Raw genomic sequence first — 72,089 nt, forward strand, 5'->3', positions numbered from 1 at the left:
CAGGCTGGACAGGTTGGCTACAGTAGAGTTATACCTGGAGGAGAGCAGGCTGGACAGGTAACAGGTTGGCTACAGTAGAGTTATACCTGGAGGAGAGCAGGCTGGACAGATAACAGGTTGACTACAGTAGAGTTATACCTGGAGGAGAGCAGGCTGGACAGGTAACAGGTTGGCTACAGTAGAGTTATACCTGGAGGAGAGCAGGCTGGACAGGTTGGCTACAGTAGAGTTATACCTGGAGGAGAGCAGGCTGGACAGGTAACAGGTTGGCTACAGTAGAGTTATACCTGGAGGAGAGCAGGCTGGACAGGTTGGCTACAGTAGAGTTATACCTGGAGGAGAGCAGGCTGGACAGGTAACAGGTTGACTACAGTAGAGTTATACCTGGAGGAGAGCAGGCTGGACAGGTAACAGGTTGGCTACAGTAGAGTTATACCTGGAGGAGAGCAGGCTGGACAGGTAACAGGTTGGCTACAGTAGAGTTATACCTGGAGGAGAGCAGGCTGGACAGGTTGGCTACAGTAGAGTTATACCTGGAGGAGAGCAGGCTGGACAGGTAACAGGTTGGCTACAGTAGAGTTATACCTGGAGGAGAGCAGGCTGGACAGGTAACAGGTTGACTACAGTAGAGTTATACCTGGAGGAGAGCAGGCTGGACAGGTAACAGGTTGGCTACAGTAGAGTTATACCTGGAGGAGAGCAGGCTGGACAGGTTGGCTACAGTAGAGTTATACCTGGAGGACAGCAGGCTGGACAGGTAACAGGTGGCTACAGTAGAGTTATACCTGGAGGAGAGCAGGCTGGACAGGTTGGCTACAGTAGAGTTATACCTGGAGGAGAGCAGGCTGGACAGGTAACAGGTTGACTACAGTAGAGTTATACCTGGAGGAGAGCAGGCTGGACAGGTAACAGGTTGGCTACAGTAGAGTTATACCTGGAGGAGAGCAGGCTGGACAGGTAACAGGTTGACTACAGTAGAGTTATACCTGGAGGAGAGCAGGCTGGACAGGTAACAGGTTGGATACAGTAGAGTTATACCTGGAGGAGAGCAGGCTGGACAGGTAACAGGTTGGCTACAGTAGAGTTATACCTGGAGGAGAGCAGGCTGGACAGGTTGGCTACAGTAGAGTTATACCTGGAGGAGAGCAGGCTGGACAGGTAACAGGTTGGCTACAGTAGAGTTATACCTGGAGGAGAGCAGGCTGGACAGGTAACAGGTTGACTACAGTAGAGTTATACCTGGAGGAGAGCAGGCTGGACAGGTAACAGGTTGGCTACAGTAGAGTTATACCTGGAGGAGAGCAGGCTGGACAGGTTGGCTACAGTAGAGTTATACCTGGAGGAGAGCAGGCTGGACAGGTAACAGGTTGGCTACAGTAGAGTTATACCTGGAGGAGAGCAGGCTGGACAGGTTGGCTACAGTAGAGTTATACCTGGAGGAGAGCAGGCTGGACAGGTAACAGGTTGACTACAGTAGAGTTATACCTGGAGGAGAGCAGGCTGGACAGGTAACAGGTTGGCTACAGTAGAGTTATACCTGGAGGAGAGCAGGCTGGACAGGTAACAGGTTGACTACAGTAGAGTTATACCTGGAGGAGAGCAGGCTGGACAGGTAACAGGTTGGCTACAGTAGAGTTATACCTGGAGGAGAGCAGGCTGGACAGGTTGGCTACAGTAGAGTTATACCTGGAGGAGAGCAGGCTGGACAGGTAACAGGTTGGCTACAGTAGAGTTATACCTGGAGGAGAGCAGGCTGGACAGGTTGGCTACAGTAGAGTTATACCTGGAGGAGAGCAGGCTGGACAGGTAACAGGTTGACTACAGTAGAGTTATACCTGGAGGAGAGCAGGCTGGACAGGTAACAGGTTGGCTACAGTAGAGTTATACCTGGAGGAGAGCAGGCTGGACAGGTAACAGGTTGGCTACAGTAGAGTTATACCTGGAGGAGAGCAGGCTGGACAGGTAACAGGTTGGCTACAGTAGAGTTATACCTGGAGGAGAGCAGGCTGGACAGGTAACAGGTTGACTACAGTAGAGTTATACCTGGAGGAGAGCAGGCTGGACAGGTAACAGGTTGGCTACAGTAGAGTTATACCTGGAGGAGAGCAGGCTGGACAGGTAACAGGTTGGCTACAGTAGAGTTATACCTGGAGGAGAGCAGGCTGGACAGGTAACAGGTTGACTACAGTAGAGTTATACCTGGAGGAGAGCAGGCTGGACAGGTTGGCTACAGTAGAGTTATACCTGGAGGAGAGCAGGCTGGACAGGTAACAGGTTGACTACAGTAGAGTTATACCTGGAGGAGAGCAGGCTGGACAGGTAACAGGTTGACTACAGTAGAGTTATACCTGGAGGAGAGCAGGCTGGACAGGTTGGCTACAGTAGAGTTATACCTGGAGGAGAGCAGGCTGGACAGGTAACAGGTTGACTACAGTAGAGTTATACCTGGAGGAGAGCAGGCTGGACAGGTAACAGGTTGACTACAGTAGAGTTATACCTGGAGGAGAGCAGGCTGGACAGGTAACAGGTTGACTACAGTAGAGTTATACCTGGAGGAGAGCAGGCTGGACAGGTAACAGGTTGGCTACAGTAGAGTTATACCTGGAGGAGAGCAGGCTGGACAGGTAACAGGTTGGCTACAGTAGAGTTATACCTGGGTTTGTCTGTTTGTTTGTCTATGGAGATTGCATGGCTGTGTGCTCGATTATATACACCTGTCAGCAACATGTGTAGCTGAAATAGCCACATCCACTTACATGAAGGGGTGTCCACATACCTGTGTATATATAATGTTTATTAAAAGTGAAATTGGGTTGTTAGGATAATCGTGTTAACATTGTGTCCAAAATACGAAGGCCACATCTGAACATAGATGAGCATTCTTTTGCATCTCTTCAGGTCTTCATCTGTCATGTATTATCAGGTGGTATATAGGATTTAGCCATCTATATCAATGAAATAAATAGGTTCCACACTGTTGATATTCTTCACAACCCCCCGCCCCCCACTCACTCACTCACACAACCCCTGTCACAAACATTCCAACTTGATGTCATACAAACAAGCCAAACACCCGTTAGTCCAAATGTGCACTTCACATTTCATGTGATAAAACTCATGTCATATACAGTCAGTGTCAACGTTCGGGATCACTTTGTTTGATGTACAGCTACAAGATGACATGACGTCATACCCTGGGTTGTTCTGAACACAATGAGCCTGGTTGTCCTCTTGTGAAGAAATCTGGTGGTGATCACACATCTAAATGCATTGGTGACTCTATTCCACTCTCTATTCTACTCTCTATTCTACTCTCTATTCCACACTCTATTCCACTCTCTATTCTACTCTCTATTCTACTCTCTATTCTACTCTCTATTCCACACTCTATTCTACTCTCTATTCTACTCTCTATTCCACACTCTATTCTACTCTCTATTCCACTCTCTATTCTACTCTCTATTCTACTCTCTATTCTACTCTCTATTCCACACTCTATTCCACTCTCTATTCCACTCTCTATTCTACACTCTATTCTACTCTCTATTCCACACGCTATTCTACTCTCTATTCTACTCTCTATTCTACTCTCTATTCTACTCTCTATTCCACACTCTATTCCACACTCTATTCTACTCTCTATTCTACTCTCTATTCTACTCTCTATTCCACACTCTATTCTACTCTCTATTCTACTCTCTATTCCACACTCTATTCCACACTCTATTCCACACTCTATTCTACACTCTATTCTACTCTCTATTCCACACTCTATTCCACACTCTATTCTACACTCTATTCTACACTCTATTACACTCTCTATTCCACACTCTATTCTACACTCTATTCTACTCTCTATTCTACTCTCTATTCTACACTCTATTCTACACTCTATTCTACACTCTAATCTACACTCTATTCTACACTCTATTCTACACTCTATTCTACACTCTATTCCACACTCTATTCTACACTCTATTCCACACTCTATTCCACACTCTATTCTACACTCTATTCTACACTCTATCCTACACTCTATTCTACACTCTATTCTACACTCTATCCTACACTCTATCCTACACTCTATCCTACACTCTATCCTACACTATATTCTACACTCTATCCTACACTCTATTCTACACTCTATTCTACACTCTATTCTACACTCTATCCTACACTCTATTCTACACTCTATTCTACACTCTATCCTACACTATATTCCACACTCTATTCTACTCTCTATTCTACTCTCTATTCTACTCTCTATTCTACACTCTATTCTACACTCTATTCTACACTCTATTCTACACTCTATTCTACACTCTATCCTACACTCTATTCTACACTCTATCCTACACTCTATTCTACACTATATTCTACACTCTATCCTACACTATATTCCACACTCTATTCTACACTCTATTCTACTCTCTATTCTACTCTCTATTCTACTCTCTATTCTACACTTTTCGAAAAAAGGGTGGTAGAAATAGTAAGAAAGACATGGCAGCTCTGCTTCTAGCTCTTAAGCAACTTTGCAGTATTTAGTTTTTTGTGTGTTATTTCTTACTTTATTAGCCCAGAATTTTTTTTGTGTTACTTCATATAGCTGGGAAGAAATGTTGGATATCAGAGTGACGGTAACTCACCAGCATTACTACCAGGAATACAACTTTCCCAAATTGGATCCTTTGTTAGAACCCCCCCCCCCCCCCCCCCCCCCCCCCAGGGCAATTTGACTTATTCCAGAATAAGTCCACTCGGAATAGAAGAAGAAAGGCAGTTGTGTATGTTCCATGATCAACTACTCATGGTGTAATTTTGATAACATACAGAAACGCAAGTCCTTTTGTTCACCCGACCTAGAATACCTCACAATCAAATGACGACCGTCCTACCTCCCAAGAGAATTCTCTTTGGTTATAGTCACAGCCGTGTATATTCATCCTCAAGCCGATACCACAACGGCCCTTAAATTACTACACTGGACTTTTTGCAAACTGGAAACCAAGGCAACATTGATTGTATCCGGGGATTTTAACAAAGCTAATTTGAGGAAAATGCTACCAAAGTTCTAACAACACATTGACTGCAGTACTCGCTCTGGAAAAACATTGGACTACTGCTACTTTTCCTACTGCTACTTTTCCAACTTTTCCAAATGCATACAAGGCCCTCCCCCGCCCTCCCTTCGGAAAATCTGATCACGACTCCATTTTACTCCTCCCTTCCTATAGGCAGAAAACCAAACAGGAAGTACCCATGCTAAGGTCTATTCAACGCTGGTTTGACCAATCGGAATCCATGCTTCAAGATTGTTTTGATCATGCGGACTGGATTATGTTCCGGGTAGCTTTTGAGAATAACATCGACGAATACACGGATACGGTGACTGAGTTCCTCCGAGAGAGTGGTTCCAGGAAAATATCCTCTCACTCAATGTCAACAAAACAAAGGAGCTGATCGTGGACATCAGGAGACAGCAGAGGGAGCACGCCCCCTATCCACATCGACGGGACCACAGTGGAGAAGGTGAAAAGCTTCAAGTTCCTTGGCGTACACATCACTGACAATCTAAAATGGTCCACCCACACAGACAGTGTGGTGAGGAAGGCGCAATAGCGCCTCTTCAACCTCAGGAGGCTGAAGAAATTGGGCTCGGCCCCTAAAACCCTCACACTTTTACAGACGCACAATTGAGAGCATCCTGTCAGGATGTATCACCACGTTGTATGGCAACTGCACTGCCCGCAACTGCAGGGCTCTCCAGAGGGTGGTGCTGTTTGGCCAACGCATCACCGGGGGCACACTGCCTGCCCTCCAGGACACCTATAGCTCCCGATGTCACAGGAAGGTCAAAAAGATCTTCATGGACATCAACCACCCGAGCCACGGCCTGTTCACCCCGCTACAATCCAGAAGGTGAGGTCAGTATAGGTGCATCAGAGCTGGGTCCGAGAGACTGTAAAACAGCTTCTATCTCAAGACCATCAGACTGTTAAATAGCCATCACTAGTCGGCTACCACCCGGTTACTCAGCCCTGCTGCTCTATATACATTGACATGGAATCACTGGTCACTTTAATAATGTTTACATACTGCTTTACGCATCTCATATGTATATAGTGTATTCTATTCTACTGTATTTTAGTCTATGTATTACTCATCTCATATGTATATTGTGTATTATATTATACTTTATCTTAGTCTATGCATTACTCATCTCATATGTATCTACTGTATTCCATTCTATTCTACTGTATCTTAGTCAATGCCACTCCGACACTGCTCGTCCAAATATATATATATTTCTTAATTACATCATTTTACTTTAAGATTTGTTTGTATTGTTGTGAATTATTAGATACTACTGCACTGTTGGAGCTAGGAACACAAGTATTTCACTAGATCCGCAATCACATCTGCTAAATATGTGTATGTGACCAATACAATTTGATTTGATTTTGATTTGAACTCTTGGGTTCCATGTAGAACCCTCTTGGGAAAGAGTTCTACATGGAAACAGATAGGGTTCTAACTGGAACCAAAAAAAAGCTTCTTCAAAGGGTTCTCCTATGGGGAACCGAGGAACATTTTTACATTTTTTAGGTTCAAGATGGCACCTTTATTCTAGGACTGTATGCACACAGAAATCAGCTTCTCTGAATTGCCTTCTCAAAAGCTAACATTGTAAGATTGTATTGTATAACTTAGCTAGCCATGTTGTCATAGAATATGCTTTCAAATAGTGGATGACATTTTCCATGAATATTCTTATCATGTTACTGAATGTATCCAGAGTATTTTCAGATTTCATTATCAAAAAAACATTGCAAAAAGTAAATGTAAAATGCACATGAAATCAACAGCGTAACTGTTTTGTCCTCACCTTTAGTTTAATAATTTCCCCATAATCTCCAACTGTTCCCTTTTGATTGCTACCATGGTTATCCATGTACTTTCCACATTTCTTCTGTAAGAAACATTTCAGTTTAGCTCTATCAATACAATTCCCAATATCATGAAGGACACTAGCTTTAGGAAAGTTTTCTGGAAAAGTTTGTCATAGTCAGAAAGTCCGCTGTTCTGTATAAAAGACCATTACAGATGACTGGGGAAAAATACTATCTGGAGCACGTGTCAAAGACAAGGCCAGCAGGCCCAATCCGGCCCATGACACATTTCTATCCTGCCCACGCAATTATTTGGGTTGTCAATTCAGTTTGGCCTGCTTCCATAGTGCCCGTGATGCTCTGCACTACAAGTCCCAGGAAGCGCTGCCAAAGTGCTGCATTCCAAGCATCAGTGGATTGCCAAAGACACACCCTTCATCCCTGGCTGTAGAGAAAAACAGACAGACAGAGAGGAGGGAGAGAGACTTCATCACTGACTCCAGATCTGAGGACAAACTGAATAACCACTCACACCAATTCAAACAGGTAAGTGGATTTAAAGCCTTTAATGACAAGGTTTAGATTCAGAGGAATCTTTGTCAGATTTGCGACTTCGCAGATTTAAATTGTGTTTTTGTGTCTTCCCGTGGAGAAGTAATAAGACCAGCAGGAATATTCCATTTTGGACTTCTGCCAAAAGTAAGGAGATAAGATTGATGGCCATTTAATTTTCTTTGCTATAAGAATAGCAGGAAGTTTGCAGTGGATTTGGACTTCTGCCAAGAGTCATTTTCCTGCCAACGTACTCTAGCGGGACTGTCGAAATCCACCAGGACAAACTCAAGGGCACAGCTGGTACAACGCCCACACAGGCTACTGGCCACATACCCATGCAGTACATACAAACACAAACAGAATTACACATGCACATTTACACGTACAATGGTTGCATGTGGACAGACAAATGGCACCTCAGTGGAAACCATAGCATGAGGGCTTTCCAGAAACTAAGTATGCACACACACACACGCACGCACACACACACACACACACACACACACTAAAACAAAGACTTACAGAATACTGAAGGGTTATTGAACAAGTGATTGAGTGATTATAAACAGTTGAAGTTGGAAGTTTACATAAACCTTAGCCAAATTCAAACTCAGTTTCACAATTCCTGACATTTAATCATAGTAAAAATTCCTTGTCTTAGGTCAGTTAGGATCACAACTTTATTTTAAGAATGTGAAATGTCAGAATAATAGTAGGAAGAATGATTTATTTCAGCTTTTATTTCTTTCATCACATTCCCAGTGGGTCAGAAGTTTACATACACTCGATTAGTATTTGGTAGCATTGACTTTAAATTGTTTAATAACTTGGGTCAAACGTTTCAGTTAGCCTTCCACAAGCCTTTCACACCAAAGTAGATTCATCTCTAGGAGACAGAACGCGTCTCCTTCCTGAGCGGTTTGACGGCTGCGTGGTCCCATGGTGTTTATGCTTGTATACTATTGTTTGTACAGATGAACGTGGTACCTTCAGGTGTTTGGAAATTGCTCCCAAGTATGAACCAGAGTTGTGGAGGTCTACAATTTTTTTATGAGGTCTTGGCTGATTTCTTTTGATTTTCCCATGATGTCAAGCAAAGAGGCACTGAGTTTGAAGGTAGGCCTTGAAATACATCCACAGGTACACCTATCAGAAGCTTCTAAAGCCATGACATAATTTTCTGGAATTTTCCAAGCTGTTTAAAGGCACAGTCAACTTAGTGTATGTAAACTTCTGACCCATTGGAATTGTGATACAGTGAATTATAAGTGGAAAAATCTGTCTGTAAACAATTGCTGGAAAAAATTATTGTGTCATGCACAAAGTAGATGTCCTAACCGATTTGTGAATGAGAGTGAGAACACCTGTGAGAGGAGAAACTGTGTTTGAGCAAGAGGATATTTTGTCTGCCTAAATCGTACTTTATAGTATAATTGAGATTTTGTTTTTGTATTAAGAATTTTTGTGTGTTCCCTGTCAGCTGAGTGCTGTTAGGATGACTCACCCCAGTTTGTGTACGGACGGATCTAATGGCTAAGACCCACGGAAGTATAATGAAGACGAAAAAAGGATATATATATATATATAAGGGGATTGGGGGTGCTAACCCTATTATATAAGGGGATTGGGGGTGCTAACCCTATTATATAAGGGGATTGGGGGTGCTAACCCTATTATATAAGGGGATTGGGGGTGCTAACCCTATTATATAAGGGGATTGGGGGTGCTAACCCTATTATATAAGGGGATTGGGGGTGCTAACCCTATTATATAAGGGCACAGGTGAAAATAATAGTTTTAAGAACTACAGAGTGTTGACACTTAAATTGTGGCTATAATATTCTAGTGAATGCTCTGGACAACACGATGAATAAGATCATGCATTATTGTGCCCACCCAGGCATATGGGGTCCAGGGGAGGGATGTGGCTGATACACTGTGTACAATAAGGGATGTAGTGAATGATATGAGGGAGGGAGGAGGTGTGAACCTCTGTCTAGATTTAAATAAGGCATTAGACAGGGTGGAGCATATATTCCTGCTAAAAATAGGAGTTGGGAAAAGAATAAGGAACTGGGTGAAATTGTTGCATGAGAATGCAAAAAGTATGGTCAAATGCTATGGTCTGCTCACAGACTCTTTCCCACTGGGTAGATCGATAAGGCAGGGATGTCCACTGTCAGCATTATTGTATAGTATGTCTGTAGAGCCACTGGCAGCATGTATTAAGAAGGAGAAGCAAATCAGGGGAATAAGCATGCCGGGTAAGTGTAATTTTTCATTTATTTTTATTTCACCTTTATTTAACCAGGTAGGCTAGTTGAGAACACCTTTATTTAACCAGGTAGGCTAGTTGAGAACACCTTTATTTAACCAGGTAGGCTAGTTGAGAACACCTTTATTTAACCAGGTAGGCTAGTTGAGAACAAGTTCTCATTTACAACTGCGACCTGGCCAAGATAAAGCATAGCAGTGTGAACAGACAATAACACAGAGTTACACATGGAGTAAACAATTAACAAGTCAATAACACAGTAGAAGAAAAAAAATCTATATACAGTGTGTGTAAAAGGCATGAGGAGGTAGGCAATAAATAGGCCATAGGAGCGAATAATTACAATTTAGCAGATTAACACTGGAGTGATAGATGAGCAGATGATGTGCAAGTAGAAATACTGGAGTGCAAAAGAGCAGAAAAGTACCTAAATAAAAACAGTATGGGGATGAGGTAGGTAAATTGGGTGGGCTATTTACAGATGGACTATGTACAGCTGCAGCGATCGGTTAGCTGCTCTGATAGCAGATGTTTAAAGTTGGTGAGGGAAATAAAAGTCTACATCTTCAATTCACCCTTTATGCAGATGACACAACATGTACAGTAAGAGATGTAAACAGTGTGAATAAAATAATGGAATGTTTCAATGTTTATGGACAGGCTTCAGGGGCAAAGGTAAACATGGAGAAGTCTGAAATGCTGTGTATAGGAAAAGGGAACACAGGGAAATGGGACTTTCCATTAGAAGCAGTAAAGGGGAAAGTGTTAGGGAGAGGAAGAAAGGGAGGCAAGAGATTATACATGGCCGGGAGTGTTGAATAAAATAAAAACAACATTGATTTATTGGAAGCAAAGGGTATTGAAACTGAGGGGAAAAGCTGTAATAGTGAATGCATTGTTAATGTCAAAGTATGTATATGTGCTAAGTGTGTTAAATCTACCAGAGTGTTGAAAGAAAGTGGGGGGGGGGGGGGGTTATGGATTGTTGATGTGTTTAAAACCAGGAATGTATGAGAGGGGACTGGAATTTGACAGGGAAGAGTTAAAGGCCTGGGGTGAGTTCTTGTACAAGGTAGAGTACACATGTGAGAGGACAGGAGAGATGTTGGAGTCACCTGTGTTCTTGAGTCCAGTGATTAAGAGTGAGGGAAGGGTGCTGGAGTCTAGGATCTTCCGGTACGAGATGGTGCTGGGGTTCTTACCGGAGCAGGCGATCCTGGATACAGTATGGGAGATAGATGAGGAGGTGTGCAGAGGGACTATAGAGAACATATATAATCAAATCAACTAGTGTATACCGGGAGAGTGGGTGAAGAGGTTGACAGAGAACTAAGAGCAGGGGAGAAGGTTTACCTGAGTTGAGAATAGTTAAGGGGGGAACAGTGAGGGCTTTCTCAGAAGTGAAAGTGAAGGAATGCTCCTGGGCACTTCTGGAGAGCAGAGTGAGGGAGCCTGCGGCGGAGAGGGTATGGAAACAGGTCTTCCAGGGACTGGAAGTGAAGGAAATATGAAAAAATATAGTCCTGAAATATAATAGTCTGGAATTCACACATTTTGATGAACTGAAGGGATTTCAGGATAGGTTGAAATAATTAGTGGAGAAGTACTGGGGGTTAGACTTGGAGGAGGTTGATGTGATTTGGTTTGGTGGAAAGGAGATAATGTATGGTGTTTAAATTACGTACTGTCACATGCCAGACACAATATATTCAAGGAGAAATTTAGCAAGGTTTGAGGAATAGAGGGTAACTAAGAAAAACATTTGAAGGACTGGTTAAGGAAGGAGGTGGGACTGATGTATAGGACAGGTCAAGGGGATTTTGAAGAGTTTTTTTTCAAAGGGATTGTGGGTTTATCAGAATATCTTTATCAGAATATCTGATCCTGTCTGATCTCAGTGGTTGGGGCTGGTTAGCACTTGGATGGCAGACCACCGGGGAATGCCAGGTGCTGTAAGCTCAAATCAATACAGTAGTAAAATACATGATTGACCAGAAGTGAAGTTAAAAATAGGTTGGAATGAAGAAAAGGGGGAGAGAAGTTTTGTATAAAATAATATTTGTTGTTTGATGGGGACGGGACCGGGGAGCTGTCACTGAGAGATTATCATTACAGCGTTTACTGTGGAAGCTCTTGAGTCAGATGAAGGGGTCTACACAGTCTATGCAAACGGAGCTGACAGATAAAATCACATTTTATTGGTGACATATATATACGTGTTTAACAGATGTTATTGCAGGTGTAGAGAAATGCTTGTGTTTCTAGCTCCAACAGTGCAGTAATGTCTGACATGTAACATCTAAACATTTCACAACAATACACACACTACACACAATACACACAATACACAACAATACACACAATACACACACTACACACAATACACAACAATACACACAATACACACAATACACACAATACACACAATACACACACTACACACAATACACACAATACACACAATACACACAATACACACAATACACAACAATACACACAATACACACAATACACACAATACACAACAATACACACAATACACACAATACACAACAATACACAACAATACACACAATACACACAATACACAACAATACACAACAATACACACAATACACACAATACACACAATACACACAATACACAACAATACACAACAATACACACAATACACAACAATACACACAATACACACAATACACAACAATACACACAATACACACAATACACAACAATACACAACAATACACACAATACACAACAATACACACAATACACAACAATACACACAAATCCAAAGTAAAGGAATGCAATTAAAAATATATAAATATTTGGACGAGCAATGTCAGAGCGACATAGACCAACCTACAGTAGATTAGAATAGAATACTCATCTCATATGTATATACTGTAATGCAAGAAAGAGTAAACATTATTAAAGTGCCTTGTGATTTAAATGTATATAGAGCAGCCGCCTCTAAGGTGCTACTGATGGCTGTTTAACCATCTGATGGCCTTGAGATAGGTGTTTTTCAGTCTCTCGGTCCCAGCTTTGATAACCTGCACTGACCTAGCCTTCTGGATGATAGTGGTGTGAACAGGCAGTGTCTTGTTGGTTGTTGTCCTTATATTTTACAACAGTGGGCTAATGAAAAAAAAGTGGAGTGGAGTTCCCCTTTAAATGTATAAAACTCACTAAAAGGAGATTGTAACCTCTGAAATTCAGACTTGAGCACCAGGAAAGGGAAAGAGAACGTGCAGCCAGACTAGAACATGAAGAATGTGTGCATGCCATTCGATTAAAAGAGATGGAGCTGGAAGCGCTACACAGGCAGATAGATCTGGAAGTCAGAATCCAGTCAGGCCATCCTCAACAGAGTTTGATCTTGGTTCAAACAGCAGACTTGTACCGCCTTTCAACAAAAAGGAGATGGATGTATATTTGACTCTGTTTGAGTGGCCGCATCCCTAAAACGGCCACGAGATATTTGTTCACTGTTCATCAAAACTGTTCTTGTGGGAAAAGCTCAGCTGTGCAGCTGTGTCAGATTTCAAAAAGGCTTTACAACGAAAGGACAGCGCCCCGCATACAAACATGAAAATAGTCAGAAATAGACATATAAGAAATGCCTTACTTTTGAAGATCTTCTTCTTTTTGCAATCCCAAATGTCTCATTGACACAATGAATGATTGTTTTGTTCGATAAATTCCGTCTTTATATCCCCAAAATGTCCATTTATTTGAAGCGTTTGATTCAGAAATACACTGGTACCAACTCTCCCAACATGACTACAAAGTATCTAATAACTTACCTGTAAATTTGGTCCAAACATTTCAAGCAATGTTCCTGATCCAACCTCAGGTATCCTGAAATGTAAATAATCGATAATAATCTGTTTCTAAAACTGGAGAAAAACAACGTTTAGCGCATTTCAGTTCACGCGCACCAAAACAGTAGAGTCCACCTGGAGTGACACTTACAATGAATAGCACTACTTCTTCATTTCTCAAAAGAATAACATAGAACATTTTTTAAAGACTGTTGACATCTAGTGGAAGCCATAGGAACTGCAACCAGGTTCCTCATAAATAGTGCTTCCCATAGAAACTTTTGGGAAATCCTATGACCTTTTTCCCCTGGATGGTTTGTCCTCAGAGTTTTGCCTGCCAAATCAGTTATGGTATACTCACAGACATTACTTTAACAGTTTTAAAACCTTGATGGTGTTTTCTATCCAAATCTACCAATTGTATGCATATCCTAGCTTCTGGGCCTGAGTAGCAGGCAGTTTACTTTGGGCTTTTCATCCAGACGTCAAAATACTGCCCCCTAGCCTTAAGAAGTTTTAAACCTCTCACTTTCTCTCCTCCCTTCTGTCTGCGAAATTCTTCCCCAAACATCTCAAACTTGCTCTTCTCCCTTTCTCTCTCTCTCTCTCTCTCTTCTGCCTCGCCTCCCTCCCTTTAGTTAAGTAATGACCTTCCCAGCCCCTCTCCTCTTCTCCCTTCCTCTCCTCCTTTCTCAACTGGACTCCGCCCTCACCTGTCGTACTGCCAACTGATCCCAGTGTGACTCCGTCCCATTTGTCCCTGGTCACAACCTGGCAGGGGAGGGGTTTGACGTGGTGACCCTGAAACGTAAAGGTCCCCCAGTAAAACCTGTACACTGTGTAGTAACCCCCTACAGGGGAACGAGCTGCAGAAAATAACCCTGTCTGTTGTAGACTGGAGGCCGTACAGCCACTGTACTGAGGATATCTCCAGCCACTCTCATGCCTCTGTCAGGTGAGTAGGATGGGTTCTGACTGTTTACTTGATGGAAATTAGACAGTAAACATCTCTCCTCTGCTCTCCTCACCTATCCTCCCTCACCTATCCTCTCCTCTTCTCTCCTCCAGTAACCTGGCACAGTCCACTACCAGCGAGATCTCTACAAAATGGAAGGGGGGTTTGAGTAATGAGGCGAAGGTGTCTGTAAGCGTACCTGTGGGACCGGTGAGTGTGAGTGTGGCGAAGGATGTGGGCGCTAGCATAGAGATGGGAGGGTCCCAGTCGGATGTAGCCATCTTTGCCACGACCAAGACCAAAGAGGACCGCCACTCTTTCTTCTCACAGAACCTCCGCTGCCGTTACTACAGGTAATAACAACAATAATGATGATTTGTTCATCTTTCATAGAGCTTCCCTTACAGATAAAACACATGCTTTTCCCAGGTGATCTTGTGTGATAACATGTGACAACATTTTATTTCTTTCATCACATTCCCAGTGGGTCAGAAGTTTACATACACTCGATTAGTATTTGGTAGCATTGACTTTAAATTGTTTAATAACTTGGGTCAAACGTTTCAGTTAGCCTTCCACAAGCCTTTCACACCAAAGTAGATTCATCTCTAGGAGACAGAACGCGTCTCCTTCCTGAGCGGTTTGACGGCTGCGTGGTCCCATGGTGTTTATGCTTGTATACTATTGTTTGTACAGATGAACGTGGTACCTTCAGGTGTTTGGAAATTGCTCCCAAGTATGAACCAGAGTTGTGGAGGTCTACAATTTTTTTATGAGGTCTTGGCTGATTTCTTTTGATTTTCCCATGATGTCAAGCAAAGAGGCACTGAGTTTGAAGGTAGGCCTTGAAATACATCCACAGGTACACCTATCAGAAGCTTCTAAAGCCATGACATAATTTTCTGGAATTTTCCAAGCTGTTTAAAGGCACAGTCAACTTAGTGTATGTAAACTTCTGACCCATTGGAATTGTGATACAGTGAATTATAAGTGGAAAAATCTGTCTGTAAACAATTGCTGGAAAAAATTATTGTGTCATGCACAAAGTAGATGTCCTAACCGATTTGTGAATGAGAGTGAGAACACCTGTGAGAGGAGAAACTGTGTTTGAGCAAGAGGATATTTTGTCTGCCTAAATCGTACTTTATAGTATAATTGAGATTTTGTTTTTGTATTAAGAATTTTTGTGTGTTCCCTGTCAGCTGAGTGCTGTTAGGATGACTCACCCCAGTTTGTGTACGGACGGATCTAATGGCTAAGACCCACGGAAGTATAATGAAGACGAAAAAAGGATATATATATATATATAAGGGGATTGGGGGTGCTAACCCTATTATATAAGGGGATTGGGGGTGCTAACCCTATTATATAAGGGGATTGGGGGTGCTAACCCTATTATATAAGGGGATTGGGGGTGCTAACCCTATTATATAAGGGGATTGGGGGTGCTAACCCTATTATATAAGGGGATTGGGGGTGCTAACCCTATTATATAAGGGCACAGGTGAAAATAATAGTTTTAAGAACTACAGAGTGTTGACACTTAAATTGTGGCTATAATATTCTAGTGAATGCTCTGGACAACACGATGAATAAGATCATGCATTATTGTGCCCACCCAGGCATATGGGGTCCAGGGGAGGGATGTGGCTGATACACTGTGTACAATAAGGGATGTAGTGAATGATATGAGGGAGGGAGGAGGTGTGAACCTCTGTCTAGATTTAAATAAGGCATTAGACAGGGTGGAGCATATATTCCTGCTAAAAATAGGAGTTGGGAAAAGAATAAGGAACTGGGTGAAATTGTTGCATGAGAATGCAAAAAGTATGGTCAAATGCTATGGTCTGCTCACAGACTCTTTCCCACTGGGTAGATCGATAAGGCAGGGATGTCCACTGTCAGCATTATTGTATAGTATGTCTGTAGAGCCACTGGCAGCATGTATTAAGAAGGAGAAGCAAATCAGGGGAATAAGCATGCCGGGTAAGTGTAATTTTTCATTTATTTTTATTTCACCTTTATTTAACCAGGTAGGCTAGTTGAGAACACCTTTATTTAACCAGGTAGGCTAGTTGAGAACACCTTTATTTAACCAGGTAGGCTAGTTGAGAACACCTTTATTTAACCAGGTAGGCTAGTTGAGAACAAGTTCTCATTTACAACTGCGACCTGGCCAAGATAAAGCATAGCAGTGTGAACAGACAATAACACAGAGTTACACATGGAGTAAACAATTAACAAGTCAATAACACAGTAGAAGAAAAAAAATCTATATACAGTGTGTGTAAAAGGCATGAGGAGGTAGGCAATAAATAGGCCATAGGAGCGAATAATTACAATTTAGCAGATTAACACTGGAGTGATAGATGAGCAGATGATGTGCAAGTAGAAATACTGGAGTGCAAAAGAGCAGAAAAGTACCTAAATAAAAACAGTATGGGGATGAGGTAGGTAAATTGGGTGGGCTATTTACAGATGGACTATGTACAGCTGCAGCGATCGGTTAGCTGCTCTGATAGCAGATGTTTAAAGTTGGTGAGGGAAATAAAAGTCTACATCTTCAATTCACCCTTTATGCAGATGACACAACATGTACAGTAAGAGATGTAAACAGTGTGAATAAAATAATGGAATGTTTCAATGTTTATGGACAGGCTTCAGGGGCAAAGGTAAACATGGAGAAGTCTGAAATGCTGTGTATAGGAAAAGGGAACACAGGGAAATGGGACTTTCCATTAGAAGCAGTAAAGGGGAAAGTGTTAGGGAGAGGAAGAAAGGGAGGCAAGAGATTATACATGGCCGGGAGTGTTGAATAAAATAAAAACAACATTGATTTATTGGAAGCAAAGGGTATTGAAACTGAGGGGAAAAGCTGTAATAGTGAATGCATTGTTAATGTCAAAGTATGTATATGTGCTAAGTGTGTTAAATCTACCAGAGTGTTGAAAGAAAGTGGGGGGGGGGGGGATTATGGATTGTTGATGTGTTTAAAACCAGGAATGTATGAGAGGGGACTGGAATTTGACAGGGAAGAGTTAAAGGCCTGGGGTGAGTTCTTTTACAAGGTAGAGTACACATGTGAGAGGACAGGAGAGATGTTGGAGTCACCTGTGTTCTTGAGTCCAGTGATTAAGAGTGAGGGAAGGGTGCTGGAGTCTAGGATCTTCCGGTACGAGATGGTGCTGGGGTTCTTACCGGAGCAGGCGATCCTGGATACAGTATGGGAGATAGATGAGGAGGTGTGCAGAGGGACTATAGAGAACATATATAATCAAATCAACTAGTGTATACCGGGAGAGTGGGTGAAGAGGTTGACAGAGAACTAAGAGCAGGGGAGAAGGTTTACCTGAGTTGAGAATAGTTAAGGGGGGAACAGTGAGGGCTTTCTCAGAAGTGAAAGTGAAGGAATGCTCCTGGGCACTTCTGGAGAGCAGAGTGAGGGAGCCTGCGGCGGAGAGGGTATGGAAACAGGTCTTCCAGGGACTGGAAGTGAAGGAAATATGAAAAAATATAGTCCTGAAATATAATAGTCTGGAATTCACACATTTTGATGAACTGAAGGGATTTCAGGATAGGTTGAAATAATTAGTGGAGAAGTACTGGGGGTTAGACTTGGAGGAGGTTGATGTGATTTGGTTTGGTGGAAAGGAGATAATGTATGGTGTTTAAATTACGTACTGTCACATGCCAGACACAATATATTCAAGGAGAAATTTAGCAAGGTTTGAGGAATAGAGGGTAACTAAGAAAAACATTTGAAGGACTGGTTAAGGAAGGAGGTGGGACTGATGTATAGGACAGGTCAAGGGGATTTTGAAGAGTTTTTTTTCAAAGGGATTGTGGGTTTATCAGAATATCTTTATCAGAATATCTGATCCTGTCTGATCTCAGTGGTTGGGGCTGGTTAGCACTTGGATGGCAGACCACCGGGGAATGCCAGGTGCTGTAAGCTCAAATCAATACAGTAGTAAAATACATGATTGACCAGAAGTGAAGTTAAAAATAGGTTGGAATGAAGAAAAGGGGGAGAGAAGTTTTGTATAAAATAATATTTGTTGTTTGATGGGGACGGGACCGGGGAGCTGTCACTGAGAGATTATCATTACAGTGTTTACTGTGGAAGCTCTTGAGTCAGATGAAGGGGTCTACACAGTCTATGCAAACGGAGCTGACAGATAAAATCACATTTTATTGGTGACATATATATACGTGTTTAACAGATGTTATTGCAGGTGTAGAGAAATACACAATACAACAATACACACAATACACACAATACACACAATACACAACAATACACACAATACACACAATACACACAATACACAACAATACACACAATACACACAATACACACAATACACAACAATACACACAATACACACAATACACAACAATACACAACAATACACAACAATACACACAATACACACAATACACACAATACACACAATACACAACAATACACACAATACACACAATACACAACAATACACACAATACACACAATACACAACAATACACACAATACACAACAATACACACAATACACACAATACACAACAATACACAACAATACACACAATACACACAATACACACAATACACAACAATACACACAATACACACAATACACAACAATACACAACAATACACACAATACACAACAATACACACAATACACACAATACACAACAATACACACAATACACACAATACACAACAATACACACAATACACACAATACACACAATACACACAATACACAACAATACACAACAATACACACAATACACACAATACACACAATACACAACAATACACACAATACACACAATACACAACAATACACACAATACACAACAATACACAACAATACACACAATACACACAATACACACAATACACACAATACACACAATACACAACAATACACAACAATACACAACAATACACAACAATACACAACAATACACACAAATCCAAAGTAAAGGAATGGAATTAAAAATATATAAATATTTGGACGAGCAATGTCAGAGCGACATAGACCAACCTACAGTAGATTAGAATAGAATACTCATCTCATATGTATATATATATATGTATATACTGTAATGCAAGAAAGAGTAAACATTATTAAAGTGCCTTGTGATTTAAAGCCTATGTATATAGAGCAGCCGCCTCTAAGGTGCTACTGATGGCTGTTTAACCATCTGATGGCCTTGAGATAGGTGTTTTTCAGTCTCTCGGTCCCAGCTTTGATAACCTGCACTGACCTAGCCTTCTGGATGATAGTGGTGTGAACAGGCAGTGTCTTGTTGGTTGTTGTCCTTATATTTTACAACAGTGGGCTAATGAAAAAAAAGTGGAGTGGAGTTCCCCTTTAAATGTATAAAACTCACTAAAAGGAGATTGTAACCTCTGAAATTCAGACTTGAGCACCAGGAAAGGGAAAGAGAACGTGCAGCCAGACTAGAACATGAAGAATGTGTGCATGCCATTCAATTAAAAGAGATGGAGCTGGAAGCGCTACACAGGCAGATAGATCTGGAAGTCAGAATCCAGTCAGGCCATCCTCAACAGAGTTTGATCTTGGTTCAAACAGCAGACTTGTACCGCCTTTCAACAAAAAGGAGATGGATGTATATTTGACTCTGTTTGAGTGGCCGCATCCCTAAAACGGCCACGAGATATTTGTTCACTGTTCATCAAAACTGTTCTTGTGGGAAAAGCTCAGCTGTGCAGCTGTGTCAGATTTCAAAAAGGCTTTACAACGAAAGGACAGCGCCCCGCATACAAACATGAAAATAGTCAGAAATAGACATATAAGAAATGCCTTACTTTTGAAGATCTTCTTCTTTTTGCAATCCCAAATGTCTCATTGACACAATGAATGATTGTTTTGTTCGATAAATTCCGTCTTTATATCCCCAAAATGTCCATTTATTTGAAGCGTTTGATTCAGAAATACACTGGTACCAACTCTCCCAACATGACTACAAAGTATCTAATAACTTACCTGTAAATTTGGTCCAAACATTTCAAGCAATGTTCCTGATCCAACCTCAGGTATCCTGAAATGTAAATAATCGATAATAATCTGTTTCTAAAACTGGAGAAAAACAACGTTTAGCGCATTTCAGTTCACGCGCACCAAAACAGTAGAGTCCACCTGGAGTGACACTTACAATGAATAGCACTACTTCTTCATTTCTCAAAAGAATAACATAGAACATTTTTTAAAGACTGTTGACATCTAGTGGAAGCCATAGGAACTGCAACCAGGTTCCTCATAAATAGTGCTTCCCATAGAAACTTTTGGGAAATCCTATGACCTTTTTCCCCTGGATGGTTTGTCCTCAGAGTTTTGCCTGCCAAATCAGTTATGGTATACTCACAGACATTACTTTAACAGTTTTAAAACCTTGATGGTGTTTTCTATCCAAATCTACCAATTGTATGCATATCCTAGCTTCTGGGCCTGAGTAGCAGGCAGTTTACTTTGGGCTTTTCATCCAGACGTCAAAATACTGCCCCCTAGCCTTAAGAAGTTTTAAACCTCTCACTTTCTCTCCTCCCTTCTGTCTGCGAAATTCTTCCCCAAACATCTCAAACTTGCTCTTCTCCCTTTCTCTCTCTCTCTCTCTCTCTTCTGCCTCGCCTCCCTCCCTTTAGTTAAGTAATGACCTTCCCAGCCCCTCTCCTCTTCTCCCTTCCTCTCCTCCTTTCTCAACTGGACTCCGCCCTCACCTGTCGTACTGCCAACTGATCCCAGTGTGACTCCGTCCCATTTGTCCCTGGTCACAACCTGGCAGGGGAGGGGTTTGACGTGGTGACCCTGAAACGTAAAGGTCCCCCAGTAAAACCTGTACACTGTGTAGTAACCCCCTACAGGGGAACGAGCTGCAGAAAATAACCCTGTCTGTTGTAGACTGGAGGCCGTACAGCCACTGTACTGAGGATATCTCCAGCCACTCTCATGCCTCTGTCAGGTGAGTAGGATGGGTTCTGACTGTTTACTTGATGGAAATTAGACAGTAAACATCTCTCCTCTGCTCTCCTCACCTATCCTCCCTCACCTATCCTCTCCTCTTCTCTCCTCCAGTAACCTGGCACAGTCCACTACCAGCGAGATCTCTACAAAATGGAAGGGGGGTTTGAGTAATGAGGCGAAGGTGTCTGTAAGCGTACCTGTGGGACCGGTGAGTGTGAGTGTGGCGAAGGATGTGGGCGCTAGCATAGAGATGGGAGGGTCCCAGTCGGATGTAGCCATCTTTGCCACGACCAAGACCAAAGAGGACCGCCACTCTTTCTTCTCACAGAACCTCCGCTGCCGTTACTACAGGTAATAACAACAATAATGATGATTTGTTCATCTTTCATAGAGCTTCCCTTACAGATAAAACACATGCTTTTCCCAGGTGATCTTGTGTGATAACATGTGACAACATTTTAAAGCAACATGTGATAACATGCAACTACACATGTGAAAACATGATCTCATGTGAAACTTTTTTTTACAACATGGGGATGCAAAAAGTCAAAATGACAACATTTGAGCGAGACAAAAACCTCCAGGGTATCATGCAACTGCAACCCAAGAACGTCATAAAAATGCCTTTCGGGACATCCTTGGAACAAACCGGGAACTAGACAAACCCTCCAGGGGACTATGACAAAGCGTTCTGAGAACATCCCCAAAAACATCCTTGCTTGCCTGGAAAACATATAGCAAGAACGTCCTAAAAACATCTTAGGGGACATCCCTGGAACAAAATGCTAACTTTCTAAATTTTGTCAAGCAACTTCTTACCGACATATCCTAATTTATGATGATTTCTGTGTTTATATAGAGGAAATAAAAATAATCTCTCTTTTGTATACTTGTGGTGCGTGGCTGAGCTAAGAATGTGGTCTCAAAGGTTTGTGATAAAAGCACCAAATTTGGCACAGTGGTAGATATATGGTATATATTCTGAAAAGATACAGTTACGGGGATTTGGCCCCTGGAGGCGTCACAATAACTGTCACAATAACATTTAAATACATATTTAGATTCAAGTTAATGTCTCTATACCAAGTCAAATCAAATCAAAATGTTTTGGTCATATACACATGGTTAGCAGATGTTAATGCGAGTGTAACGAAATGCTTGTGCTTCTAGTTACAACAGTGCAGTAATATCTAACAAGTAATCTAACAATTCCGCAACAACTACCTAATACACACCAAGTAAAGGGGTGAATGAGAATATGTACATATAAGTACATGGATGAGCGATGGCCGAGTGGCATAGGCAAGGTGCAGTAGATGGTATAAAGTACAGCATATACATATGACATAAGTAATGTAAGATATGTAAACATTTTAAAGCTGCATTATTTAAAGTGGCATTGTTTAAAGTGACTAGTGATACATTTATTAAAGTCTCCAGTGATTAGGTATCAATGTAGGCAGCAGCCTCTCTGAGTTAGTGATTGCTGTTTAGCAGTCTGATGGCCTTGAGATAGAAGCTGTTTTTCAGTCTCTCGGTCCCAGCTTTGATGCACCTGTACTGACCTCGCCTTCTAGATGATAGTGGTGTGAACAGGCAGTGGCTCGGGTGGTTGATGTCCTTGCTGATCTTTATGCCTTCCTGTGAGATCGGGTGCTGTAGGTGTCCTGGAGAGCAGGTAGATTGCCCCCGTGATGCGTTGTGCAGACCTCACTACCCTCTGGAGAGCCTTACGGTTATGGGCGGAGCAGTTGCCATACCAGGCGGTGATACAGCCCGACAGGATGCTCTCGATTGTGCTGTAAAAGTTTGTGATTGTTTTTGGTGACAAGCCGAATTTCTTCAGCCTCCTGAGGTTGAAGATGAGCTGCTGCGCCTTCTTCACGACGTTGTCTGTGTGGGTGGACCATTTCAGTTTGTCCGTGATGTGTATGCCGAGGAACTTAAAACGTTCTACCCTCTCCACTCCTGTATTGTCGATGTGGATAGGGGGATGCTCCCTCTGCTGTTTCCTAAAGTCATCTCCTTTGTTTTGCTGACGTTGAGTGTGAGGTTATTTTCCTGACTCCACACTCCGAGGGCCCTCACTTCCTCCCTGTAGGCCGTCTCGTCGTTGTTGGTAATCAAGCCTACCACTGTAGTGTCGTCTGCAAACTTGATGGTTGAGTTGGAGGCGTGCATGGCCACGCAGTCGTGGGTGAACAGGGAGTACAGGAGAGGGCTGAGAACGCACCCTTGTGGGGCCCCAGTGTTGAAGATCAGCGGGGTGGAGATGTTGTTACCTACCCTCACCACCTGGGTGCCGCCCGTCAGGAAGTCCAGGACCCAGTTGCACAGGGCGGGGTCGACCCAGGGTCTCGAGCTTGATGACGAGTTTGAAGTGGTTTTAAATGCTGAGCTGTAGTCGATGAACAGCATTCTCACGTAGGTATTCCTCTTGTCCAGATGGGTTAGGACAGTGTTCAGTGTGATTGGGTTTGCGTCGCCTGTGGACCTATTGGGGCGGTAAGCAAATTGGAGTGTCAGGTAGGGTGGAGGTGATATGGTCCTTGACTAGTCTCTCAAAGTACTTCATGATGACGGAAGTGAGTGCTACGGGGCGGTAGTCATTTAGCTCAGTTACCTTAGCTTTCTTGGGAACAGGAACTATGATAGCCCTCTTGAAGCATGTGGGGACAGGAGACTGGGAAAAGGATTGATTGAATATGTCCGTAAACACACCAACCAGCTGGTCTGCGCATGCTCTGGGGATGCGGCTGGGGATGCCGTCTGGGCCTGCAGCCCTGCAAGGGTTAACACGTTTAAATGTTTTGCTCACGTCGGCTGCAGTGAAGTAGATCCCACATGTTTTGGTAAAAAAAGTTGTTTAGTCCTGGTCCGCGACGGGGCTGGTTTTCCTTTTATAGTCCGTGATTGACTGTAGACCCTGCCACATACCTCTAGTGTCTGAGCCGTTGACTTGAGACTCTACTTTGTCTTTGTCTTCTACTTTGCTCTGATTAAAAGCAGTGATTCACGCTTTCTGTTTTTCGCGAATGCTGCCATCAATCCACGATTTCTGGTTTGGGAATGTTTTAATAGACGCTGTGGGTACAACATCGCCGATGCACTTGCTAATAAACCCGCTCACCGAATAAGTGTTGTTGTTCGCCGCAATGCGGAACATATCCCAGTCCATGTGATCAAAGCAATCTTGAAGCGTGGAATCCGATTGGTCGGCCCAGCATTGAACAGACCTGAGCGCGGGAGCTTCCTGTTTTAGTTTCCGTCTATAGGCTGGGAGCAACAAAATGGAGTCGTGGTCAGCTTTTCCGAAAGGAGGGTGGGGGAGGGCCTTATATGCATCACTGAAGTTAGAATAACAATGATCTAGGGTTTTGCCAGCCGTGGTTGCGCAATCGATATTCTGATAGAATTTAGCGAGCCATGTTTCCAGATTCGCCTTGTTAAAATCCCAAGCTACAATAAAGCAGCCTCAGGATATGTATTTCCAGTTTACATAGAGTCAGATGAAGTTTGTTCAGGGCCATCGATGTGTCTGCTGGGGGGGATATATGCAGCTGTGATTATAATCGAAGAGAATTCTCTAGGTAGATAATGCGGTCAGCATTTGATTGTGAGGAATTCTGAGTCAGGTGAACAGAAGGACTTGAGTTCCTGTATGTTGTTAGGATCACACCACGTCTCGTTAATCATAAGGAATACACCCCCACCCTTCTTCTTATCAGAAAGATGCTTGTTTCTGTAGGCGCAATGCGTGAAGAAACCAGCTGGCTGCACCGACTCCTATAGCGTGTCTCGAGTGAGCCATGTATCCGTGAAACAAATAATATTACGGTCTCTGATGTCTCTCTGCAAGGCTACTCTTGCATGGATTTCGTCTACCTTGTTGTCTAGAGTATGGACATTGGTGAGTAGTGTGCTCGGGAGTGGTGCGCGATGTGCCCGTCTATGGAGCCCGACCAGAAGACCTCTCCGTCTGCCCCTTCTACGGCATCATTGTTTTGGGTCGCCGGATGGGATCCGATCCATTGTCCTGGGTGGTGGGCAAAACAGAAGATCCTCTTCTGGAAAGTCGTATTCTTGGTCGTAATGTTGGGGAGTTGGCGTTGCTCTTATATCTAATAGTTCCTCCATACTGTATGTAATACAACCTAAGATTACCTGGGGTAACAATGTAAGAAATAACACATAAAAAAGCAAATACTGCTAAATAAGTTTCTTAGGAACGCGAAGCGAGGTGGCCATCTCTGTCGGCGACAGAAGTTCATTGTATGTGACCTGCTGTTACCGCGATACCCAAAGGAATATTGCTTCTTTATGCTATAGGGTTGAGAAGTGTCAACCATTTGTAGATCAAGGTCGTCTGTGTCATATTTTAAAACACATCTGATATGCTAATTCCTGTGTTCCAGTTATCGCACGCCAAACACTCCAACTCTCAGCGATGAGTTCCGTAAGGACATTGATCGTCTGAGTTCATACTCTAAGACTTCCAAGGCCCAGTACCGCCGGCTCATAGACACCTATGGGACTCACTACATCCGCCAAGTTGACCTGGGAGGCCGGCTGACGATGATCACAGCAATACGCACCTGTCAGGCCTCACTTAAGAGACTCTCTACAAACCAGGTGACTTACTTAGTCTCAATGCCTGCTGTAATAGAGGACATTTTCCATTAAAGGAAACTACAGGAATTCAAACAGCAATCTGTAACAATTACGTACCACCAGAGCCGTATACTGTTAGATCATGGCTCTTGAACACTGTTCCTGGAGAGCTAACATCCTGTAGGTTTACATCAATCTAGTCCAGGGCTCTCCAAACCAGTTCCTGGAGAGATACCCTCCTGTAGGTTTACATCTATCTACGTCTATTGCTCTCCAACCTTGTTTCTTGGAGAACTATCCTCCTGTAGGTTTTCGCTCCAACCCCAGTTGTAACTAACCTGATTCAGCTCATCAACCAGCTAATTATTAGAATCAGTTACTAGATTACAGCGAAAACCTACAGCACAACATTTTTTGCATATATTTCTAGACGTTCAGTTACATTCAGAAAACTCCATTGATTAATATTGCCCACGTAGTAAATGCATCAGTCTTTTATGGAAGAAACCTTATAAACAACTCTCTGAATATATGGCTCTGTATTCCATCTCTCAGGTGGAGTCCTGCTTGTCCAGGGGCTTTAAGGTAAACGCTGGGATATCAGTTTCCTCTAGCGACGAAAGGTGCTCAAAAGTTCTGGACAACCATGACTCGAAGACCTCCTACAGCTCTAGCTTCCTCAGCCACCACACCAAGGTGGTGGGAGGCTCTGGTTGGCCGGGGGAGCTGTCACTCAACCGTAACGACTCAGTGGGGTTCCGTAGTTGGATGAGAACATTGAAGAACTTCCCGGATGTAATCTACTATTCTCTAACGCCTTTGCACCTGCTCATACCCAACACGGCTGTCCAGCAGATAGTGAAGGTAACCTTTGGTTTTTGATATTTCCCTCAAATTAATATCTGGACCTTGAAGCCAGTTCCACAGCTATTTTTCTGTCTAATCAGGGACTGATTTAGACCTGGGACACAAGGTGGTTGAAATAATAAGGTCTGGACACACACATTTTTATAGGTGGAAAAGTTCTGGCTTGATATTGTCATTTATCGACGTAGAAACAAACCCCCAGCATGCAACCCCAAACTGCTCACATCCCTGTTGTTGGCGGAGAGAACATTTTACAGTTTTAAAGCAGATTTCCTGCCATTCCACACATCTTGCCTTGTCTTACATATGTACAGGTGATACCTGTAATGGGGCCCCCTGGGACCCCCTGGGGGTTGAGGCATAAATACACAATGAGTAAAGATAACATGGCTATATACAGGGGGTGCCAGTACAGAGTCAATGTTCAGGGGTATGAGGTAACTGAAGTATATATGTACATATAGGTAAGGGTAACTAGGCAACAGGATTGGCAACAAATAATAATGTGTTAATGTGTGTTAATGAATCAAATTGCCTATTTACATTGACCTCCCCATGGGCTATTTACATTGACCTCCCCCCATGGGCTATTTACATTGACCTCCCCCCTCCATTTACTTTACACTGCTGCTACCTGCTGTCTATTATCTATGCACAGTCACTTTACCCATACCTACATGAACAAAGTACCTTGACCAACCTGTTCCCCCGCACATTGACTCGGTACCAGCACTTTTGTCTTGCTGACCTTGGGGGAGAGTTTGTTGTCCTGGTACCACAATGCCAGGTCACTGACCTCCTCCCTATAGGCTCTGTGGTAAACCGTGGGGTGTTGGGTTGAGCGTGCAGAGGGCCCCCGACCTGTGGATGACGGAGAAAGAGAATCGTTGTAAGGACAGGAACCAGCGGGTGACACGGTCATTCGTGTCCTTACCTTTTATCATCAACATATGGGGGGGCGTGGTCAGTGACCAGGGTGAACTTCCTCCCGAGGAGTTAATACTTGAGGGTGTCCACTTCACGGCGAGGCACCTTTTCTCGACAATCGGGGCCTGGAATGCCGCCTCTGTGTCCTCCGTCCATCGCACTATCTGGGGTAGTCGTGCCATAGTTATGTACAAATCGACTGTAGTAGCCTGCTAACCCCAGGAATGACCACACCTGCTTCTTGGATCGGGGTACCGGCCATTCCCTAATGGCAGCGATTTTCTTTTTTCTTGGAGCTTCACATTTCCCCTCCCGATCGGATAGCCCAGGTACTCCACCTCGGTGTAGCCCAGCTTGAACTTGTGGGTGTTCGCGGTCAGACCTGCATCCCTTAGTGCATCTACCACTGCCTGTAACCTACAAAGATGGGACTCCCAAATGTCACTCCCAAATGTCACTGTGCACAATTATGTCATCCAAATAAGCAGCTGCGAACTCACTTTTCTGCTGCAGGACGCAGTCCATGAGTCGCTGAAAGGTCGCTCGTGCCCCTTAGAGCCCGAAAGGAATAACCCAATAGTAGACCCCCGGGGTGTAGAGGGCCATCTTCCCCTGGGAGGCCTCTGCCAGCGGCAACTGCCAGTACCCCTTAGTCAGGTCCAACGTGCTGATGTATCTCACCATACCCAAGTGGTCGACTTCCGGGACCTCTTTCAGGTCCTGGAAGTCATTGCAGAAGCGGACAGTTCCGTCCAGTTTCGGTACCAACACTATAGGGTTAGACCACTCACTGAGGGACTGCTTCAGTACCCCCATCTCTAGCATTGTCGTCACTTCCCGCTGGACCGCCACCCTCCAGGCTTCTGGTATCCAGTATGGCCGTTGATGCGCTTTTTCTCCCAGAGTGGTGTCCTTCGGCTTGCAAGCCTCCCCTTTTCCTCCAAACATAACGATGGTCATTATGGCCAAACAGTTCTATTTTTGTTTCATCAGACCAGAGGACATTTCTCCAAAAAGTACGATATTTGTCCCCATGTGCAGTTGCAAACCGTAGTCTGGTTCTTTTATGACGGTTTTGGAGCAGTGGCTTCTTCCTTGCTGAGCGGCCTTTCAGGTTGCATTGATATAGGACTCGTTTTATTGTGGTTATTGATACTTTGTACCTGTTTCCTCCAGCATATTCACAAAGTCCATTGCTGTTGTTCTGCGATTGATTTGCACTTTTCACACCAAAGTTTGTTCATCTCTAGGAGACCGAACGCTTCTCCTTCCTTAGAGGTGTGACAACTGCGTGGTCCCATGGTGTTTATACTTGCGTACTATTGTTTGTACAGACGAACGTGGTATCTTCAGGCACTTGGAAACTGCTCCCAAGGATGAACCATACATGTGGAGGTCTACAATTCTTTCTTCTGAGGTCTTGGCTGATTTCTTTTGATATTCCCATGATGTCAAGCAAAGAGGCACTGAGTTTGAAGGTAGGCCTTGAAATAAACCCACAGTTACACCGCCAAATTGACTCAAATGATGTCAATTAGCCTAACAAAAGCTTCTAAAGCCATGACATAATTTTCTGGAATTTTCCAAGCTGTTTATAGGCACAGTCATCTTAGTGTATGTAAACTTCTGACCCACTGGAATTGTGATACAGTAAATTCTAAGTGAAATAATCTGTTTGTAAACAATTGTTTGAAAAATGACATGTGCCATGCTCAAAGTAGATGTCCTAACCGACTTTCCAAAATAATGACTTCAACCTAAGTGTATGTAAGGGAATACCCCCCTGAAATGGACAAAAATGAATGGGAAGTCATTGGCACTGGACAAACCATATACATGGTGTCCAATACCACCCAATTCGGCGCCGTTTCGTGTAAAGTTGATTGCAAATGACATATGGCAAATGCCAGTTGAGTTTGAGTTTATTTTGATTTTTACAGGGACAGTGCACATTAATCAACGTTTCAGTAAAAGTGCCGGTTTTAGCCAGCCGGCAAATTTTCAACCGCAGTCCCTGGGCAGGTTATTAAAAACAATTACAATATAGACAATAGCAACATAGAACAAGCAAGACATAGCAACATAGGACAAGCAAGACATAGCATACAGACAGAGCAACATAGGACAAGCAAGACGTAGCATACAGACAGAGCAACATAGGACAAGCAAGACATAGCATACAGACAGAGCAACATAGGACAAGCAAGACATAGCATACAGACAGAGCAACATAGGACAAGCAAGACATAGCATACAGACAGAGCAACATAGGACAAGCAAGACATAGCATACAGACAGAGCAACATAGGACAAGCAAGACATAGCATACAGACAGAGCAACATAGGACAAGCAAGACATAGCATACAGACAGAGCAACATAGGACAAGCAAGACATAGCATACAGACAGAGCAACATAGGACAAGCAAGACGTAGCATACAGACAGAGCAACATAGAACAAGCAAGACGTAGCATACAGACAGAGCAACATAGGACAAGCAAGACGTAGCATACAGACATAGCAACATAGGACAAGCAAGACGTAGCATACAGACAGAGTAACATAGGACAAGCAAGACGTAGCATACAGACAGAGCAACATAGAACAAGCAAGACATAGCATACAGACAGAGCAACATAGGACAAGCAAGACGTAGCATACAGACAGAGCAATATAAAACAAAAAGCAGCAAGACAAAATTCATAAAAGCAACAAAGTGTTTCCACACCTCACAAGCTATAGACAACAGACAACATGGAAAGCGGCAACACACAGCTAGGGACCATGTTCACAAATCTGATTGACCTTTAGCCGTGTCTTCAAGCATTTTGTGAAAGTGTGATATGTGGTGCAGTTATGTGTGTCTGATGGCAGTGTATTCCAGACATGGGAAGCTCTCACAGAGAATGCAGATTTACTAAAGGTGCTTTTCCTTAGGGGAACTATACAGTCACATCTCATGGCAGACCTTGTGGATCTGCTGCCATATGTCTGGGTTTTCTGTTTAACAAAAATATTGAGTGGAGGGGGAGCCAGGCCATTAAGGATCTTGAATACAAGACATGCGTCGGTGTATTGCACAAGATTTCCCAACTCAAGAGCTCATGCTTTCTAAGGATGTGACAATGATGATGGCTATTGGGCTTCCTATCAAGCACTTTGAGAGCCTGTTTGTAGACAGACTGAATAGGTTTTAATGTTGTACAGCAAACTTGGGCCCAACTAGTCAAGCAGTATGTTAAGTGGGGGAGTATCATAGATTTGAAGTACAGTTTTGCTACCTCAGTAGTCAAACAATTTCGTATAAATTGGAAATTAGCTAGGTTGAATTTGGTTATTTGAATTACCTTTTTCACATGCTTTTTAAAAGAGAGGTTGGAATCAAGTATGATGCCAAGGTACTTAAAATCGGATACCACCTGGAGCTTCTCCCCTGACACATAGACATCTGGCTCAGTAGCATCTGTTGCCCTCTTTGTGAAGAACATGCAAACAGTTTTTTTCACATTGAGATGCAAACACGAGTCACTTGAGCCACTTTGTAACCTGGACCATTACAGTAGTGAGTTCTTGTGCAGCTTGTTGTTTGCTCTTTGCATGCACATATATCACTGTATCATCTGCATACATTTGAACTTCAGACCCAGTACAGACAGAAGGCAGATCATTAATGTACAGGCTGAACAGGAGGGGCCCCAGTATTGACCCTTGGGGCACGCCCACATCATAGCTACGAGTGGGCGACAGCTCATTGCTCACTCTGACACACTGAGTTCTGCCTTCAAGGTATGATTTCATCCATCTCAAGGCATCAGGGGAAAAGTTAAACTTGGACAATTTTGTGATGAGAATGTCATGGTTAACAGTATCAAAAGCCTTCCTTAGGTCCAGAAACACAGCCCCAACAGCACCCCCTTTGTCCATCTTGGACTTGACATTTTCCAGAAGAAAGCAGTGTATGTTGTAACACTTTAAAAATCCAACAGGTGGCGAGTGCGTTCCACCTTGGTTTTTCATATTGTAAGGGAAGTCCCCCCTGAAATGGACAAAAATGAATGGCAAATCATTGGCATCGGACAAACCATATACACATTGGTCAATACCACCCAATTCGGTGTTGATTCATGCAAAGTTGATGGCAAATGTCATATGGCTATTGCCAGTTGTAACACTTCAAAAATCCAACGGGGGCGAGTGCGCTCCACCGTGGTTTTTCATATTGGAAATGGACCTCAAGTCAACATCCTAAAGCTAAATTTTGAAAAAATGATTTTTTGGTCAAAAATTATCACCCCTTAAAAAAGTGCTTTCTGGACCGTTTTTCGAAATTCTTTCGATTTTTTTGGTCAATTACACATGTGTAAGAACTGTATGAATATACTTTTGTCCAATTCTATTAGCATATATATATTTTTTTTTTTACATGCGCATAAGAAATATGTTTTGTCCATTTCCGATATGATTTCATAGGAAGTCAAAAGTCAAAAGTAAAAAATGTCAAAATTTTGTAAAAAACTTCACACACCCTTAAAAAAGTGCTTTCTGGACCGTTTTTCAAAATTCTTTCAATTTTTGTGTCAATTACACATGTATAAGAACTGTATCAACATACTTTTTTTTTTACATGCGCATAAGAAATATGTTTTGTCCATTTGCAATATGATTTCATAGGAAGTCAAAAGTCGAAAATGTGAACTTTTTTAAAGACTTATCACCCTCGTAAAAAAGTGCTTTCTGGACCGTTTTTCGAAATTGTTTTGTTTTTATGTCAATTCATCATGTGTAAGAACTATATGAATATACATTTGTAAAATTGTATTATCATATTTTTTTTTAACTTGTGCATAAGGAATATGATTTGTCCATTTGCAATATGATTTCATAGGAAGTCAAAAGTCAAAGTCAAAAGTCACTTTTTTTGGCGCCAAATACCATAAGAAATTTGACATGCTCAAAAATCCTGCAGAAATGCAAAATTGACTGGCCTGAAGTACTCGGGATGGCCGGGCAGTGATAGTTGTTCCTTTCCATCACTCGTTGTGTTGATTTCATCATGTCCATTTGGTGATGTTTTTTCACTATAGAATCATATTGCAAGTGCATGTACATTTGCAATATGGTTCAATGGGCATTAACCATTAGAAATTTGACATGCTCAAAAATGCAAAATTGACTGGCCTGATGAACTCGGGATGGCCGGGCAGTGATAGTTGTTCATTTCCATCACTCGTTGTGTTGATTTCATCATGTCCATTTGGTGATGTTTTTTCACTATAGAATCATATTGCAAGTGCATGTACATTTGCAATATGGTTCAATGGGCATTTACCATAAGAAATTTGACATGCTCAAAAATCCTGCAGAAATGCAAAATTGACTGGCCAGATGAACTCGGGATGGCCGGGCAGTGATAGTTGTTCCTTTCCATCACTCGTTGTGTTGATTTCATCATGTCCATTTGGTGATGTTTTTTCACTGTTGAATCATATTGCAAGTGTACGTGCATTGTTGTGCAACTGGTAACCCAAAAATAAAAATATGGTGATTTCATTATGTCCATTTGTTTATGTTTTCTTACTTTTGCAAAGTCACTGTGCATTTGCAATATGGTTCAATGGGCAGGTACCATCACGAATTTGTCATGCTATAAAAATCCTGCAGGAATGTGAAATTGACTGGCCTGATGAACACAGGATGGCCTGGCAGTGATAGTTGCTCCTTTCCATCGCTCATTGTGTTGACTTCATCATGTCCATTTTGTGATGTTTTTTCACTGTTGAATCATATTGCAAGTGTACGTGCATTGTTGTGCAACTGGTAACCCAAAAATAAAAATATGGTGATTTCATTATGTCCATTTGTTTATGTTTTCTTACTTTTGCAAAGTCACTGTGCATTTTCAATATGGTTCAATGGGCAGGTACCATCACGAATTTGTCATGCTATAAAAATCCTGCAGGAATGTGAAATTGACTGCCCCGATGAACTCGGGATGGCTGGGAAGTGATTCTGGTTCATCTCAATTGCTCGTTAGGGTTGATTTCAGAATGTCACTTTGGTGATGGTACCTCACTGTTTAAACATATTGCAAATGGACAAGAGTTACCAGCAAGTCACCGTCCATCAGTCAATTAGATATCATTCTGACACCAAACTGATACAAACTGACACCAAACCCACTTTTTCCAACTCGTTTAGTAGCCAACTATCACATACTTCAGAGCTGGCCAAAAATTCACAACGCCTTCGGTTCAAACCATAAAAAAAAAATTTAAACACGTAGTTACGTTCTAGTTGCGGGTCCAGTTCTGATATTATGTGTAGGCCTATGTGAGGCGACCCCGAATCCCAAGTTTCGGCTCGATAGGTCATTTGGTGTCCGAGCAAGACCCTAATTGGTGCTGAAAATCCACTTTTTTCATGACTTGCTACTGGGTCCTTGAATGAGCTATCGGACAGAAACGTTGGGGTCCGTCTATATGGGCCGAGACGGTCGCAATGCACCTAGTCTTGCGACTCTGGGACATTTCTAAATGTCGCCATTTTCGTGATGCAAAAATGAATTGAAGTCATTGAAAATGTACAAGGCTGTTTCTCGGTCCGAGGACCTTCTAGAGCCACGTAACTCACCACGCACTATCGACCTAAGGTCTAGAACAGGTTTCTAAAGTTTCGGAACTCTAGGTCTGACGGTTCTTTAAAAGTTCCAACAAGGTTAACTAATGCAGGCAGTGTACGTCTCTACGCACCCCAATGTGTCCCTCCTTCCAAGCTGTGTGTGTGATTTATTTTTCCTTTGAAATTTTATGGGAAAAATGACTGATTTACAGTTCATGGGGGTTGCCTAATCACATATATGAAGTTTTGGAAAGATCTGACTTTTTTAACCCCTCGAAACAGCCCTTGAGACACCAATTATGGCACTTCCGGTTGGCATAGGAAGCTACAAGTCACACATCCTCATTGGGGTATGCTTTTACAGAATCCTGAGTTTAAAGTCTTTACGTTAAGAACTGACTGATTTACACAGGGTTGAATGCACTATTTCTATCAAACTGCAGGCAGGGTATGGATATACACTTTTAGGGGGATTTTAACCACTTCCGGTTGGTCCAGGAAGCTTAGAATCAACACAGGTAGACCTCATAGTGGCCTGATGGACTGTTACCGAAGACAGGTTCATACGGCATTCATAACCCATATAGGCTTCAGGTTGAATTTAGGGGTGCAGGCAATGTATTCCTATGGGGAGAGAAGTCAATGCAAACTGTTTGATGTAAACACCTTATTTTAACTGTTAAGGGTTAATGCCACACGGTCAAGGTTAGGCTTGCACGGATCGGAAGGACCTTGGGAACGAATTGTGCTTCTCACCCTAACGGTTCTCTCACTGTCACCCTAAAGCAAATTACATTGTGGGGCAGGCTTCATTTTGGGCCTACTTTTCTAATGGTCGCTGTGCTTGGTCAAGCGGGATATCTCGTTGAACTCGGCACGGCCTAGGGATTATGGTAATGCCATTGCCTGCTCTCTGTGTCTTTAAGCACCGCACTTTGTCACTCCATCCTTGCTGTGTGTGTGTGTGAGAGCTTTTCTTTGACATCTGTTGGAAGAAATGACTGACTTACAGTTTATGGGGGTTGCCTAATCACACATAGGAAGTTTTGAAAAGATCTGACCTTTTTAACCCTTGGAAACTGCCACTATGACACCATTTAAGGCACTTCCGGTTGGCACAGGAAGCTATAAATAAACACATATCCTGGTTGGGGTATTCCTTTACAGAATCCTGAATTTTAAGTCTTTACATTAAGAACTGAGTTATTTACGGAGGGTTTAGTGAGTGTGTGTTATTTCAGAAAATCATAGAAAATCACAGAAATCTTGCAGAGCTCCGCAGCACACTTTAAAAAGATTCGTATGAACACCCTGCAACTGGATCTGTAACTGTTGAAAAAAAAACACCTATCTTTGAACATCACAAATTTGTCATTGTACGATTTCTCTTAAATGACGATAGATAAATGGCTGGTTCTTTTTTTATTGACACCGGAGGCTCCTTGACTTGAAGTGGAAAATTAATTTCTCTATTTTCATTTTGGACCTTTAATCCCAGAGAAATAACTCAAAAACCGTTGAGGCCTAGACGCCATCTTGTTCGGGGCCAACAGCCCATTATGCCAAACCTACGCTCAACAAGTTAGGTAGGTCCGGCCCTGCCGCTCGGCCCGACGCCATCCGCGAATTTTACAAACGTTTTCGGACGTCTAGTAAGGGACCGTACATTTGCAATATGGACTTTCTCACTAACCATACAGCAAATGTCAAAATGTTCCCTTAATGTCTGTAAACTTCCGGCTTCAACTGTAGTTGTAGTTGACTACAAAAGAAAATTACTAGGTAAGATATTCAAATCAAATTTAATTTGTCACATGTGCCGAATAGAATAGGTGAAATGCATACTTCCTTCACCAACAAAGCAGTTTGATAAATATATATTTACTATATTTATAGTTTATTTACTAAATAAATGAAAGTTTAAAAAATCTATCAAAAAGTAACACAAGAAAATGACATAACAATAAGGAGGCTATATACAGGGGGCACTGGTACCGAGTCAATGTGCGGGGATTACAGGTTAGTTGAGGTAATTTGTACATGTACTGTAGGTTGGGGTAAAGTGACTATGCATTGATAATAAGCAGCGAGTAGCAGCAGTGTAAAAACAAAGGGGGGTGGAAAATGACAATTGTCCGAGTGGCCATTTGATTAATTGCTCAACAGTCTCATGGCTTGGGTCTAGATGTTAAGGAGCCTTTTGGACCTAGACTTGGGTGACTGTACTTTTTGAAACATTTTGGGCCTTCCTCTGACACCGCCTAGTATATAGGTCCTGGATGGCAGGAAGCTTGGCCCAGTCTAGTACAAACTACTCTATGAAGCGCCTTACGGTCAAATGTCGAGCAGTTGCCATACGAGGCGGTGAGTCAACCGGTCAGGATGCTCTCGATGTTGCAGCTATATAACTTTTTGAGTATCTGGGGACCCATGCCACATATTTTCAGACTCCTGAGGAGGATATTGTTGTGCCCTCTTCACGACTGGCTTGTTGTGTTAGGACCATGATAGTTTGTTGGTGAAGTGGACACCAAGGAACTTGAAACTCCTGACACGCTCCACTACAGCCCTATCGATGCTCACGGGGGCCTCCTTTTCCTTTAGTCCACGATCAGCTCCATTGTTTTGCTCACAATGAGGGAGAGGTTGTTGTCCTTGCACCACACTGCCAGGTTTCTGACCTCCTCTCTATAAGCTCATCGTTGTCGGTGATCATGTGACTGTTGTGTCGTCAGCAAATGTAATTATGGTGTTGCAGTCGTGGGTGAACATGGAGTACAGGAGGGGACCAAGCACGCACCCCTGAGGGGCTCCAGTGTTGAGGATCAGCGTGGAAGATGTGTTGTTGCCTACCCTTACCACCTGGGGGCGCCCTGGAAGTCCAGGAACCATTTGCAGAGGGAGGTGATTAGTCCCAGGGTCCTTAGCTTAGCGATGAGCTTTGTGGGGACAATGGTGTTGAACACTGAGCTGTGGTCAATGAACAGCATTCTCACATAGATGTTCCTTTTGTCCAACTGGAAGAGGGCAGTGTGGAGTGCGATTGAGATTGCGTCATCTGTGGACCTGTTTGGGCGGTATGCGAATTGGATTGGGTCTAGGGTTTCTGGGATAATTGTGTTGATGTGAGCCATGAACAGCCTTTCAAAGCACTTAATGGCTAACGATGTGAGTGCTACAGTCTGTAGTCATTTAGGCAGGTTACCTTCGCTTTCTTGGTTACAGGGACTATGGTGGCCTGTTTGAAACATTTAGGTTTTACAGACTCAGTCAGGGAGAAGTTGAAAATGTCAGTGAAGACACGTGCCAGTTGGTCCACGCATGCTTTGAGTACACGTCCTGGTAATCCATCTGGCCCCACGGCTTTGTGATTGTTGACCTGTTTAAAACCTGTTGTGACTAGGGGGCAGTATTTTCATTTTTGGAGAAAAAAAACTTACATATTATATTATATATTTTGTCAGGACAAGATGCTAGAATATGCATATAATTGACAGCTTAGGATAGAAAACACTCTAAAGTTTCCAAAACTGTAAATATATTGTCTGTGAGTATAACAGAACTGATGTTGCAGGCGAAAGCCTGAGAAAAATCCAATCCGGAAGTGCCCCATGTTTTGAAAGCGCTGCGTTCCAATGAGTCCCTATTGAGCAGTGAATGGGCTATCAACCAGATTACTCTTTCTCCGTATTCCCGAAGGTGTCTACAGCATTGTGACGTAGTTTTACGCATTTATGTTGAAGAATACCCATAAGCGGCTACATTGCGTAAGTGGTCACCTGATGCTCCCAGAAAGATTCTCGCATAAAATACAGGGATAGCCATTACTCCAATCGGTCCTACTGAAAAACTAATTGTCCCGATGGATATATTATCGAAAAACACCTTGAGGATTGATTATAAACAACGTTTGCTTTGTTTCTGTCGATATTATGGAGCTAATTTGGAATATTTTTCGCTGTTTTCGTGACTGCAATTTCCAGGCGATTTCTCAGCCAAACGTGGAGAACAAACGGAGCTATTTCGCGAATAATATTTTTGGAAAAAAGGAACATTTGCTTTCTAACTGGTCTCGTGAGTGAAAACATCCGAAACTCATCAAAGGTAAACAATTTAATTTGATTGCTTTTCTGATTTCCGTGACCAAGTTACCTGCTGCTAGCTGGACAAAATGCTATGCTAGGCTATCAATAAACTTACACAAATGCTTATCTAGCTTTGGCTGTAAAGCATATTTTTAAAATCTGAGATGTCAGGGTGATTAACAAAAGGCTAAGCTGTGTCTCAATATATTTCATTTGTGATTTTCATGAATAGGAATATTTTCTAGTGATATTTATGTCCGTTGTGCTAATTAGTGTCAGGTGATGATTACTCTCCCGCATGCGGGATGGGAAGTCACTAGGTCTTGCTCATTTCGGCTTCGGAGAGAGCTTGATCACACAGTTGTCCGGAACAGCTGGTGCTCTCATACATACTTCAGTGTTGCTTGTCTCGAAATGAGTATAAAAGGCATGTTGTTTGCCTGTTAGGCTCGCTTCACTGGGCAGCTGGTTGCTGGGTTCTTCTTTGTATTCCGTAATAGTTTGCAAGCCCAGCAACATTAGACGAGCATCAGAGCCGGGTGCAAAGCAGTATATCCTTAGCGTCAGACTCATTAAATATATATTTTTGGTCCAGTTCGAGGTGAGTAATCGCTGTTCTGATGTCCAGAAGCTATTTTCGGTCATAAGAGACAGTAGCAGCAAAATTATATACAAAATGAGTTGCAAACGATTTAAAAAAACTAACAAAATAGAACAGTTGGTCAATAAAACGCCATTTTATGTCTTCCTTTAGTCACGTAATAATAATTACACTTAATATAATTCTATTACCTTTTTATGATATCTGGTTAGCCTAATTTACCTATCTCCGCGGACCGCTCTGGCTTAAGATACTGTTGTATTAAAAGCCTACATTGATTTTCACAAAGTTCCTGGGTGTGTCATATTTGAACCGATTTGCCACTACACTAGCTAACATGGTGGGTTAAGATTTGTACATATAAATGATACACTTCAAGGTTACTATATTTTATCAATTTCTATTGTTATTGGCCAGAGATTACAAAGAGTTTGAACTTTGGAGAATAAAACCCAGAAGTTTGACGTAACCTGATGAACCTTGTTTGTTATTTAATTATATTACCTCAGGTGGGTTTGTTTATTGGAGATTATTGTCACAGGATGCATAAATACAACCTAAAATGTGTATCTTAGGTTATATGTTATATGTCAATTAATATGTTAACATTTTGTTCAAAATACAAAGGAGGCTGTCCAGGATTACCTGAAGGAGAATGCCCTCCCGAAGAGCACCGGGGAACTGTCCTGTGGGGATCGTTACTCTAATCTGGACTCAAACTGCTGCCTCAGGATGGTCTCACAGGGAAGACTGGTGGTGACTGTGGTCAGAGCCTGGGGACTGTGGGGAGACTACCACTGGATAGCGGGAGACACTGAAGGGTATGTAATGTTACTGCACAATTTCAGTTCTCTAACAGAGGTGTAGTGGAGGGTAAACTGTTCAGTTCTCTAACAGAGGTGTAGTGGAGGGTAAACTGTTCAGTTCTCTAACAGAGGTGTAGTGGAGGGTAAACTGTTCAGTTCTCTACAGAGGTGTAGTGGAGGGTAAACTGTTCAGTTCTCTACAGAGGTATAGTGGAGGGTAAACTGTTCAGTTCTCTACAGAGGTGTAGTGGAGGGTAAACTGTTCAGTTCTCTACAGAGGTGTAGTGGAGGGTAAACACAGGTAAACTGTTCAGTTCTCTAACAGAGGTGTAGTGGAGGGTAAACTGTTCAGTTCTCTACAGAGGTGTAGTGGAGGGTAAACACAGGTAAACTGTTCAGTTCTCTAACAGAGGTGTAGTGGAGGGTAAACTGTTCAGTTTTCTACAGAGGTGTAGTGGAGTGTAAACTGTTCAGTTCTCTAACAGAGGTGTAGTGGAGGGTAAACTGTTCAGTTCTCTACAGAGGTGTAGTGGAGGGTAAACTGTTCAGTTCTCTACAGAGGTGTAGTGGAGGGTAAACTGTTCAGTTCTCTAACAGAGGTGTAGTGGAGGGTAAACTGTTCAGTTCTCTACAGAGGTGTAGTGGAGGGTAAACACAGGTAAACTGTTCAGTTCTCTAACAGAGGTGTAGTGGAGGGTAAACTGTTCAGTTCTCTACAGAGGTGTAGTGTAGTGTAAACACAGGTAAACACAATTTTTTACTCATCTATCGAGCAAAGGTTTATTGCAGTTTTACCAAAGATCATTTAAATAATGAGGGTCATAACTGCTTTTTCAATAGAAATTCCTGATGCAGGTTATCATTTTTGTTCATTCATCTTGTTCTGGAGACAGCTCTGCAGACTGATCACTAGCTGGCACCGCCACAAAGTCATCAAATCTGATTTTAAACCTAATGCCTAACCCTAACCTTAACCACACCGCTAAACCTAATGTTAGCCCTAACCTTAACCACACTTCTAAACCTAATGCCTAACCCTAACCTTAACCACACAGCTAAACCTAATGTTAACCCTAACCTTAACCACACTGCTAAACCTAATGCCTAACCACACTGCTAAACCTAATGCCTAACCCTAACCCTAACCTTAAATTAAGAGCAAAAAGCCAACTTTAGTTTTTATGAAATTTTGCAATATAGCCAATTTTGACTTTGCTAGCGGAAATCACTCATTACGGGCCTCAAGGACATGACTCATCCCAATAATAAACCTGCATCCCGGATCATGCTTGCAGGCGATGTCATGGCGGCGTTAGTTACCATAGTTGTTGCGCAGAAATATGTCATTGGGTTTAACGGTCACGTTAGTTTGTCCCTTTCACTAGGTTGTAGCAATGACAGTTTGTCCTTTTCACTAGGTTGTAGTAATGACAGTTTGTCCCTTTCACTAGGTTGTAGTAATGACAGTTTGTCCCTTTCACTAGGTTGTAGTAATGACAGTTTCAGCTACTTAAAGATGGACTCCAGGATCTTAAGCGGAACAAATGTGTAACATACAGTACAATTGGATTTGTAACATATCATACAAAATGGATGACGTAGTACACAATTTGATGATGTAGTACACAATTGCACGATGTAGTACACAATTTGATGATGTAGTACACAATTGCACAATGTAGTACACAATTTGATGATGTAGTACACAATTGCACGATGTAGTACACCATTTGATGATGTAGTACACAATTGCACGATGTAGTACACAATTTCATGATGTAGTACACAATTTCATGATGTAGTACACAATTGCACGATGTAGTACACAATTTGATGACGTGGTACAGAAAAAACAGAGACCATTTTTGGTGAGCACCACTTTCAAAACTAATGGCTGAAATTATACTAAAGATTGAAAGCTCATCTTTAAGACATGGTCTCACATCCAGCTTTTCCTGTTAACTTGCTAAACACCAAACCCTGGTTTGCTTCGTGAGGCGTTCACGGCAGTATTAGCCTGTTGAACATCTGGGTTTGAAAACTCTGTTGTTTTGCTTTTCTCAATAGTGTTTTCGGGGCATATCTGGCTTTTGAAAGGTTGTGTGCAGCTAACTTTTTTAAACTGAAGTGCACTACACTCTTAGAAAAAAGGGGTTCCAAAAGGTTTATTCGGCTGACCCCACAGGAGAACCATTTTTAGAATACTCTGTGTAAAGGCTTCTAATATTGAACTCAAAAGATTTCTACCTCGAACAAAAAAGGGTTCTTCAAAGGATTTTCCTATGGGGACAGCCAAAGAACCCTTTTAGGTTCTAGATAGCACCTTTTTTTCTAAGAGTGTACTTTGTACAATATATAGGGGATAGGGATCCATTTGGGATCGCAAGCAATATGTGCCTACTGGAGTAGCCCATCTTCTCTCATTCCACGGAGGGCCGAGTGTCTGCGGGTTTTCGCTCCTCCCTTGTACTTGATTGATGAATTAAGGTCACTAATTAGTAAGGGAATCCCCTCACCTGGTTGTCTTAAGTCGTCAATGAAAGGAAAACTCGAAAACCAGTATAGACTAGGTCCTCCATGGAATGACTTTGATCCTCCTCTTGTGGCAGGCCATAGTATTTGAATCTTTCCAGTTTGTTTCCAACTTCCTGTTTCTCCACCTGCTACAGGTACGCTGTGGTCACCTACGGTTCCAAGTCCCATCAGACTGATGTGATTCCGTCCAACAATCCTGTCTGGAATGCTACCTTTGACATGGGTCCCTTTGACAAAGACCTGAGTCTAAAGGTGGCGGTCTGGGATGACGATCCTGCGGCTACAGATGACAACCTGAAGGACTGTACCGTTGACCTCGAGCAGGGGACACATGAACTCTGGTGTAACAACAGTGGTGAGGGCTTTTATTTCCTGTACACCCTCACCTGTGACCCTCACCTGACCGGGGACAAGTGTGAAAAATACAAACCTTTCCAATCCACAACACACAAACCCTCCACCCCCACCCTCTACAGTAAGAGTGTGCATCTCTTTCCTACCTTTCCTGTCCAGAGTTCAGCAGTCCTATACCTGTGGTTCTTTTACATACCTGTATAATGTAGCCCTCACAACACACTGGAGTAAATGCATCCCAGGCAGTGGGTCTGTTGACTGTACAGCTCACCAGGAACAAGTTAGAAACAAGGGGAATAATTAGAATATGTTTTCTGCCGGGTTGAACTCTGTGCATCTCCCCCCAATCTTTCAATCAATCATGTCTTTATCTGTCCTGTATAATCAGGGGGTAATATACTGTCACTGTAATTTAATTGAATATGTTTTCATTAATTGAAAACCCTTAATCTATTTTATGAGAATTTGTAAGATTCTTATTTGCATAAAATAGACGCAGACCAGTCTTTCAATAATAGGTAACAGAATTTATTCTCGGAGTGCGCTGCCACTTAACCACGAACAACAGTTTATATACAGATCATGACATCATTTCATTGCTTTAACAGAATCCCTGTAACGGTTTTCTTCTGGTGAAAGAGAGGCGGACCAAAATGCGGTGGTTATTCATGTTTTTAATAAAGACGATTATACATGAACAGACTAAACAAAACAAGAAAAGTGAAAACCTAAACAGTCCTATCTGGTGCAAACACAGAGACAGGAACAATCACCCACGAAACACTCGAAGAATATGGCTGCCTAAATATGGTTCCCAATCAGAGACAACGATAATCACCTGCCTCTGATTGAGAACCAATTCAGACAGCCATAGACTATGCTAGAAAACCCCACTAAGCCACAATCCCAAAACCTACGAAAAACCCCAATACAAAAACACACCACAAAATAAACCCATGTCACACCCTGGCCTGACCAAATAAATAAAGAAAACACAAAATACTAAGACCAGGGCGTGACAATCCCCTCCTCTCGACCGGGACAAAGTGAGGTGAAAAGTTCATTCTAACTTACTAACACACTCCCAGGTACCTTTTGATCCCTCAACATTATCAATCACCACTGAGCTGACAGTTCTAATTAACAGAAAACTTAGGAATGCACTCAATGTCTTATCTAAAGTTTCTCTGGGGTCAACCATAGGCTAACGACCTTATGTGTTTTCACAGTCCACAACCCATTCGTTTCTTCTTAGTTGAAATGGTGTTCATTAACTTTAATTACTCCTTGTCCGTGTCACACAATCCCTTCTTATGAACTCATATTGTTAATCAGATATAATAAAACAGAGTATAAGTTTTACTTAGTTACAGTTCTATTTAAAATGATTTGTTCAGTCATTTAATCATAATTTTACCAACACATATAAAGCTTGTCTGTGACCAAATTTTTTAAATTTGCCCTTCTATTTACACATTGGCTGTCAAACAATTCAAATACTGTATGTGTTATATCAAACTGAACATTGATGGAAGATTCATAGAGGATACAGTTGAAGTCGTAAGTTTACATACACCTTAGCCAAATACATTTAAACTCAGTTTTTCACAAATCCAAACATTTAATCCTAGTAAAAAGTTTATGTTTTAGGTCAGTTAGGATCACCACTTTATTTTAAGAATGTGAATTATCAGAATAAAAAGCAGAGAGAATGATTTATTTCAGCTTTTATTTCTTTCATCACATTCCCAGTGGGTCAGAAGTTTACATACACTCAATTAGTATTTGGTGGCATTGCCTTTAAATTGGTCAACTAATTGTCAAATGTTTCAGGTAGTCTTCCACAAGCTTCCCACAATAAGTTGGGTCAATTTTGGCCCATTCCTCCTGACAGAGCTGGTGTAACGGAATCAGGTTTGTAAGCCTCCTTGCTAGCACACACTTTTTTGTTCTGCCACAAATTTTCTATGGGATCGAGGTCAGAGATTTGTGATGGCCACTCCAATACCTTAACTTTGTTGTCCTTAAGCCATTTTTCCACAACTTTGGAAGTATGCTTGGGTCATTGTCCATTTGGAAGACCCATTTGCGACCAAGCTTTAACTTCCTGACTGATATCTTGAGATGTGCTTCAATATATCCACATTATTTTCCTTTCTCATTACGCCATCTATTTTGTGAACAGAACGTGTCTCCTTCCTGAGCGGTATGACGGCTGCGTGGTCCCATAGTGTTTATACTTGCATACTATTGTTTGTACAGATGAACATGGTACCCTCAGGCATTTGGAAATTGCTCCCAAGTATGAACCAGACTTGGCAGGTCTTGGCAGATTTATTTTGATATTCCTTGATGTCACACAGAGGCACTGAATTGAAGTTAGGCCTTGAAATACATCCGCAGGTAAACCTCCAATTGACTCAAATGATGTCAATTAGCCTATCAGAAGCTTCAAAAGCCATGACATAATTTTCTGGAATTTTCCAAGCTGTTTAAAGGCACTGTCAACTTAGTGACCCACTGGAATTGTGAAACAGTGAAATAATCTGTCTGTAAACAATTGCTGGGACAATTACTTGTGTCATGCACAAAGTAGATGTCCTAACCGACTTGCCAAAACTATAGTTTGTTAACAAGAAATGTGTGGAGTGGTTGAAAACAAGTTTTAATGACTCCAACCTAAGTGTATGTAAACTTCCGACTTCAACTGTAGCAACTCTATAGCCGCTACTTTTAACACTTTCTTTTTTCAGTCTGTACTAGATGTAGGATAAAAATAGTTTACAGTGAGCAAGTTATTTAAAACCTGTTATGGCGAGGTGTCCCGCTAGGTGTCCCGCTTGGTGGACCGCTTCCAGTGAAACTGGAGGACGTGCAATTCAATTAAATAATCACAAATAGTGTGGATATTAAACATTTAGGTACATACAATTGTCTTATATCGGTTGAAAGCTTAAATTCTTGTTAATCTAACTGCACAGTTTGATTTACAGTAGCCATTACAACGAAAGCATGCCATGCGATTGTTTGAGGACGGCGCCCCACATCAACATATTTTTCCACCGGCACAGGTTTCATACACTCACAAATAGCGATTAAATATTCACTTACTTTTTGAAAATCTTCCTCTGATTTGTCATCTAAAGGGTCCCAGCTATAGCATGTAGTTTTGTTAAATTAAATACTTCTTTACATCACAAAACGTCTGTTTTGTTGGCGGCATCGATTTGAGTAATCCACTCATTCAACATGCAGAGAAAGGAATCTGAAAATCTACTGCTAAACGTTGTTTCAACAAGTCAAAATACGTTTCTATTAACTCCTCAGATACCCTCAAACTATAATATTTCTTATGGAAAGAAGTATGTTCAATAGGTAACAGATTTTAGCAGGTGCGCCTAAACACTAATTTCCAAGCCTGTGTCACTCTACTAAAACTCATATTTCTTCTTCGTTTTGGAAGTTACAAGCCTGAAACCTTGAACATAGACTGTTGACACCCTGTGGAAGCCATAGTAATTGCATCCTGACAGCTTGAATTTAGTATGGCCCTATACTTGCCATTGGAAGAGCATGGTCTCAAAAAAAAAAATATGGTTGGTTTTCCTTTGGATTTTCTCCTACCATATCTATTGTGTTATAGTCTCCTACATTATTTTAACAGTTCTACAAACTTCAAAGTGTTTTTTTCCAATGGTACCAATTATATGCATATACTGGCTTCAGGGCAGGCAGTTTACTTTGGACACATCAGTCAGGCAGAAATTGAGAAAAAAAGGATCCTAGCACTACACCCAATGCAAAGACTCACTCAAATGTTTGATATGATTCCAACTACTGAGGTGAAAGCTTGAAAACCTCTAAAGCCAAAGATGTCTATGGTTTTGATGATGTTTTCTTAACAACATATATTATATTTAAACATCACCAATAATACATCAGATGAATCTATCCAATAACCAAGGTATCTTCCCAAGGGAATGGAAGTCAGCTGCTGTTGCCACCATGTTCAAGTCTGGAGATTGTTTTAAGGTCAATAATTATAGACCTAGAAGCATTTCACCAATTGTTTCAAAGGCTGCAGAATGAGTAGTTTCTAAGCAATTGACTGATCCCTTGAATTTTTATTTTTTTATTTTATTTCTATTTCACCTTTATTTAACCAGGTAGGCTAGTTGAGAACAAGTTCTCATTTGCAACTGCGACCTGGCCAAGATAAAGCATAGCAGTGTGAGCATACAACAAAGAGTTACACATGGAGTAAACAATTAACAAGTCAATAACACAGTAGAAAACAAAGGGGGGGTCTATATACAATGTGTGCAAAAGGCATGAGGAGGTAGGCAAATAATTACAATTTTGCAGATTAACACTGGAGTGATAAAAGATCAGATGGTCATGTACAGGTAGAGATATTGGTGTGCAGAAGAGCAGAAAAGTAAATAAATAAAAACAGTATGGGGATGAGGTAGGTGAAAAGGGTGGGCTATTTACCAATAGACTATGTACAGCTGCAGCGATCGGTTAGCTGCTCAGATAGCTGATGTTTGAAGTTGGTGAGGGAGATAAAAGTCTCCAACTTCAGCGATTTTTGCAATTCGTTCCAGTCACAGGCAGCAGAGTACTGGAACGAAAGGCGGCCAAATGAGGTGTTGGCTTTAGGGATGATCAGTGAGATACACCTGCTGGAGCGCGTGCTACGGATGGGTGTTGCCATCGTGACCAGTGAGCTGAGATAAGGCGGAGCTTTACCTAGCATAGACTTGTAGATGACCTGGAGCCAGTGGGTCTGGCGACGAATATGTAGCGAGGGCCAGCCGACTAGAGCATACAAGTCGCAGTGGTGGGTGGTATAAGGTGCTTTAGTGACAAAACGGATGGCACTGTGATAGACTGCATCCAGTTTGCTGAGTAGAGTGTTGGAAGCCATTTTGTAGATGACATCGCCGAAGTCGAGGATCGGTAGGATAGTCAGTTTTACTAGGGTAAGCTTGGCGGCTTGAGTGAAGGAGGCTTTGTTGCGGAATAGAAAGCCGACTCTTGATTTGATTTTCGATTGGAGATGTTTGATATGAGTCTGGAAGGAGAGTTTGCAGTCTAGCCAGACACCTAGGTACTTATAGACGTCCACATATTCTAGGTCGGAACCATCCAGGGTGGTGATGCTAGTCGGGCATGCAGGTGCAGGCAGCGACCGGTTGAAAAGCATGCATTTGGTTTTACTAGCGTTTAAGAGCAGTTGGAGGCCACGGAAGGAGTGTTGTATGGCATTGAAGCTTGTTTGGAGGTTAGATAGCACAGTGTCCAAAGACGGGCCGAAAGTATATAGAATGGTGTCGTCTGCGTAGAGGTGGATCAGGGAATCGCCCGCAGCAAGAATACTAGTGATTACTCATTACAACCCATGCAATTCGGCTTCAGAGATTTGCCAAAGTGGAAGTGGTAGGAGCTGTGTTTTATATATTTGCTAAAAGCACTTGATACTGTAAATCACAGAACACTACTCTCTAAACTAGCAAAGTTCAATTTCTCCCCCAATGTGTTAACATGGATGGATTAGTTGATCTGACAGAATGCAGTGTTAGAACCACCAGAAAGTCTAATTGTCTGGCAACTGTGCAATGGGGTCCCACAAGGATCTGTTTTAGGGCCTTTACACTTTAACTTATATATAAAAGACATGTTTCATGTGTCACGGTGTTGATATATAATATGCAGAGAATGATGTTATATACACATGCAGCAATTGAAAATAATGTCTGCCCAGGGACTACAGATAGACAGTTGTCTCAATCTGGAATATTTATAGTAATGTTAATTTATGTGCTTTGTCCCTGTTAAATAAATATATAAATCAAATGACTGTAGTTGTGGTGTTGTACTAACTCAGTCTGTCCTATAGATGGCAGCACTGCTACAGCTGCAGTAACTCAGTCTGTCCTATAGGTGGCAGCACTGCCACAGCTGCAGTAACTCAGTCTGTCCTATAGATGGCAGCACTGCTATAGCTGCAGTAACTCAGTCTGTCCTGTAGATGGCAGCACTGCTATAGCGATACATCATATGGTATCCATCAGCCACAGATCTACGAGCAGGTAAGAGGGGGGGGGGGGGGGGGGGGGGGTTGGTGCTTTTTGGGAAAAGGTCAAACAACAAAAATGTCCTTAACACTGTCACAACGATGTGTTCTCTCTCTCTGTCCCCCCCCCCTCCTTCTTTCTGTCAGAATCCACCTCTATTTTTCTCTCTCTGTCTACCATCGTCTCTCTCCCCCACTCCCTCGCTGTCCCCTTCTCTCTCTGTCCACAATTGTCTCTCTCCCCCACTCCCTCACTTTCCCTTTCTCTCTCTGTCTACCATTGTCTCTCTCCCCCACTCCCCCACTCCCCCACTCCCTCACTTCCCCTTTCTCTCTCTGTCTACCATTGTCTCTCTCCCCCACTCCCCCACTCCCTCTCTCCCCACTCCCTCGCTGTCCCCTTCTCTCTCTGTCTACCATTGTCTCTCTCCCCCACTCCCTCTCTCCCCACTCCCTCGCTGGCCCCTTCTCTCTCTGTCTACCATTGTCTCTCTCCCCCATTCCCTCGTTTTCCCTTTCTCTCTCTGTCTACCATTGTCTCTCTCCCCCACTCCCCCACTCCCTCTCTCCCCACTCCCTCGCTGTCCCCTTCTCTCTCTGTCTACCATTGTCTCTCTCCCCCACTCCCTCGCTGTCCCTTTCTCTCTCTGTCCACCATTGTCTCTCTCCCCCACTCCCTTGCTGTCCCTTTCTCTCTCTGGCTACCATTGTCTCTCTTCCCCACTCCCTCTCTCCCCCACTCCCTCGCTTTCCCTTTCTCTCTCTGTCTACCATTGTCTCTCTCCCCCACTCCCTCGCTGTCCCTTTCTCTCTCTGTCCACCATTGTCTCTCTCCCCCACTCCCTCGCTGTCCCTTTCTCTCTCTTTCTTACCTTCTCTCTCTCCCCCACTCCCTCCTTTCCTTTCTCTCTCTCTCTCTCCTCCCCTCTCTCCCATTTTTTGTTTAATCTTCTTCTCCATCCCTCTCGCTGTCTGTCTGTCTCCACCTGCACTCTCATCTCCCCAGAGGTACATCGTGGGTCTGATGCTTTGGGGATGCCCTGAACTCTGAGGCACTCTCTCTCTCTCTCTCTCTCTCTCTGTGTGTATCTCTGTATCTCTCTCTCTCTCTCTCTCTCTCTGTGTGTATCTCTGTATCTCTCTCTCTCTCTCTCTCTCTCTCTCTCTCTGTCTCTCTCTCTCTCTCTCTCTGTCTCTCTCTCTCTCTCTCTCTCTAGCAGCAGTGCCAGCGGTGCCTGCACATGTGCCCAGCTAAGCCATCTGCTGTTAGAAGTGAAAGCTGTCCAGCTGACAGACACACTATGAGAGCACGTACATCAGACATCTCAGACACACTGTCATGACACAACCATTCCATTACTTCTGACCGGGGTACATAGGGAATAGGAAGCCAATTTGGACACAACCATTCCACTACTTCTGACCGGGGTACATAGGGAATAGGAAGCCAATTTGGACACAACCATTCCACTACTTCTGACCGGGGTACATAGGGAATAGGAAGCCAATTTGGACACAACCATTCCACTACTTCTGACCGGGGTACATAGGGAATAGGAAGCCAATTGGGACACATGCACTGTCATCAAGAAGCTTGACAAACTTAGAAGTTCTAATACACTGGTGGTATTAGCCCTGGTCAAAGGTAGTGTACTATATAGGGCCCTGGTCAAAGGTAGTGTACTATATAGGGCCCTGGTCAAAGGTAGTGTATTATATAGGGCCCTGGTCAAAGGTAGTGTACTATGTAGGGCCCTGGTCAAAGGTAGTGTATTATATAGGGCCCTGGTCAAAGGTAGTGTACTATATAGGGCCCTGGTCAAAGGTAGTGTATTATATAGGGCCCTGGTCAAAGGTAGTGTACTATGTAGGGCCCTGGTCAAAGGTAGTGTATTATATAGGGCCCTGGTTAAAGGTAGTGTACTATGTAGGGCCCTGGTCAAAGGTAGTGTACTATATAGGGCCCTGGTCAAAGGCAGTGTACTATATAGGGCCCTGGTCAAAGGTAGGGTACCGTATAGGGCCCTGGTCAAAGGTAGTGTACTATATAGGGCCCTGGTCAAAGGTAGTGTACTATATAGGGCCCTGGTCAAAGGTAGTGTACTATATAGGGCCCTGGTCAAAGGTAGTGTACTATGTAGGGCCCTGGTCAAAGGTAGTGTACTATGTAGGGAATAGGGCCCTGGTCAAAGGTAGTGGGTTATATAGGGAATAGGGCCCTGGTCAAAGGTAGTGTACTATATAGGGAATAGGGCCCTGGTCAAAGGTAGTGTACTATAGAATGAATAGGGCCCTGGTCAAAGGTAGTGGGTTATATAAGGAATATGGCCCTGGTCAAAGGTAGTGTACTATATAGGGAATAGGGCCCTGGTCAAAGGTAGTGTACTATATAGGGAATAGGGCCCTGGTCAAAGGTAATGTACTATAGAAGGAATATGGCTCTGGTCTATAGTAGTGCACTATATAGGGATTATGGCCCTGGTCAAATGTAGTGTACTATAGAAGGAATAGGGCCCTGGTCGAAGGTAGTGGGTTATAGAAGGAATAGGGCCCTGGTCAAAGGTAGTGGGTTATATAGGGAATATGGCCCTGGTCAAAGGTAGTGGGTTGTATAGGGAATATGGCCCTGGTCAAAGGTAGTGTACTATGTAGGGCCCTGGTCACAGGTAGTGTACTATATAAGGAATATGGCCCTGGTCAAAGGTAGAATACTATATAGGGAATAGGGCCCTGGTCAAAGGTAGTGTACTATAGAAGGAATAGGGCCCTGGTCAAAGGTAGTGTACTATGTAGGGCCCTGGTCAAAGGTAGTGTACTATGTAGGGAATAGGGCCCTGGTCAAAGGTAGTGGGTTATATAGGGAATAGGGCCCTGGTCAAAGGTAGTGTGTTATATAGGGAATATGGCCCTGGTCAAAGGTAGTGTACTATGTAGGGAATAGGGCCCTGGTCAAAGGTAGTGGGTTATATACGGAATATGGCCCTGGTCAAAGGTAGTGGGTTATATAGGGAATAGGGCCCTGGTCAAAGGTAGTGGGTTATATAGGGAATATGGCCCTGGTCAAAGGTAGTGTACTATAGAAGGAATAGGGCCCTGGTCTATAGTAGTGCACTATGTAGGGAATAGGGCTCTGGTCTATAGTAGTGTTCTATATAGGGAATAGGGCTCTGGTCTATAGTAGTGTTCTGTATAGGGAATAGGGCTCTGGTCTATAGTAGTGTTCTATATAGGGAATAGGGCTCTGGTCTATAGTAGTGCACTATGTAGGGAATATGGCTCTGGTCTATAGTAGTGTTCTATATAGGAAATAGGGCTCTGGTCTATAGTAGTGCACTATGTAGGGAATATGGCTCTGGTCTATAGTAGTGTACTATATAGGGAATAGGGCTCTGGTCTATAGTAGTGTTCTATATAGGGAATAGGGCTCTGGTCTATAGTAGTGTTATATATAGGGAATAGGGCTCTGGTCTATAGTAGTGTTCTATATAGGGAATAGGGCTCTGGTCTATAGTAGTGTTCTATATAGGGAATAGGGTGCCATTTGGAATGCAATCATGTCATCAAGAAGCCTGACAGAAGCCTGACAGAAGCCTGACAGAAGCTTGACAGAAGCCTGACAGTCTGTCTCCACCTGCACTCTCGTCTCCCCAGAGGTGGATCGTGGGTCTGACGCTTTGGGGATGTCCTGAACTCTGTGGCAACATACACTCTCTCTATATATATCTCTCTCTCTATATATATATATATCTCTATATATATATATATATCTCTCTCTATATATATCTCTCTATATATATATATATATCTCTCTTTCTCTCTCTCTCTCTATATATATTTATCTCCCTATTTATATATCTCTATGTATATATTTCTCTCTCTCTCTCTCTTTCTTTCTTTCTCTCTGGCTCTCTCTCTTTCACTCTCTATGCCTCTCTCTCTCTCTCTCTCTCTCTCTCTCTCTCTCTCTCTCTCTCTCTCTCTCTTTCTTTCTCTCTGGCTCTCTCTCTTTCACTCTCTATGCCTCTCTCTCTCTCTCTCTCTCTCTCTTTCTTTCTCTCTGGCTCTCTCTCTGGCTCTCTCTCTTTCACTCTCTATGCCTCTCTCTCTCTCTCTCTCTCTCTCTCTCTCTCTTTCTTTCTCTCTGGCTCTCTCTCTTTCACTCTCTATGCCTCTCTCTCTTTCACTCTCTATGCCTCTCTCTCTTTCACTCTCTATGCCTCTCTCTCTCTCTCTGCCTCTCAGCGGTGTCAGCTGTGCCTGCAGATGTGCCCTGCTAAGCCATCTGCTGTAAGAAGTGAAAGCTGTCCACAGACAGACAGACAGACTGAGAGCAGGTACATCAGGCGTCTCAGACGCACTGTCATGACACACCCAGAGCGTCTAATACTCTGGATGACTACCAAATTGAACCTTGTTCCACTACTTATTAAACTATTTATTTCAGTACTTATTGCACTACATATTCCAGAACTTATTCCACTACATATCCACTCCTTATTCCACTATGTATTGCACTACTTATTCCACTACTTATTCCACTACTAATTACACAACTTATTGCACAACTGATTCCGTTACGTATTCTGCTGCATATTCCACTACTTATTCCACGATGTATTCCACAACTTATTCCACAACTAATTCTGCTACGTATTCCACAACTTATTCCAAAACTTTTTCCACAACTATTATTTCTACGTATTCCGCTATGTGTGCCACTACATATTCCACAACGTATTCCATTACTTATTCCACTACTTATTCCACTATGTATTCCACTACTTATTCTATTACATATTCCATGACTAATTCCACTATTTATTCCATGACGTATTCCACTACGTTTTCCACTACTTATTCCTCTACGTATTCTGCTACGTATTCCACTACTATGAGTGCCATTTGGGACCAAAAGCTTTCAATTAGGATTTTTAGCTGCAGATTTGAATACGACATTCTAGGTATTGGGAGGCACAGTAACTGTACACAAGTGGAAAGGTTTTTAATATGGCCAACTGGTTTAAACATTAACAAAATAATTATGTTCATTAAGAACAAAATGATTCTGGAATGTGTAAGTAGAATGTGTATCTATACCTTATAAGTTTAAAATAAGTCAATGCATGATGTGTATTCGTGTCCTATCCGGTGTCCTGTGTGAATTTAAGTATGCTATCTCTCTAATTCTCTCTCTCTCTCTTTCTCTCTTTCTTTCTTTCTCTCTCTCGGAGGACCTGAGCCCTAGGACCATGCCTCAGGACTACCTGACATGATGACTGCTTGCTGTCCCCAGTCCACCTGGCCGTGCTGCTGCTCCAGTTTCAACTGTTCTGCCTGTGATTATTATTATTTGACCATGCTGGTCATTTATGAATATTTGAACATCTTGGCCATGTTCTGTTATAATCTCCACCCGCCACAGCCAGAAGAGGACTGGCCACCCCACATAGCCTGGTTCCTCTCTAGGTTTCTTCCTAGGTTCTGGCCTTTATAGGGAGTTTTTCCTAGCCACCGTGCTTCTACACCTGCATTGCTTGCTGTTTGGGGTTTTAGGCTGGGTTTCTGTACAGCACTTTGAGATATCAGCTGATGTACGAAGTACACACTGTCATCAAGAAGCTTTACAGAATTTTGACAGAAGCTTGACAGAAGCTTGACAGAGGCTTGACAGAAGCTTGGCAGAAGCTTGGCAGAAGCTTGACAGAAGCTTAACAGAAGCTTAACAGAAGCTTGACAGAAGCTTAATAACAGAAGCTTAATAACAGAAGCTTAATAACAGAAGCTTAATAACAGAAGCTTAACAGAAGCTTAACAGAAGCTTAACAGAAGCTTAACAGAAGCTTAACAACAGAAGCTTGACAGAAGCTTGACAGAAGCGTGACAGAAGCTTGACAGAAGCTTGACAGAAGCTTGACAGAAGCTTAATAACAGAAGCTTAATAACAGAAGCTTAATAACAGAAGCTTGACAGAAGCTTGACAGAAGCTTAATAACAGAAGCTTGACAGAAGCTTGACAATCCACTGAGTTGTTGAGTCAGTCAAATACAACAGACACTGAGAGACATGTTCAGCAACTCTTAGAAGACAATGGAAATGGACAATAGGAATACTTGTTTACTGTCTCCTTGGTAACATGTGTTTTTAACAATAAATAAGCAACGTGTGTTTTTAAACAATAAACACATTTTGGTTAAAGAGGAAGAAATAAGGAATTAAAACAACACTGCTTATGGAGGGATTTTCGTCCCCTACAAGCAACAAAGAGTTTTCTACACAGAACATCCAAGGCCTCAGGAGACTATGAACCAAGTCTACATCCCAAAATGGCACCCTGTTCTTCATGGTCCTTGGTCAAAAAGCAGTGCACTATTTAGGAAACAGGGTTCCATTTGGTTCGTTGTCTTCAGAGGCCTTGGGGATGGTCTTTGTAGATGTTTTGGTATTGAAATGAGACGGAGAGCGGTAGAGGAAGAGGAAGTGGGGGACTTTAGAAACAGACACATAACACAGAGCAGCTGTCAATCAAGATTCTAGTACCTCTGTTCTCAGGTCATCCAGTTGCTGACTGTTCCTATGGTAACTTTAGGACTGTTCCTACGGTAACTATAGGACTGTTCTTACTGTTCCTACGGTAACTATAGGACTGTTCTTACTGTTCCTACGGTAACTATAGGACTGTTCTTACTGTTCCTACGGTAACTATAGGACTGTTCCTACTGTTCTTATGGTAACTATAGGACTGTTCTTACTGTTCCTACGGTAACTATAGGACTGTTCTTACTGTTCCTACGGTAACTATAGGACTGTTCTTACTGTTCCTACGGTAACTATAGGACTGTTCTTACTGTTCCTACGGTAACTATAGGACTGTTCCTACTGTTCTTATGGTAACTATAGGACTGTTCTTACTGTTCCTACGGTAACAATAGGACTGTTCTTACTGTTCCTACGGTAACTATAGGACTGTTCTTACTGTTCCTACGGTAACTATAGGACTGTTCCTACTGTTCCCACTATACTCCGAGGCGATATTCACATAATATTACGGAATTCCCCTCGACCACACCCACAAATTGAGGGAAAACAAACATTCTTTCCCATTCACCCCCAGTGTAGAGACAACTTTGTTGTGGATTTTTAGTTATAAAAAAAAAAACAAAAAAACATGCTGAAATGCTGCTGTGTTGTTCAATGTACATGTATCCAGGTGAAAACCTACAGATCACAATGCTCCCATGTAGGGAAATAGCCTGAGAGAAGAGCCCAGCGGTTTCAGGATATTCGGCCTGGGAAATGTGGGGACCCGGTGCCCTAGTAGACGACACGTAGCTATGTGTGTATGGAAGACATTACATCACAGTTAAGACATTTAACTTGTCTGGTATAGTTCATTCATAACTCCACTCAATGCTTGTAGCTGTATAGTCCATTTGTTTGTTCTGTTAGTCTTGGCTAACTTAATGTTTCTGGTCGATAGCTAGCCAGCCCTCACTCTCTCACGTGGCTGCTAGCTAGCACTCACTCTCTCATGTGGCTGCTAGCTAGCACTCACTCTCTCATGTGGCTGCTAGCTAGCACTCACTCTCTCATGTGGCTGCTAGCTAGCACTCACTCTCTCATGTGGCTGCTAGCTAGCACTCACTCTCTAATGTGGCTGCTAGCAAGCTCTCACTCTCTAATGTGGCTGCTAGCTAGCACTCACTCTCTCATGTGGCTGCTAGCTAGCACTCACTCTCTAATGTGGCTGCTAGCAAGCTCTCACTCTCTAATGTGGCTGCTAGCTAGCACTCACTCTCTAATGTGGCTGCTAGCTAGCACTCACTCTCTCATGTGGCTGCTAGCTAGCACTCACTCTCTAATGTGGCTGCTAGCTAGCACTCACTCTCTCATGTGGCTGCTAGCTAGCACTCACTCTCTAATGTGGCTGCTAGCTAGCACTCACTCTCTCATGTGGCTGCTAGCTAGCACTCACTCTCTCATGTGGCTGCTAGCTAGCACTCACTCTCTCATGTGGCTGCTAGCTAGCACTCACTCTCTAACGGGGCTGCTAGCTAACACTCACTCTCTCACGTGGCTGCTAGCTAGCACTCACTCTCTAACTCTAACGGGGCTGCTAGCTAGCACTCACTCTCTCACGTGGCTGCTAGCTAGCACTCACTCTCTAACTCTAACAGGGCTGCTAGCTAGCACCATCATGAAAAGGGGCATGAGGGAAGTCCTGTAATGTGACACTTTTCTAAGTAGTGAGAATGCTACAGAACTACAGGACCTGTTGTGCAAGAGAGAAAATGTACCGCCCAGCAACAATGATGTCAAATGTTTCCCTTAGAAAACACATACACACTCACACAAGCTCTCACCCACACCCACACACACCCACACACACACACACAAACTCTCACGCACACCCACACCCACACACACACACACACACACACACAAACTCTCACGCACACACACACACAGAGCCCATAGCAGGAATTAGCCTGTGTTTTAAAGACAGAGAGATCAATGGTTGTGTGATTATTTTGTTTCCTAATAACTGGAGACAGGATCGATTCAACTTCCTGTGAAGACGAGCCCTGGAGCCTGGAACCCTAGACCTTAACCTTATTACACCTATATGAACATAGGTAGGTGTGTGTGTGTGTGTGTCTGTGTGTGTGTGAGTGTGTGTGTGTGTGACTGTTGTGTGTGTGTGTCTGTGTCTGTGTGTGTGTGTATGTGTGTGTGTATGTGTGTGTGTGTGTGTGTGTGTGTGTGTGCGCGCGCGTTGTGTCTTATAGAGAACATCATTAGACAAACAGCAGTAGAGGGTTGTTTTTAACTGTCGTTCAGCCCTCCAGACAACATCCTTGTGTCACCCTACGACTTACTGTAATCCTTTATCTTACCCTTATGAGCTCTTATGCTGCTCTTATGTCACCCTACGACCTGCCATAAGCCCTTATGTAACCCTTACGAACCCTTACAAACGTAGGTGGGTAAACGGGGATCACCATCAGTGGTGAGTAAAGTAACACTCCCTATACATTCAATGGGTCTACCCTCTACTACCCCACTGCTTACAAACTCTTATGATATGCTTATGTCACCCTACGACCTGCTATAACCCCTTATGTCACCCTACGACCTGCTATAACCCCTTATGTAACCCTACGACCTGTTATAACCCCTTATGTCACCCTACGACCTGCTATAACCCCTTATGTCACCCTACGACCTGCTATAACCCCTTATGTAACCCTTACAAAACCTTTAAGTCCCTCTCGTGTCATTAGAGTTCTGCAAGAGTCCTAACACACACTGACCCTGTTAACCTCACACACACACACAAACACACACACACACACACACACACACACACACACTGACCCTGTTAATCTCATTTAATAACACTCTGCAGGCCCTGTAGTTAACACACACGCACACACACACACACACACACACGGAAACACACACACACACACATGCACGCACGCACGCACACACACACACACACACACACACACACACACACACACACACACACACACACACACACACACACACACAGTGCTAACTAAATTAAAGGTTCAGTGACGTGGTTAATAGATGAAGAGAGGAAGAGGACGAGAGGAGGAGGAATAGATGAAGAGAGGAAGAGGAAGAAGGGAGGAGGAATAGATGAAGAGAGGAAGAGGAAGAAGGGAGGAGGAATAGATGAAGAGAGGAAGAGGAAGAGAGGAGGAGGAAAAGAGGAAGAGAGGAAGAGGAAGAGATGAAGAGGAAGAGGAAGAGAGGAAAAGTAAGAAAGGAGGAGAAAGAGTGGAATGGGAAGAGAGGAAGAGGAGGAGAAAGAGAGGAGGAGGAACAGAGGAAGGGAGGAACAGAGGAGGAGAAAGAGAGGAAGAGAAGGGGTGAGGAGGACGAGGAGGAGAGGTGAGGAAGAGGGGATGAGAGGAAGAGGAAGAGAGAAGGAGGAGAGGAAGAGTGGAAGAGGAGGAGGGGAGGAGGAAGAGAGGAAGAGGAGAGGAGGTGGAAGAGAGGAGGAGGAAGAGAGGAAGAGATGAAGAGGAAGAGAGGAGGAGACAAGGAGGAGCGGAGAGGAAGAGAGAAGAGAGGAAGAGAAAGAGAGGAAGAGCGAAAGAGAGATGGAAGAGAGTAAGAGAAAGAGAGGAAGAGCGAAAAAGAGAAGGAGGAGAGGAGAGGAAGAGGAAGAGTGGAGTAGAGGAGGAGGAAGAGAGGTCACAATATTCCCCTCAGATCAGATCCTCACTCTAACCCCCTGCAGAGAACAAATACAATAAACAATACAATAATAGCTTGACTGTGACATGTGTTTGTCTTACGCTAACATATTCGAATGCACTGACTGTATGTGGCTCTGGATAAGGCATCACACTGACAGAATCTGGCTCTGGATAAGACATCACACTGACTGTATGTGGTTCTGGATAAGATATCAAAATGACTGTATGTGGTTCTGGATAAGATATCAAACTGACTGTATGTGCTTCTGGATAAGACATCAAACTGACTGTATGTGACTCTGGATAAGACATCAAACTGACTGTATGTGACTCTGGATAAGACATCAAACTGACTGTATGTAGCTCTGCATAAGACATCAAACTGACTGTATGTGGTGTTTTTCTCTCTCTCTCTCTCTCTCTCTCTCTCTCTCTCTCTCTCTCTCTCTCTCTCTCTCTCTCTCTCTCTCTCTCTCTCTCTCTCTCTCTCTCTCTCTCTCTCTCTCTCTCTCTCTCTCTCTCAAATTGCATCCCTAGAACCTACTGGATGGTGATATTAGTGTAGTGATGTAGAACCTGCTGGATGGTGATATTAGTGATGTAGAACCTACTGGATGGTGATATTAGTGATGTAGAACCTACTGGATGGTGATATTAGTGTAGTGATGTAGAACCTACTGGATGGTGATATTAGTGTAGTGATGTATTGATAATGGTGTTACATTAGTGGTCTCCTCTTTGAGCCATAGTCACACAGGATTTGCATTAATTTGACTTCTTATTTCGCTTCGGAGAGTAAGCGTTTGGCAATTTTGTCACATTTTTTTTTAGCTCTGAAAGGATTTGCAAGTATATATCAACTTTCCCAGCGGTGCGTTAGTTAGATATGAAATATTGTTTTGAAACGATGCCAAGTCAGACTCTCCAGCTTTTACTGCCACTCTACTTACCGTTAAAGGGATATTCACAGATGTTTTGTTCTACGTCAAGTTACGGACTGGGCCTTTAAGTTAACGTTCCACCTCCATCGTCCGATTTACTGGCATGGATATATTTCAATAGATGTATTTTAAACTTCGGGCCAGTTTCCTTGGACACAGACTAAGCCTAGTCCTAAAAAGCACTTTGTATGGAGATTGGGTTTCTGTCGTTCAGTAGTAACTTTAATCCATGTTCTGGAACCTGGCCGTTAAAATACTACTTTAGATACAAGGTTCATGCTGATACATGTGTTTTGTTGGTATGAACATACTATACCTCTTTCTCAGCCCCCCGTCTTTAAGGAAATACTCTTCCTCCCTTCCTCCTTCCATCCCTCATCCATCTAAGATGTACTGTACAGTATTTCCCTTCATAGACACTTATTCAGTCTTTTAATAGATATGCTTTGTATGTGCATATTGACAGTTGACAAAGAACCCATTTGACAGATGTTACAACAGTGTTGTAGTGTTCATATTGACAGATGTTACAACAGGGTAGTGTTCATATTGACAGATGTTTCAACAGTGTTGTAGTGTTCATATTGACAGATGTTACAACAGTGTTGTAGTGTTCATATTGACAGGTGTTACAACAGTGTTGTAGTGTTCATATTGACAGGTGTTACAACAGTGTTGTAGTGTTCATATTGACAGATGTTACAACAGTGTAATGTAGTGTTCATATTGACAGATGTTTCAACAGTGTTGTAGTGTTCATATTGACAGATGTTACAACAGTGTTGTAGTGTTCATATTGACAGATGTTTCAACAGGGTAGTGTTCATATTGACAGATGTTACAACAGTGTTGTAGTGTTTATATTGACAGGTGTTACAACAGTGTTGTAGTGTTCATATTGACAGGTGTTACAACAGTGTTGTAGTGTTCATATTGACAGATGTTACAACAGTGTAATGTAGTGTTCATATTGACAGATGTTTCAACAGTGTTGTAGTGTTCATATTGACAGATGTTACAACAGTGTTGTAGTGTTCATATTGACAGGTGTTACAACAGTGTTGTAGTGTTCATATTGACAGATGTTACAACAGTGTTGTAGTGTTCATATTGACAGGTGTTACAACAGTGTTGTAGTGTTCATATTGACAGGTGTTACAACAGTGTTGTAGTGTTCATATTGACAGATGTTACAACAGTGTTGTAGTGTTCATATTGACAGGTGTTACAACAGTGTTGTAGTGTTCATATTGACAGATGTTACAACAGTGTAATGTAGTGTTCATATTGACAGATGTTTCAACAGTGTTGTAGTGTTCATATTGACAGATGTTACAACAGTGTTGTAGTGTTCATATTGACAGATGTTTCAACAGTCTAATGTGTCTTTCTCTATGACACTGTCCTGTAATATTACTCTACATTCTAATAACAATGAAATGAGCCTCGCTTTAACACACACACACACACACACACACACACACACACACACACACACACACACACACACACACACACACACACACACACACACACACACACACCTTTTTAGGAAGAATATACTTCTCACTTTCAAACACTGGCAACTGTGTCATAGTAATTTCACACTCCCTGAGTTCTTAAGCGTTGGTGTGTGTGTGTGTGTGCGTGCGTGCGTGCGTGTGTGTGTGTGCGTGCGTGCGTGCGTGCGTGCTCATGGCCTCATTTTCAAGGCACATTCATATAAAGGTTAATATTATAGTTGTGAAGTCCATAGCTACGCTAGGAGACAGGCCATGCTAGCTTAAAGGCTGATTCTAATTAAAAGCTCAATTAAAAGAAGATTGTTAGAACACATCTCTTCTTCGTTGGTCGTCCATAAATAACCCTTGTAAAGATGAGCTGTTTGAAGAGGTTAATATTCATTTTTATTTATCCTCTCAGCTATGTTGTCGGTGGTGGGGGTGGTGGAGGTGGTAGTGGTAGTAGTAGTGGTGGTAGTAGTAGTAGTGGTAGTGGTAGTGGTAGTAGTAGTAGTGGTAGTAGTGGTGGTAGTAGTTGTAGTAGTAGTAGTGGTGGTGGTAGTGGTGGTGGTGGTGGTGCAAATGGTGGTGATGCTGTTGGTGGTGGTTATGGTGGTTGTAGTGGTGGTGGTAGTAGTGGTGGTAGTAGTGGTGGTGGTGGAGGTGGTTGTTTTGGTGGTGGTTCTAGTGGTTGGTGTAGGTGGTTGTGGTAGTAGTGGTGGTCATGGTGGTAGTAATGGTGGTGGAGGTGGTGGTGGTTGTAGTGGTAGTGGTAGTAGTGGTGGTGGTGGTGGTGGTAGGGGTAGTAGTGGTAGTAGTGGTAGTGGTAGTAGTGGTAGTAGTGGTGGTAGTAGTAGTGGTGGTGGTAGTAGTGGTAGTAGTAGTAGTAGTGGTGGTAGTAGTAGTGGTGGTAGTAGTAGTGGTGGTAGTAGTAGTGGTGGTGGTGGTAGTGGTGGAGGTGGTAGTGGTGGTGGTGGTGCAAATGGTGGTGATGCTGTTGGTGGTGGAGGTAGTGGTGGTGGTTAGGGTGGTTGTAGTGGTGGTGGAGATGGCAGTGGTGGTGGAGGTGGTAGTAGTGGTGGTGGTGGAGGTGGTAGTAGTGGTGGTGGTGGTGGTGGTAGTGGTGGTGGTAGTGGTGGTGGTGGTAGTGGTGGTGGTAGTAGTGGTGATGGTGGAGGTGGTAGTAGTGGTGGTGGTGGTAGTGGTGGTGGTTGTGGTGGTGGTAGTAGTGGTGGTGGTAGGTGTGGTGGTGGTAGTGGTGGTGGTAGTAGTGGTGGTGGTGGTAGTAGTGGTGGTGGTGGAGGTGGTAGTAGTGGTGGTGGTGGTAGTGGTGGTGGTAGTGGTGGTGCAAATGGTGGTGATGCTGTTGGTGGTGGTGGTTATGGTGGTTGTAGTGGTGGTGGTTGTGGTGGTGGTAGTAGTGGTGGTGGTAGGTGTGGTGGTAGTAGTGGTGGTGGTGGTGGTGGTTGTTGTAGTGGTTGGTGTAGGTGGTGGTGGTAGTAGTGGTGGTCATGGTGGCGGTGGTAGTAGTGGTGGTTGTAGTGGTGGTGGTGGTTGTAATGATGGTGGTGGTTGTAGTTGTGGTGGTGGTTTTAGTGGTGGTGGTTGTAGTGGTAGTGGTTGTTTTGGTGGTAGTAGTGGTAGTGGGGGTGGTAGTAGTGGTAGTAGTAGTGGTGGTAGTAGTGGTGGTAGTTGTGGTGGTGGTTGTAGTAGTGGTAGTCGTGGTGGTAGTAGTGGTAGTAGTGGTGGCAGTAGTGGTGGTGGTTGTAGTTGTAGTAGTGGTGGTAGTAATGGTAGTAGTGGTGGTAGTCGTGGTGGTTGTAGTAGTAGTGGTGGTAGTGGTGGTAGTAGTGGTGGTAGTAGTGGTGGTGGTAGTAGTGGTAGTAGTCGTGGTGGTAGTAGTGGATGTTGTAGTTGTAGTAGTAGTAATGCTGTTGATAGTAGCAGTGGTGGTAGTAGTGGTTGTAGTGGTGGTAGTAGTGGTGGTAGTAGTGGTGGTTGTAGTATTAGTGGTTGTAGTCGTGGATGTTGTAGTTGTAGTAGTAGTAATAATGCTGTTGATAGTAGCAGTGGTGGTAGTAGTGGTTGTAGTAGTAGTAGTGGTGGTAGCAGTGGTGGTAGTAGTGGTTATAGTGGTGGTAGTGGGAGTGGTGGTGGTAGTAATGGTGGTTGTAGTAGTAGTAGTGGTGGTTGTAGTAGTAGTAGTAGTGGTGGTAGTCGTGGTGGTTGTAGTAGTAGTAGTGGTGGTTGTAGTAGTAGTAGTAGTGGTGGTAGTTGTGGATGTTGTAGTAGTAGTAGTAGTAATAATGCTGTTGATAGTAGCAGTGGTGGCAGTAGTGGTTGTAGTGGGAGTGGTGGTGGTAGTAATGGTAGTAGTGGTGGTAGTAGTGGTGGTTGTAGTAGTAGTGGTGGTAGTAGTGGTGGTAGTCGTGGATGTTGTAGTTGTAGTAGTAGTAGTAATAATGCTGTTGATAGTAGCGGTGGTGGTAGTAGTGGTGATAGTGGTGGTAGTGGTAGTAGTGGTGATAGTGGTGGTGGTAGTAGTTGTTGTAGTGGTGATAGTAGCAGTGGTGGTAGTAGTGGTGGTAGTAGTGGTGGGAGTAGTGGTTGTAGTGGTGGTAGTAGCAGTGGTGGTAGTAGTGGTGGTAGTCGTGGATGTTGTAGTAGTAGTAGTAGTAGTAATAATGCTGTTGATGGTAGCAGTGGTGGTAGTATTGGTTGTAGTGGTAGTAGTGGGAGTGGTGGGTTGAGGTCAGATGAGGCTTGGTTATTTTGTTCGTCCTACTCTCACATGCACACACTTCTACTCACACAGGGCCTGTATACGTCAATAGGGACATGAGACCGGGAGGGAGTAGAGGGAAGATCAGAGATGAGAAATGGAGAGACGATGGAATGAGAGAGGGAGGGGAGGAGAGGAGTGGAGGGGAACGAGTGATGTCTGAGACAGAAAGATGAGAGAGGAACCTAAAGCTGACACTTATTAGTCAAGTGAGGGATAAGAAAAGAGAGGAGAGAAGGGAGCGAGAAGGACGGTAAGAGAGAGAAAGGGGTGGGACGAGGGACGGAGGGAGAGAGAAAGGGACAGAGGAGGGACGGAGGGAGAGAGAAAGGGATAGAGGAGGGACGGAGGGAGAGAGAAAGGGACAGAGGAGGGACGGAGGGAGAGAGAAAGGGACAGAGGAGGGACGGAGGGAGAGAGAAAGGGATAGAGGAGGGACGGAGGGAGAGAGAAAAATATCCATTTGTGTTTAGTGAGTTCGCCAGATCAGAGGCAGTAGGGATAGAGGCAGTAGGGATGGCCAGGGATGTTCTCTTGATAAGTGCTTGAATTTGACCATTTTCATCTCCTGATGTAACTAGTCCTGTTAGGTGTCAGGGAAAATGTATGGAGTAAAAGTACATTATTTTCTTTGGTAATGTAGTGAAGTATTAGTAAAAGTAGTCAAAAATATAAATTGTTTTATAAAGTACAGATATCCCCAAAAAATGACTTAACTTCTCTGGGATATGTGGGATGGTAGCATCCCACCTCGCCAACAGCCAGTGAAATTGCAGGGCGCCAAATTCAAAAGAACATATATCCCATAATTAAAATTCCTCAAGATATATAAGTGTTTTACACCATTTTAAAGATAAACTTCTGTAGGGGAGATCTATCACTAATCTGTATGGGAGATCTATCACTAATCTGTAGGGGAGATCTATCACTAAACTGCAGGGGAGATCTATCACTAATCTGCAGGGGAGACCTATCACTAATCTGTAGGGGAGATCTATCACTAATCTGTAGGGGAGATCTATCACTAATCTGTAGGGGAGATCTATCACTAATCTGCAGGGGAGACCTATCACTAATCTGTAGGGGAGACCTATCACTGATCTGCAGGGGAGATCTATCACTAATCTGTAGGAGAGATCCATCACTGTTCTGTAGGGGAGACCTATCACTAATCTGTAGGGGAGATTGTTGAATTTATTATGGATAAATGAATAAACAATATCCCCATTTTAAATAGAATTGTAACTAAGTAAACTTATACTCTGTTTTATAAGTGATTAACAATATGAGTTCATAAGAAGGGATTGTGTGACAGGACAAGGAGTAATAAAAAGTTAATGAACACCATTCCAACTAGGCAGAAACTAATGGGTTGGGGACTGTGTAAACACATAAGGTCGTTAGCCTATGGTTGACCCTACTGAAACTTAGCTCTGGGTTTTTTAGATAAGGCAGTGAGTGCATTCCTAGGTTTTCTGTTAATTCAAACTGTCAGTTCAGTGGTGATCGATTATGTTGAGGGGTCAAAAGTTATCTGGGAGTGTGTTAGTAAATTAGAATGAACTTTTCACCTTACTTTGTCCCGGTCGAGAGGAGGGGATTCTGTTAAAGCAATGAAATGATGTCATGATCTGTATATAAACTGCTGCACGTGATTAAGTGGGAGCGCGCTCCGAGAATAAATTCTAATACCTATTATTGAAAGACTGGTCTGCGTCTATTTTATGCAAACAAGAAATCTTACAAATTCTCATAAAATAGATGAATTCTCATAAAATAGATTAAGGGCTTTCAATTGATGAAAGCACATTGGCATAATTAAATTAAAGTAACAGAGATCTATCACTAATCTGCAGGGGAGATCTATCACTGTTATGTAGGGGAGATCTATCACTAATCTGTAGGGGAGAGCTATCACTAATCTGTATGGGAGATCTATCACTAATCTGCAGGGGAGACCTATCACTAATCTGTAGAGGAGACCTATCACTAATCTGTAGGGGAGATCTATCACTAATCTGTAGGGGAGATCTATCACTAATCTGCAGGTTAGACCTATCACTAATCTGTATGGGAGATCTATCACTAATCTGCAGGGGAGACCTATCACTAATCTGTAGGGGAGATCTATCACTAATCTGTAGGGGAGACCTATCACTAATCTGCAGGGGAGACCTATCACTAATCTGTATGGGAGATCTATCACTAATCTGCAGGGGAGACCTATCACTAATCTGTATGGGAGATCTATCACTAATCTGCAGGGGAGACCTATCACTAATCTGTATGGGAGATCTATCACAGCTAATAACGGCATAGTCTCAGCACTGTCAACAATCCACAAACACTATAATCTGATGTCATAGACTCAGCACTGTCTAGTAACACTCTATAAACCCAACAATCTGATGTCATAGACTCAGCACTGTCTAGTAACACTCTACAAACCCAACAATCTGATGTCATAGACTCAGCACTGTCTAGTAACACTCTACAAACCCAACAATCTGATGTCATATTCTCAGCACTGTCTAGTAACACTCTACAAACCCAACAATCTGATGTCATAGACTCAGCACTGTCTAGTAACACTCTACGAACCCAACAATCTGATGTCATAGACTCAGCACTGTCTAGTAACACTCTACAAACCCAACAATCTGATGTCATAGACTCAGCACTGTCTAGTAACACTCTACAAACCAACAATCTGATGTCATAGACTCAGCACTGTCTAGTAACACTCTACAAACCCAACAATCTGATGTCATAGACTCAGCACTGTCTAGTAACACTCTACAAACCCAACAATCTGATGTCATAGACTCAGCACTGTCTAGTAACACTCTACAAACCCAACAATCTGATGTCATAGACTCAGCACTGTCTAGTAACACTCTACAAACCCAACAATCTGATGTCATAGACTCAGCACTGTCTACTAACACTCTACAAACCCAACAATCTGATGTCATAGACTCAGCACTGTCTAGTAACACTCTATAAACCCAACAATCTGATGTCATAGACTCAGCACTGTCTATTAACACTCAATAATTTATTTATTTACCTTTATTTAACCAGGTAGGCAGGTTGAGAACAAGTTCTCATTTACAATTGCGACCTGGCCAAGATAAAGCAAAGCAGTTCGACAGAGAAAACGACACAGAGTTACACATGGAGTAAAACAAACATACAGTCAATAATGCAGTATAAACAAGTCTATATACAATGTGAGCAAATGAGGTGAGAAGGGAGGTAAAGGCAAAAAAGGCCATGATGGCAAAGTAAATACAATATAGCAAGTAAATTACTGGAATGGTAGTTTTGCAATGGAAGAATGTGCAAAGTAGAAATAAAAATAATGGGGTGCAAAGGAGCAAAATAAATAAATAAATTAAAATTAAATACAGTTGGGAAAGAGGTAGTTGTTTGGGCTAAATTATAGGTGGGCTATGTACAGGTGCAGTAATCTGTGAGCTGCTCTGACAGTTGGTGCTTAAAGCTAGTGAGGGAGATAAGTGTTTCCAGTTTAGAGATTTTTGTAGTTCGTTCCAGTCATTGGCAGCAGAGAACTGGAAGGAGAGGCGGCCAAAGAAAGAATTGGTTTTGGGGGTGACTAGAGAGATATACCTGCTGGAGCGTGTGCTACAGGTGGGAGATGCTATGGTGACCAGCGAGCTGAGATAAGGGGGGACTTTACCTAGCAGGGTCTTGTAGATGACATGGAGCCAGTGGGTTTGGCGACGAGTATGAAGCGAGGGCCAGCCAACGAGAGCGTACAGGTCACAATGGTGGGTAGTATATGGGGCTTTGGTGATAAAACGGATTGCACTGTGATAGACTGCATCCAATTTGTTGAGTAGGGTATTGGAGGCTATTTTGTAAATGACATCGCCAAAGTCGAGGATTGGTAGGATGGTCAGTTTTACAAGGGTATGTTTGGCAGCATGAGTGAAGGATGCTTTGTTGCGAAATAGGAAGCCAATTCTAGATTTAACTTTGGATTGGAGATGTTTGATATGGGTCTGGAAGGAGAGTTTACAGTCTAACCAGACACCTAAGTATTTGTAGTTGTCCACGTATTCTAAGTCAGAGCCGTCCAGAGTAGTGATGTTGGACAGGCGGGTAGGTGCCGGTAGCGATCGGTTGAAGAGCATGCATTTAGTTTTACTTGTATTTAAGAGCAATTGGAGGCCACGGAAGGAGAGTTGTATGGCATTGAAGCTTGCCTGGAGGGCAACTACAACCCAACAATCTGATGTCATATTCTCAGCACTGTCTAGTAACACTCTACAAACCCAACAATCTGATGTCATATTCTCAGCACTGTCTAGTAACACTCTACAAACATAAAATGTGGGAGCTCCCTTAACAGTCGGACCAGGTTCCTTTTGTGAGGGAAAATTGTATTTGTCTGAAGAGATTAGCCTTGAATTGTATGCAGCATCTCCTCTCACTCGTTCTTGGTCTGAACAGGTAACTGTGACCTCCTCCTCAGACCAATTGGCAGTACACCCATAACGTTGTACTGGGAACCAAAAGGGAAAAACTCAGTTTCAAGGTCTTAGCTTGTAGAGAAGAAGCCTCGTGAGGAATTGGTGAGGTCACATGCAGGAACCAAACGTTAATGATGAATAATGAATCATGTAAATCATGCAAATATAGCAGTATATAAGAGAACTAACGGGACTGCCCCGGGGGAGCTCCTGATCGTCATGTCTACTATGGGGCATAAAGTTTGTTAGAACCTCTCCAGCTTGCTGATAATAAAGAATGATTCATTTAAGTTTGACTTTGAGCCCCTGGTGGTAAAATTTCCATTAACATTTCTACTCTGTAGTACTACAGAGTCCCACTAACTGCTCTCCTAAGGCACATGGCTCAGGAAGCATTTTTAAAGGGAAAGATACAAAATCATTGTTAAACTCATCAGAAAACTTGGTAGTGGACATTCCATCAGTCTTGGAAGAGAAAGTAAACATGTACCTCGTTTTCACTATGCTACATCTGTAACGGCGTTCTTCGTTTGTCGAAAGAGAGTCGGACCGAAATGGAGCGTGGTGGTTAATCATGTCTTTAATGAAACTAATGACGATACATGAAATAACTTATAAATACAAAAAACAACAAACGGAACGTGAAAACCTAATACAGCCTATCTGGTGAACACTACACAGAGACAGGAACAATCACCCACAAAATACTAAGTGAAACCCCGGCTACCTAAATATGGTTCCCAATCAGAGACAACGAAAATCACCTGACTCTGATTGAGAACCGCCTCAGGCAGCCAAACCTATGCTACACCCCTACTCAGCCGCAATCCCAATGCCCAAAAAAAACCATTTAAAAACCAAAAAACATTTAAACCCATGTCACACCCTGGCCTGACCAAATATATAATGACAACACAAAATACTATGACCAAGGTGTGACAACATCTTAATCCGGCTTAAAATTAAAATAAAACAATCTGAATCTTAATTATTCCTGAGAACGCAATATTCAATACTATTATTCCTATAAATACCAACTTCCCCTTTTTCAATGGAGCTTACTGCATTTTGGGCAGGAAGCCTTGATTAAACGCGTAAACATAATCCTACTGGTGACCCATCAGGTGATACAGGGTCCCATTAAGCACTATAGACACCTTCTAAAGTAAACAATCCCAGAGCTCCTCTCTTTGTAACCTTCTCACCTAGACCTGTTACATTGAGCTCCTCTCTTTGTAACCTTCTCATCTAGACCTGTTACATTGAGCTCCTCTCTTTGTAACCTTCTCATCTAGACCTGTTGTATTGAGCTCCTCTCTTTGTAACCTTCTCATCTAGACCTGTTACATTGAGCTCCTCTCTTTGTAACCTTCTCATCTAGACCTGTTGTATTGAGCTCCTCTCTTTGTAACCTTCTCATCTAGACCTGTTACATTCATGTATGTCTTGTGTTCTGTACTTTCTGTCTCTGGGACATCAACTGGTCAATAATATGAAAGCTGGTTTTTAGCAAATCTGCAAGGGCCTTCAAAAAGTTGATGCCGGTGTAACGGTTGTCTTCGTCCTCCTCCGACGAGGAGTATGAAATGTCGGACCAATGCGCAGCGTGGTTGATGAGTATGAAATGTCGGACCAATGCGCAGCGTGGTTGATGTGTTCATGATGTAACTGAACAACAAATGAATAACTGAACAACAAAATAACGTGAAAATAAACGAAAACCCGAAACAGTCCTGTAAGGTGCGTTATAACACTAAAACAGAAAATAAAATCTAAACACAGGAGGGAAAAGGCTGCCTAAGTATGATTCTCACTCAGAGACAACGAATGACACCTGCCTCTGATTGAGAACCATACCAGGCCAAACACAAAACCTCAACCTAGAAAAAAGAACATAGACTGCCCTCCCCAACTCACGCCCTGACCAACCTAAAACAAAGACATGACAAAAAAACTAAGGTCAGAACGTGACAGCCGACTTATCAGAGCTTTATTTATTTATTCTTCATAGCCCTGGTACTAAAAACATTGATTTGGATCTACTTTAATTAGGGACAGTGTTCCGCATAATTTTTGTTTATTTTTATTCACACTATCAAATTGAGAAGTAATCATTGGAAATCGTCAAAAAAAACGTGTGTTATTCAACTATTCATTGTCTCACTGTGTCCCTTACAGGCTGAGTTCAAAGGGTCCCACTCACTTTCACTGGAGGCTTATCTATGGGCCCACTGGAGGCTTATCTATGGGCCCACTGGAGGCGTATCTATGGGCCCACTGGAGGCTTATCTATGTGCCCACTGGAGGCTTATCTATGGGCCCACTGGAGGCGTATCTATGGGCCCACTGTAGGCTTATCTATGTGCCCACTGGAGGCTTATCTATGGGCCCACTGGAAGCTTATCTATGGGCCCACTGGAGGCTTATCTATGGGCCCACTGGAGGCGTATCTATGGGCCCACTGGAGGCTTATCAATGGGTCCACTGGAGGCTTATCTATGGGCCCACTGGCAGCTTATCTATGGGCCCACTGGAGGCTTATCTATGGGCCCACGGGAAGCTTATCTATGGGCCCACTGGAGGCTTATCTATGGGCCCACTGGAGGCGTATCTATGGGCCCACTGGAGGCTTATCTATGGGCCCACTGGAGGCTTATCTATGGGCCCACTGGAGGCGTATCTATGGGCCAACTGGAGGCTTATCAATGGGTCCACTGGAGGCTTATCTATGGGCCCACTGGAGGCTTATCTATGGGCCCACGGGAAGCTTATCTATGGGCCCACTGGAGGCTTATCTATGGGCCCACTGGAGGCTTATCTATGGGCCCACTGGAGGCTTATCTATGGGCCCACTGGAGGCTTATCTATGGGCCCACTGGAGGCGTATCTATGGGCCCACTGGAGGCTTATCAATGGGTCCACTGGAGGCTTATCTATGGGCCCACTGGAGGCTTATCTATGGGCCCACCGGAGGCGTATCTATGGGCCCACTGGAGGCTTATCTATGTGCCCACTGGAGGCTTATCTATGGGCCCACTGGAGGCGTATCTATGGGCCCACTGTAGGCTTATCTATGTGCCCACTGGAGGCTTATCTATGGGCCCACTGGAAGCTTATCTATGGGCCCACTGGAGGCTTATCTAT

The 72,089-nt window shown here is 42.9% G+C and overlaps 1 protein-coding gene across 1 annotated transcript; it reads left to right on the forward strand.

Annotated features, from left to right (window-relative positions):
* The first annotated feature begins 19,667 nt into the window (after window positions 1-19,667).
* LOC109882050 (perforin-1) lies at window positions 19,668-43,388 on the forward strand. Its single transcript, XM_031811696.1, has 6 exons — window positions 19,668-21,503; window positions 21,617-21,856; window positions 25,921-26,137; window positions 26,672-26,980; window positions 39,843-40,036; window positions 42,691-43,388. The coding sequence occupies exons 2-6, from the start codon at window positions 21,756-21,758 to the stop codon at window positions 43,112-43,114; spliced, it is 1,245 nt and encodes a 414-aa protein (XP_031667556.1). The 5' UTR covers window positions 19,668-21,503; window positions 21,617-21,755; the 3' UTR covers window positions 43,115-43,388.
* Window positions 43,389-72,089: the final 28,701 nt, after the last annotated feature.

The sequence above is a fragment of the Oncorhynchus kisutch genome, unplaced genomic scaffold (genome assembly GCF_002021735.2).
Source record: "Oncorhynchus kisutch isolate 150728-3 unplaced genomic scaffold, Okis_V2 Okis01b-Okis20b_hom, whole genome shotgun sequence".
NCBI classification, from domain to species: domain Eukaryota; kingdom Metazoa; phylum Chordata; class Actinopteri; order Salmoniformes; family Salmonidae; genus Oncorhynchus; species Oncorhynchus kisutch.

Coding starts and splice junctions, on each gene's coding strand:
- LOC109882050 (XM_031811696.1), top strand. CDS start 21,756: ATGGGAGGGTCCCAGTCGGATGTAGCCATCTTTGCCACGACCAAGACC. Junction 26,138..26,671: donor AGAGACTCTCTACAAACCAG/GTGACTTACTTA, acceptor TCCATCTCTCAG/GTGGAGTCCTGCTTGTCCAG. Junction 26,981..39,842: donor CTGTCCAGCAGATAGTGAAG/GTAACCTTTGGT, acceptor CAAAATACAAAG/GAGGCTGTCCAGGATTACCT.